The sequence below is a fragment of the Vanellus vanellus genome, assembly GCF_965231255.1.
Source record: "Vanellus vanellus genome assembly, contig: HAP1_SCAFFOLD_45, whole genome shotgun sequence".
NCBI lineage: Eukaryota > Metazoa > Chordata > Aves > Charadriiformes > Charadriidae > Vanellus > Vanellus vanellus.
Genome location: NW_028128545.1, coordinates 1288802 through 1359010, shown reverse-complemented (window position 1 = coordinate 1359010; position 70209 = coordinate 1288802). Strand labels below are relative to the sequence as shown.

The window sequence follows — 70209 nt, the reverse complement described above, 5'->3', positions numbered from 1 at the left end:
CGCCTTCACGGCACCCCCAGGAATAGCTGATGGCATTTATGCTCACCCTTGTCTATCTACCCACACGCACACACTGTGCATACTTAGGACTGATCTGTACAATGCAAAGGTGGACTTCTGACCTCCTCATTCGGCGTCCCTCTATCTGAAGGGACAAAGAACCTCTCCGAGCTGGGGTGAAAGGCCATTGCTAGAAATGGAGGTTTTCTTGGCAAGAGCATGATGGCGGCCTTGGGGCAACTTCCCCGGGTTGTCCAGTGGGCACAGGCACAGCCCAGACGCTGCTCTGCTGGTCCGCCATGTCTCTCTCAGGAGCCCAGCTGTGCCAGGACACTGCTGTGTGCCCCCAGCCTGCACACTCCCACACTTCAGCTCGTCCCTGGCAATTTCCTCTCTGGGGCACTTGCCAGCCCCGCCAGCCCAGACCCTCCCTGAATCTGGCCACCTCCTGCCCTCTCCACAGCGCAGACCAGCAGAGCAGACCCATTGGGACTGGTCCCACAGCAACACATGGAGGCCAGTGAGAATGTCCACCCAGCTGGCATGCTGAGGTGATCTCCTCCCCAGGCAGCTTGCAGACCCAGCTGACAACCTTCCTGCCCAGGGTGGCGTGAGAGAATTGGCCCAGGGCATCCTCAGGAAGGTCCTTTTGCCCCAGGGACAGGGCAGCGGCCTGAGATGCCCCACCACAGCAAAGGGTTTCTCTGTCCATGTCTGCCCTGCTATGCTCTTGGCACAGCCCATCTCCCCTCAGCGCCTCTTCCCGAGAGGACTCATCTGTGCTAGCCTGGCCAGCCATTCCTGCACCCCCTCCCCAGGTGTCCCACAGCCCCCGAGCTGGTGGTGCAGCTCTGCAGAGCCAGGGGCTGTGGTGCCCAGGGCCGTGCTGGTCAGGCTGGGAGGCAGACCCAGCTTAGGTGGCTCCTTCCCCTTCCACCTCAGCACACAGATGCTGCCCCTGCAGCTCCAGAGAAGATCTCGGAGAAAGGACATCAGATCAGCGTGATGGGGCAGGGTCTTTTATTTTGTTTAAACACACTGAGAGAGCAGGTCTTTCTTTATAAAAAGTCTCCGGCTCACATAAGACAGGCAGATGCTGACACAGAAACAAGATACAGGGTGACTCTTCTCTTTTGTTCACAGCATTAACACAACCCAGGAAAGATAAAAAACAAAGAAAGAAAGGAAAAAACCTAGTCAAGAGAGTCTGGACCTGTAACGAGTTACATCATGTGTGATCTGTAGAAGACGACTGAAAATTTAATTGCTGCTTCTGAAAAGAAACCAGTCATAAGTTTCCTTAGGGCATCCTTGAGCTCCTGGTTCCTCATGCTGTAGATGAGGGGGTTCACTGATGGAGGCACCACCGAGTACAGAAATGACACCAACAGGTCCAGGGATGGGGAGGAGATGGAGCGGGGCTTCAGGTGGGCAACCATGCCAGTGCTGAGAAAGAGGGAGACCACAGCCAGGTGAGGGAGGCACGTGGAAAAGGCTTTGTGCCGTCCCTGCTCCGAGGGGATCCTCAGCACAGCCCTCAAGATCTGCACATAGGACAGCACAATGAAAACAAAACACCCAGATACAAAACAGGAACTAACCACAAGAAGCCCAACTTCCCTGAGGTAAGCATCTGTGCAGGAGAGCTTGAGGATGTGGGGGATTTCACAGAAGAACTGGTCCAGGGCATTGCCCTGGCAGAGGGGCAGTGAAAATGTATTGGCCGTGTGCAGGAGAGAATAGAGAAACCCACTGCCCCAGACAGCTGCTGCCATGCGGACACAAGCTCTGCTGCCCAGGAGGGTCCCGTAGTGCAGGGGGTGGCAGATGGCAACGTAGCGGTCATAGGACATGACAGTGAGAAGAAAAACCTCTGCTGAATTGAAGAAGACAAACAGAAAGATTTGAGCAGCACATCCAACATAGGAAATGACCCTGGTCAGGAGGGAATTGGACATGGCTTTGGGCACAGTGGTGGAGATGGAGCCCAGGTCGAGGAAGGAGAGGTTGAGGAGGAAGAGGTACATGGGTGTGTGGAGGCGGTTGTCGCCGGCAATGGCGGTGATGATGAGGCCGTTTCCCAGGAGGGCAGCCAGGTAGATGCCCAGGAAGAGCCAGAAGGTCGAGAGCTGCAGCTCCCGTGTGTCTGCAAATGCCAGGAGGAGGAAGTGGGTGATGGAGCTGCTGTTGGACATCTGATCTGTTTGTACATGAGGTTCTGCTAAAGGAGGTAAACCACACTCACAAGTTAGAACTGCTCTGAGCAAAACTAGTCACATTCCCTGTGTCCCGTTCTCCTCTGTCCTTCCCAAACACACATTAGCTTCCTCTTTCCTTTCAGGAACTTTTGACTTCCCCAAGTTCTGAGCTCTTCTTTGTGCTGGCCAGAGATGACACAAGGAGGAGGCTTGTGTCCGGGCATGGGCTCCCGAGCAGTCACACCTGCTCAATAGCAGTGGGCATCTGGAAAAGGTGTGGCAGCTTCCGAGAGTCACCGTTTGCCTCATCGGTAATCCATGTGTCATGAAGACAAGCTGGTCATCATTTTCAATCAGGAGAATGCCAGATAAACTTTCACCTCAACCCCCTTGTCCCCGTAGAGTACGAGGGTAAGAACAAGAGCAGCATGAAGAGGAGGGGAAGATGGAGAAACGCTCCTGCTGAGGGAGGAAAGGGACCTATAGACAGTGCTCAGGAGTTTCTCCTCCTTGGTGTGTGGCTGCTGAGGAGGCACCTTGGCCAGAAACCCCACAGCCTTGATGTCAAAAGAGCTGCTGGGCGAGAGAGGAGACCAGGGGATTTTCAGTAGAAGGCGCCCTCATTACAGGAGATGGCAGGAAGGTGCCCGAATCACCCTCCCAAGGCACATGGGAGCTGCTCCCTCTCTCCTTGTCCAGGGCTCTGCTGCCTGGAGCTGTCCCTGCTGGGAGATCCTTCTCTGGCAGCACGTCTCCTCCCCGGCAGTGCACACAGAACCCATCATAGATGCTCTGTGCTCAGCTCTGCCCTGCAGACACCTCCTGGCAGCAGAAGACTGCCCAGGAGCATCCCTGTGGGCACAGGCTCTGACAGGAACATCTGACCGACCCTGATAAGGCTGCAAAGGTGATGCTGAGTGCTGTCTCTAAGCTGTAGGGCACTGATTTTTCTTAATCCCAGAATTATTCACCTCTCAAATTGGGAGACTCAGTGCCTTCTTGAGAATGGGGAGATGAATGTCCATGTCTCACTCCTCACACAGAAAAGGAAAAGCAGAAGACTGAAAGAACAAAGTCCTTCCCTTTCAGGTACCCCTGCCTTGATGTTCTTCTTGAAACGTGTCCTCTGCCACTGCCCTTGAGCTGTGAGCAGCCCTGACCCACGCAGTTCTCTCTCTCAGAAGCAGAACCCTGCCATGCAAGGAGTTGCTCCTTCCACCCACAGCTTCTCCCCACAGTGCCGTGGGAGCTCCCCGGGCAGGCGCAGAGCTGACCCTGGCAGGCGGCAGAGTCCCTGCCCCAGCACACAGCCGCCGGGGTGCAGGGACCCTGCTGGTAACGACAGCCCTGCCCACCCCTGCCTGCACGCCTATCTTCAAACCCCAGAGCCCTCCCTGGGAGAAGGCAGCTGACATTCATTGTCCCTCTGATGGTGCAGTGGGGCATCCCTGCTCTGAAGCACGTCCTCCTGGTCAGCACCAGAAAAACCAGGAGAGCTGTTCTGACAGCTCTGATCAGCCATGGCATGTGCCAGGTCCAGGAGACACACTGCCAGGAACTCATCCGCACTGCCCCACAGCCAGAGACTTACCATGGGAAAGGCTGTGAAGGGTTCTTCCCCGGTGTGCTCTCTTCTGTCCTCCCACCCCAGACCTCATTTACCTCTCTCGCCCTTCTCTTGTCTGCCCTCGCTGCCTGCAGGCAGTGCCCTCAGCCCTGCTGCGCTGTGCAGAGGAGCTGCTCCTGGGCAGAGCTGTCTCTCTGCAGCACTGCCTGCTTGCCAGGAGCTCCCTCCGGCCCAGCAGCCCAACCCAGATCAGCAGCAGAGGACCAGCCCACGGTGGCACCCTTTCTATCCCCTCTGGGCTCCCTCAGAGATGTCCCTGGGGCTCCAGGGGAACCTGCTGGGAAACAAGCTGAAGTCATCGCTCATGTTTTCTCCCTCAGCTGGGGAGAGACACTTCTTTCCAGCAGTATCATTTCCCCTGTCAGAGACAGACTTAGGTCCAAGAATCCCCTCTTCTTGTCCCACTTGCAGATAGACACCCAGGCAGTGAAAGGCAGGAATTTCATGTTCCTCCTGTAGTCATGCAAAGCACAGGTGACACTTGAGGTGCCACAGGTGCTCCAAGACAGTTGCAGGAAACTGATGGAGCAATTCAGAGGGACAGGGCAGCGCCTGGGGTTATCATTTCGGAGGCTGGTTGGTCATGCCTTTGGCCTGCTGAAGTGTCAGCAGATGTCCAGCTTTAGGACAATGAAGCCTGATCCTGTTCATGATGTCCAGGGCAGCCTATAGAGGTATTCCTCTGAGCCAATGGAGCCATTGCCATCAGGAGAGCTGAGTCTCTCTCCCTTCTCCACCACCTGTCTTTACCACATCTCCTTTGGCACCCATGGCCGGTTTCTCACAGACACCCCTACAGTGCCTAACCTCCTTCAGGGCAGCTGCTCCACTGGAAGGTTACCTACACCCTGTGGTGCTACGGGAGGTGCCAGGGCTCTCCGGCACAGCCACAGGCAGCCCGCAGGGACAGCACAAGACCTGCAGGAACACAATCGCCATTCAGAGCAGCCGTGTAACGCACCTCAAGGGAACCTCAGGGACGTTCAGTGCTTTTGTTGAGGCAGCTGCAGTGAGGCAAGTCCTGTCCCATCTCCATCCAGTAGATGTAGGCAGTGCTTCTCCCACAGCCTTCAGTCATCCCTTTGATGATGCAATCAAGGAACAGAATAATGATTTTCCCAGTGTTGTTGGATCATGGGATGTACATTGCTGAGGACATTTTCCAAAGCACTCTGTCCTTCCTGGAGATCAGCTTCCCCTGCACCACAGACCTTGCAGGGCTGCAGAGATGTCCAAGCCTTCTCCTGCCAGGGCTGTACAGTCCAGCCCTGCCTCTCCCTGGTCCCGAGGGTTTGCTCTCCTTCGGGTCACCTCATTTCCTCTTTCCATTGCCATCTGCCATCCACCCCTGCTTGCTCTGAACAAAATCTTTGCCAAAGGAGGTTACCCCTCAGGCTCCTTTTCTCCAAACAAGACAAGCTGAAGTTTCTTCGCTGCTCTCCATAGGACATTTCTTTCCAGCCCTTTCACCAGCACGCTTTCAAGGGCCTTCACATCTTTCTCCAATGGTGAGGCCTGTGACTTCACACAATATTCAAGCTGATGCTGCACCAACACTGAATGCAGTGGAACAATCACCTCTCTTGACCGGCTGGTGATACTGTGTTTGATACACCCCAGGATGTGGTTTGCCCTCTTGGCTGCCAGGGCACACTGCTGACTCCTTGTGAGTCTGCTGCCAACCAGCACCCCCCATCCCTTTCCCAGGGCTTCCACTCCTCTCCCAATTTATATTTATGCCCAGCATTACTCCGTCCTAGGTGCAGGATCCATCATTTGGACATGTTAAATTCCATCGCATTAATCACTGGACAATGCTCCAGTCTATCTAGGTCTCTCTGGAAAGCATCTTGTCCCTCAAGAGAATCAACAGCACCGCCCAGTTTGGGATCATCAGGAAACTTGCTCATGCTGCATTCAACTCCTGCATCCAGATCATTGATAAATATCTTGAACAGAACTGGCCCTAGAATTGAACCCTGAGGAACACTGCTGGTGACGGATCCCCAGCCAGATGTAGCCCCATTCTCTCCAGCCCTTGGAGCTCTGTCCTTCAGCCTGTTCTTTACCCAGTGCACTGTGAACTCGCTCGTCCAGAAGGCTGTGGTGAGGGGCAGTATTAAAAGCCTTACTCAAATCCAGAAAATTGACATCCACCACCTCCCCTTCACCCATCAGGTGGGTGACCTTATCACAGAAGGATATCACATTAGTTGGGCAGGACTTTCCCTTTGTGAACCCATTTTGACTGTGCCTCATTACCACACTATTCTTTAAATGCCTTTCAATAGTACCCAGTATAATCTTCTCCATAATTTTTCCAGGAACAGAGGTTAGACAACAGGTCTGGAGTTCTCTGGGTCTTCCCTCACACAGTTTTTGCAGATTAGAGTGACCATTGGCTTGCTTCCGCTCAGTAGGGACCTCCCCAGTCTCCCAAGACCTTTGGCAGATGATTGATCCTGCCAGCACATCCGCCAGCTCCTTCAGTACTCTGGGATGAATCCCATCAGGCCCCATGGACTTGTGAACACTCAGCTGATACATCTGCTCCCTGGCGACTTCCTTGCCCACAAAGGGAAAGTCACTCTTCCCACATTTTTCGTCCTCCCATTCAGGGGACCGGGCAGCCCAAGCTCTCGATGCGTGATTAAAGAGTGAGGCAAGAAAAGCATTGCATGCCTCTGCTTTTTCTTCATCCCTGTTAGTCAGATGACCATCTTCAACAAGTATCAGTCCAATGCTTTCTTTAGACCTCCTCTTTCTATTAACATATTTAAAAAAGGCTTTCTTGTTTTCTGAACCATTGTCCAGTTCCAACTCTAACTGAGCTTTGGCCTTTCCTGTCTTCGCCCTGCATCTATGAACAACAGCTTTGCCATCTTGCTGTGCAGCCTGACCTTGCTTCCAGGGATCATGCCATTTCTTACTCCTCCTGAGCTCCAAGAGGAGCTCCCTGTTCAGCCAAGCTGGTCTTCTGCCCCCCCGCTGCTGGACCAAGAACACAGTGGAATTACCTGCTCCAACACTTCGAAAATGTGTTTCTTCCAGACTGACCAGCACTGCAGGGGAAGAGGGGAGGGTTTGTGCACCACATCACAGAATCACAGAATCACAGAATTTTCAGAGTTGGAAGGGACCTCTAGAGATCATCTAGTCCAACTCCCCTGCTAAAGCAGGATTGCCTAGAGCACATTACTCAGGACTGCATCCAGGCGGGTCTTGAAAATCTCCAGTGAAGGGGACTCCACAACCTCCCTGGGCAGCCTGGGCCAGTGCTCTGTCACCCTCACCGTAAAGAAGTTTTTCCGTGTATTTGAACGGAACTTCCTGTGTACTAACTTGTACCCGTTACCCCTCGTCCTGTCACTTGGAACCATTGAAAAGTGTCTGGCTCCATCCTCCTTCAACCCACCCTTTAGATACTTGCACGCCATAATAAGGTCTCCCCTCAGCCTTCTCTTCTCCAGGCTAAAGAGTCCCAGCTCTCTCAGCCTTTCCTCATAAGGGAGATGCTCCAAGCCCTTAATCATCTTAGTTGCCCTTTGCTGGACCCGCTCCAGCAGTTCCCTGTCCCTCTTGAACTGGGGAGCCCAAAACTGGACACAGTATTCCAGTTGTGGCCTCACCAGTGCAGAGTAGAGGGGGAGAATGACCTCCCTCGACCTACTGGCCACACTCTTCCCTATGCAGCCCAGGATTCCATTGGCCTTTTTGGCAACAAGGGCACATTGCTGGGCCATGGATAATTTACTGTCTACCACAACCCCCAGATCCTTCTCCTCCGAGCTACTTCCCAGCAGGTCCGCCCCTAACCTATACTGGTGCCTAGCATTCTTCCTCCCCAGGTGCAGGACCTTGCACTTGCATGGGAGTACAGAGAGAACAGTGGGTGTGCAGCATTGTGTGTGTTAAAGGTAGGAAGAAGACCTGAAAGAACATGGCTGAGGTGGGCTAATGTTGAGTTGAACGAGTCTGATGTTTTAATGTGTGGCAGCAGAAGAAGGTGTGTGTGCATTTTTGTGCTGGAATATGGAGTGAAGATTCAAATGAGTCTGGAGGAAATGAAATCTCGGGTGGTACAGGAGCATTAGGAGGGCCTTGGAAGAATGTGGGTGAGTTGTTTGAAACTCGCAGGCACTGGCAAATACTCAGGAAACTTTGTGTTTGAAGACACAGCCAGCGTCTTATGTTCCTTACGTCCCCAGAGCTTCCGTACCTCCTCAGCTCCACAGAGGCCGGGAGGTGGCCCCCTGCTGTCCTGCACTCAGCATTGCACAGCCTCACCTCTCCCTGCCCCCAGGAAACACCCTGAGACTCCCAGGAGGGAAGAATGCCCTTTCCCAGGGGACAGGGCTCCGGGTTTGCTCTCTTCATTCATGACCTGCAGCAAAGGTTTGCAGAGCCACCTCCACAGTTGCGTTTCTGCCTCGAACCACTGCTTCTGACTTTCTGCTGCACATGCATGGGAATCTTGCCTGTGCATTTCCTCCACTGTCTCTACAGTGATGGCCCTCAGTGGGGACCACAAACACCTTAAGAATCTTGGAGCATTGCTGCTGACTGTTTCTTCTCCAGAGGCTTGGTCAGTCTTTCAGGAGCTGCACGTGCAACGTGGCACCAGAGGGCGCATGAACATGCAAAGCACCCCAACAAGCCAAGGCTCTGGGCAGAGTTTCCCTGAATTCTTCACTTCTTAGGTGGTTTATGAGAGAGATTTCAGATGGGAAAGTATTCCAATAATAAACAAGAATAATAAACAATTTCTTCTTTTTCTATTGTTTCCTGTACTTTTTTCTTACACATGAAGTGACATCAGCAATCTCTAGTCAATATTGATCCTGACTGTCTCCTCATGTAGTATGAATATGCAAGTCAAGACCCTTTCCCTCAGACCCTGCACGGGCAGTCTTTGTTCTTGTCCCTACAACCCCACCATTCCTCTCACCGAGTACCTCGGATTTACAGCAGCCCTCTTCAAGTCTGAATTTTTTCCCAGTAAAATCTGTAGGTGCATGTTTCAGCTCGCTGGCACCAATTCCCACCTGCTTTACTTGGAGAAAAAGCTGCACCCAGACACAGGGGGATGTTTCAAAATGCCCACAAAGAAGAACAAAGGGAGGCAGAGTTCAATCAACCATCAAAGACATTCTTCAGCTGTTTATTAAGTCCACATGACCTCCACTGAAATCCACTTCCCACAGTGGAGAGATTTTCACCAACAGAAAACATAGTTCTGTGTCAAGCATAGACCCCAAAGTCTCCCAAAACACTCCCTGCCCCAGAATTTGATTGTTTGTCCGTCATCCCTCTTTGCGCACGAGTCACACGCTGAAGTCAGAAGCTGCTTTGCTTCACAGAGGGAAGGAAAGAGACAAAGTGAATTAAACTCTTTCTTTTGAATAGCCAAAAGTGCGTTATCCCCATGCATCTGTGTCACTGGAGCATCTTCAGGCATGACAACCCACACCGAAGTACACATCCAAAGCAGTTCAGATGAAGGGTGGTCTTGCAAAAGTCACCCTTTGTGTGCCCAGGTGGCATGGACACTGCCGGTTTCCCTCTCCGGGGAGTGGCAGAGGCTGGATCCCCTTCCCAGGACAGTCTCCTTGCCAGGAAGCCACAGGCATGGGGGGAGCTCACCTGGTCCTCACTGGCACTTCCATCCGCTTTTTGTTGGATCTATTTGGTGCTTTTCTCTGACTGCTTTTTCTGCACAGATGATCCTAAAAAGACAACCATTTCCTAAGAGATGGTCAAACAGGCCCGGTTGTTGCCAGGAAAGCTCACCACGGCCATTTATAAAAATGCACCTGGGAGATCCCAAATGCTTAAGGGCTCTTCTAAAGAGTGGCTGGCCTTGAGCAGCACTGAGTGGTTATGTGTAGGTGTGGGAGAGAGGGTCGGGGGATGTCAGTGAGAAACATTGGGATGGCTGATGGCTTTAGCGAAACCTTAAAACTATGTCTGCAACCAGTGGTGCAAAAGAGTTGATGTCGGAGGAGGGCGGTGGAAGACGAGGATTGTCCTGGGAAGATGGCAGGAAGGAAGACCCCTCCTGTGCAAACCGGGGATGATAACAGACATTTCCATCCTGTGTGCATGGCTCAGCCTGGCAGGGGGCAATGCCCGCTGCTGGGGGTGGCTGTCATCAGTCATGCCCCATGAGCTGACTGTGCTCTTTTCTTCCTGCACTCCCCTCACTTGGATGGGCCTCGGGAAACATCCACGAGCCTGGAGGATGCACAAGCCTCCTGGGCTGAGGTGCCATCACTGCAGGGGAAGTGGAAAGGGTTTTGAAGCACATGGGTGTGCAGGGAGAGAGCAGTTGTCGTGGTTTAGGCCAAAATCCACTACTGGCGACCTGCGGGACCCCAGATGGGACCGACAGATGCTGCCCGCTACCCCTTTTCAAAGAGAGGCAGAGGAGGAAAAAGAGACTTATGAGTTTAGAAGGAACTAAACTACTTGAATGCACTTTTAATAATAAAATAAAAAAAAATAATGAAATATATACAAAACTGTATCAAACTTCTGAGATGATAATAACGTCACCGGCTGACACTGGGGAAGTCCCAGGCTGGACTCAGTGATGGACAGGAACTGGATTATGGATCTGCCTTCAGGATCAGGATCACAGGCAGACGAACAGTGTCCTCCTCAGATGTCAGCCATTGAAGGAAGAGGGCTGACCCTTTGATCCCTCAGCTTTTATACTGAGCATGAGGCAGATGGGATAGAATCCACGGTTGGTCAGTATAGGGTGACTTGTCCTGTCCGCTTCTCCCTGCAAGTGGGACCCCTCTATGCTTTTCCTCTTCCGACCCTCCAACAGGGCAAATAACAAAGTTGGTTGGCCTTGGGGGTTATAGCAATAAGTATAAGCAAGAGCCTCTCTGCATACCATGCCTGGGCATCAGCTATAAACTGTTGGTCTTATCACTCTGAGAGAGTGAACAATGTCTGCACAATATGCAGTTAATTTCAGTAGTTAGAAGAGGCCCAGCTAAGAAGCGAAGTTATTGAACAAAATTGGTTCTGTTTTACTTCAAACCAGGACAGCACTGTAGGTGTAGCAGTGAGTGCCTTAGAGGCAGGAAGAAGATAGGAAATATCAGGGGGAATCAGGCTGAAGTGAGATAGGTTCAGTTTTGATTGTGAGGCAGCAGCAGAAGGAGGACGTGCCTTCCAGTGCTGGATGGTGCATTACATAGCAGATTCTAGTATGTCTGGGGCTTGGAAATCTTGGGTGATAAATGAGGATTAGCAAGGCTTTGGAAGAATCCCGAGGGGTTGTGGGGAACACACACACATTGACAAGTCCTCAGGAAACCACAGTTTGCTGTTGGAAGCAAGGCAGCAGGCAGAGCAATAGGGCAGCATGGCTGTGGTCAGGAGGGCCAAGGGCCTTGGCAAGACTTTGACCCCCCCACAGCACCGAGACCCTTGTCTGCTCAGCTATGGCTTCTCTCTCTTCCACTGAGCCCCATGAGAAGACACCTGATCCTGACAGCTCCCACACCTTGTTGCCTCCGCACCCATACCCCACAGAGCGTGGACATGTCTTACTGCTGAGCTGCACCTGGCATCACAAAGTTTCATATCACACTGGCCCCAGAAAGAGCCCAGAAAAAAACAAGAGGCAAAGGATACCCCTCCCCAGAAGACGGGGAGCTGGGCTCGGCCAACCTACTTGATAAAACACATCAAGGACTTTCACAGTAATCTCAAAATTTCAATTTGTCCCTGTACCAAATCTCTCCAGCTTCCTGATTCACCAGTCCCCAGAGACAGCAAACGTGTCTTCTCATTCCCTCCATGGTCTCTTCAGTGAGGGACGTCAGCAGGGCCTGCTAACACCGTCAGAAACCTGCAGGTTTGCTTCTTTTACTTCCTCAGAAGCTTGGTCAGTCTTTCAGGAGCTGCAGTTCAGGAACTCGGCACCAGAGGGCTCATTCCCACACAAAACACCCGAAGGAAACAAGTCAGGGCCTAATTTTCCTTTAGTCATCAGTTCTGATGGGATTTATTAGAGAGATTTCAGGGGTGCAATCAAAGTGAAAAAATGTCAAAACAGAGGGACATACAGAATAAAATGCTTGATTTGTAAAAGCCAATTCTACATTAATCCCCAAGTGTTTGGGTTACAAGAATGCCTTCAAGTGGAGGCATTTTTCCTCAGCCGGGTCCATCTCACAACACGCATACAATTTGGACTTGACTTGTGGTCAACATGGATTTACCAAGGGTAAATCGTGCTTGACCAATCAGATAGCTTTCTATGATGTTATAACTGGTTGGCTGGATGAGGGGAAAGTCGTGGATGTCATCTACCTTGACTTTAGCAAGGCTTTTGACACTGTCTCCCATGACATCCTCATTAGGAAGCTGAGGAAGTATGGGCTAGATGAGGTGACAGTGAGGTGGATTGAGAGTTGGCTGCGGGACAGGACTCAGAGGGTTGTGATCAGCGGCACAGAGTCTAGTTGGAGGCCTGTAACCAGTGGTGTCCCCCAGGGGTCAATACTTGGTCCTATTTTGTTTCATATATTCATTAATGACCTGGATGAGGGGACAGAGTGTATCCTCAGCAAGTTTGCTAATGATACCAAACTGGGTGGGGTGGCTGACACCCCAGAGGGCTGTGCTGCCATCCAGTGTGACCTGGACAGGCTGGAGAGCTGGGCAGAGAAGAACCTAATGAGGTTCAACAAAAGCAAGTGCAAGGTCCTGCACCTGGGGAGGAAGAATGCTAGGCACCAGTACAGGTTAGGGGCGGACCTGCTGGGAAGTAGCTTAGAGGAGAAGGATCTGGGGGTTGTGGTAGACAGTAAATTATCCATGGCCCAGCAATGTGCCCTTGTCGCCAGAAAGGCCAATGGAATCCTGGGCTGCATAGGGAAGAGTGTGGCCAGTAGGTCGAGGGAGGTCATTCTCCCCCTCTACTCGGCACTGGTGAGGCCACAACTGGAATACTGTGTCCAGTTTTGGGCTCCCCAGTTCAAGAGGGACAGGGAACTGCTGGAGCGAGTCCAGCGAAGGGCAACTAAGATGATTAAGGGCTTGGAGCACCTCCCTTATGAGGAAGGGCTGAGAGCGCTGGGACTCTTTAGCCTGGAGAAGAGAAGGCTGAGGGGAGACCTTATTATGGCATACAAGTATCTAAAGGGTGGGTTGAAGGAGGATGGAGCCAGGCTCTTTTCATTGGTTCCAAGTGACAGGATGAGGGGCAATGGGCACAAGTTAGAACACAGGAAGTTCCGTTCCAATACACGGAAAAACTTCTTTACGGTGAGGGTGACAGAGCACTGGCCCAGGCTGCCCAGGGAGGTTGTGGAGTCCCCTTCTCTGGAGATTTTCAAGACCCGCCTGGATGCAGTCCTGAGTAATGTGCTCTAGGCAATCCTGCTTTAGCAGGAGAGTTGGACTAGATGATCTCTAGAGGTCCCTTCCAACTCTGATAATTCTGTGATTCTGTGATTCTGTGATTCTGTGATTCTGGCCTTGCCATTGGGTGTCCCTCTAAATGGAGGGACAAAGAACCTGTCTGCGTTGGGTTAGTGGCCATTGCTGGACATGTAGGTTGTTCTTGGCTGGACCATGGTGGTGGCCCCGGGGCAAATTCCCCAGGGTGTCCCATGGGCAAAGGCAGAGCCCAGACCCTGCTCTGCTGGTCCGTCATGTCTCTCGCAGGAGCCCGGCTGTGCCAGGACACTGCTGTGTGCCCCCAGCCTGCACACTGCCACACTTCAGCTCTTCCCTGGGGTTTTCCTCTCCGGGGCACTTGCCAGGCTGGCCAGCCCAGACCCTCCCTGAATCTGGCCACCTCCTGCCCTCTCCCCAGCCCACACCAGCAGAGCAGACCCATTGGGACTGGTTCCAAGGAAGCACATGGAGGCCAGTGAGAATGTCCACCCAGCTGGCATGCTGAGGAGATCTCCTCCCCAGGCAGCTTGCAGCCCCAGCTGACAACATTCCTGCCCAGGGTGGCGTGAGAGAAGTGGCCCAGGGCATCCTCAGGAAGGTCCTTTATCACCAGGGACAGGGCAGCCTGGCCAAGATGCCCCACCACAGCAAAGGGTTTCTCTGTCCATGTCTGCCCTGCTCTTCTCCCAGCACAGACCACCTCCCCTCAGAGCCTCTTCCCGAGAGAGCTCATCCGTGCTGGCCTGGCCAGCCATTCCTGCACCCCCTGCCCAGGTGTCCCGCAGCCCCCGAGCTGGTGGTGCGGCTCTGCAGAGCCGGGGGCTGTGGTGCCCAGGGCCATGCTGGTCAGGCTGGGAGGCAGACCCAGCTCAGGTGGCTCTTGCCCACTCCACTTCAGCACACAGACACTGCCCCTTCAGCTCCAGAGAAGATCTTGGAGAAACGATCTTGGACAAAAAAGTTAGCAAAGGGTCTTTTATTTTGTTTAAACACACTGAGAGAGCAACTCCTTATTTATAAAAAGTCTCTGGCTCACACAAGACAGTCAGATGCTGACACAGAAACAGGATACAGGGTGACTCTTCTCTTTTGTTCACAGTATTAATACAATGCAGAAAAGCTAAAAACCAAAGGAAAGAAAGGAAAAAAAAAAAAAAACCAAAAACCTAGCCAAGAGAGTCTGGGCCTGTAACGAGTTACATCATGTGTGATCTGTAGAAGAAATTGGATATTTAATTGCTGCTTCTGAAAAGAAACCAGTCATAAGTTTTCTTAGGGCATCCTTGAGCTCCTGGTTCCTCATGCTGTAGATGAGGGGGTTCACTGCTGGAGGCACCACCGAGTACAAAAAGGACACCAACAGGTCCAGGGATTTTGAGGAGATGGAGGGGGGCTTCAGGTAGGCAAATATGCCAGTGCTGACAAACAGTGAGACCACGGCCAGGTGAGGGAGGCACGTGGAAAAGGCTTTGTGTCGTCCCTGCTCCGAGGGGATCCTCAGCACAACCCTGAAGATCTGCACATAGGACAGCACAATGAAAACAAAACACGCAAAGACTAAACACACACTAACCACAAGAAGGCCAACTTCCCTGAGGTAAGCATCTGTGCAGGAGAGCTTGAGGATGTGGGGGATTTCACAGAAGAACTGGTCCAGGGCATTGCCCTGGCAGAGGGGCAGTGAAAATGTATTGGCCGTGTGCAGGAGAGAATAGAGAAACCCACTGCCCCAGGCAGCTGCTGCCATGCGGACACAAGCTCTGCCTCCCAGGAGGGTCCCGTAGTGCAGGGGATGGCAGATGGCAATGTAGCGGTCATAGGACATGAAAGTGAGAAGAAAAACCTCTGCTGAAATTAAAAAGATAAACAGAAAGATTTGAGCAGCACATCCTGTATAGGAAATGACCCTGGTGTTCCAGAGGGAATTGGCCATGGCTTTGGGGAGAGTGGTGGAGATGGAGCCCAGGTCGAGGAGGGAGAGGTTGAGGAGGAAGAAGTACATGGGTGTGTGGAGGTGGTGGTCGCAGGCGACGGCAGTGATGATGAGGCCATTTCCCAGGAGGGCAGCCAGGTAGATGCCCAGGAAGAGCCAGAAGGTCAAGAGCTGCAGCTCCCGTGTGTCTGCGAATGCCAGGAGGAGGAAGTGGGTGATGGAGCTGCTGTTGGACATTTGCTGCCTCTGAGCATTGGGCACTGTCCAAGAAAGAAAAGGCAGTTCAAAGAGAGTGAAGACTTTTCTAAGAAAAAAACTGCCCTGTATCTCTCTGAAGCTTCAGAGACTGCCTTTCCCTCGTAAAGATGACATTTGGCACATCCCTCTTGTGAGCTCTGCTTTGTGGTGGCTGAGGGTGCCCCAGGGAGCAGAGAACTCTGCAGTGAGCTCTGGAGGGGTCAGTCATACCCTGAAGAAATAGGCAAATAGGAACATGGTTTTAATCTCAGTTTCAATCCTCTCGTAATGTCAAAGAGCTCTTCAGCATTGTTGCTCCCAGTTCACCTGACTGCAGAGCACAGCTGTGGGGATTTTGGTTTGTTTGTACTGTTCTTGTTTCCCCTATGCTCCCGAGGAGTGTTTTATGGCAGAAATTGTTGGACTTTCTGCCGCACTCATTATGAAGCCTTGTGGGTCCTGAGAGGCTGAGGGGCTGTCCCTCCATGTGGGGTGAGGGCAGTCGGTCTGTCCAGCAGCCCTGCTCTCAGCTCCTGTGCTGGCACCTCTTGGAGCTGGATGATGATAGACTCAGCTGTTCCCCTGAGAAGGAACTGGCCACTGCTGGGACCAGAGGAATGCAGTTTCCCTGTACCCCTCTCCAAAGCCCTCAGCTTGTCTCATCGTACCTGAGGAGGATCTCAGCCCTCCCCTCCCAGACAGGGACACAGAGGACTCCCTGCAGCTGCCTGCGCCAAGACGCCCGGCAGCATTGCCATGACCTGAGCACTGAGGGGTGTCCTCCGTGGGGCTGCTGGATAACATAGAGATGCCACGGGAATGCTGTGCCCGTCTGGAGAGCAGCCTGCAGCCTAGCACGAGCCCCTCCGAGAAGGAGTTGAAAGTCCTAATGGGTGGGGTGTCTGGAATGGAGAATTGGGTCATTTGTTTTGCCCTGAGCCACTGATTATGAGGGGACTGTATGGACTTATCATCACAGCAGGAGCCAGAGAGTTGGTCTCTTAACTGCAGCTTAGCCCCAGCCCTCATCCCAGCAAGTCAAGTGCTGACAAGAAGGGGAGCAGACAAAGGAAGGGAAAACTGGAGAAATGCCCCAGTGCTGCTGCTGAGGGCGGCAGAAAGGGACAGGTGGTCGGGGATTGCGTCACTTCCCCTCTGCAAGGGTGAGGCCGCTGGGCAGGTGCCCCATGGCCGTCAGGGCAGAGGCTGGGCTGGGTGGGAGAGGAGAGCAGGGGTGGCTCCAGGGAAGGTGTTTGCCCTGCAGGGGATGGTGGGAGGTGTCGGGATCCCCCCTTGCCCGGGCATTTCTGGCAGCAGTTCCCTCTCTCCCTGCCAATGTCTCTGCTGCCTGGAGCTGTCCCTGTCGGTACCAGTTTCTCTGCCCCGATGTCTCCTCGCTGTCACTACTCATAGACCCCATCCCACACTCTGTCCAGCTCTGCCCTGCAGACCCCTCCTGGCAGTAGGACACTGCCCAGGGGCATCTCTGGGTCTGCGGGGGATCAGGAGAGGCTCAGACAAGTGCTAACGAGAAAAGGGGTCTCTGTGCCAGCTCTGGAGTGGAGAAATCCATTCCCACCTAGCACTGCCCACCCAGCCAGCCAAGAGGGGGCATTTCCAAGCACAGACACCTTCCTTTTCAGCTGAATGGTGCCTTAATGTCCTTCTTGAGAAGGACCCTCTGCAAATGACCTTGGGGTGATCTGGAGCGGTGAGCAGCCCTGACCCTCAATGCACCATCTTCAAAGCAGTAGGAACCTGCCCTGCCCTGCCTTGCCAGGGGTCACTCCTTCTACCCAAAGATATTTCTCACAGCATGGTGGGGAGCTCCCCAGACAGGCTGAGAGCTGATCCTGGCAGGCGGCAGAGTCCCTGCCCCCCCCGTCCCCAGGTTACAGGGACCATGCTGGCAAGGACAGCCCTCCCCACCCCTGCCTGCACACCCACCTTCACACCCCTCCAGACATTGCTGGGAGAAGGCAATCCTACTGCCCTGTCCCTCTGATGGTGCAGCAAGGGATCCCTGATCTGGAGCATGTCTCCTCTACACTGGAGAGAGATCCCATAGGCTGTGGGCTATACCATCTTTCCAAGATCTTTCCAGGAACCACAGTTGCATTGCCCTGCACCCAGAGACTTACCCTGTTAAGGGCTGTGCAGATTTCTCCTCCAGTGAGTTGTCAGCTGTCCTCCTACTCCAGAGTGCATTTACGCTCTCTCTGCCTCCCTTGTCTCCCCTCGGTGCCTTCAGGACCAAGCAGCAGCCCTGCTGCGCTGTGCAGAGGAGCTGCTCCTGGGCAGAGCTGTCTCTCTGCAGTGCTGCCCGCTTGCCAGGAGCTCCCTCCTTCCCGGGAGCCTGGCCCAGCTCAGCAGCAGAGGACCTGCCCAAGGAGGCACTTTCTTCTCTCCCTCCAGGCTCCCACAGGCATCCCTGGGGCTCCAGGGGACCTGCTGAAGTAATCACGGATGTTCCCTCCCTCAGCTGGAGGAGACTTAGCTCCCGCGGCATTCCTTTTATTGGAAAAAGAGTTGGATGTGAGAATCGCCTCTCCTAGTATTGGACAGGACACCAGGGGGGTGTAAGAGAAGGATGTAAGATTTCCAAGCCGGGGAAGGGGGGGCGATTCCATTGTGTGAATTGGGGCATTTCATCCTGGGTCTGTAGTCCCAGGGCCAGAAAGACATTCAGTTGTTGTTTGTCAATGTACCGTATCTGCTCTGAAGAAAAGCATTTGCATAGGTGAGCTCTCAGACACTTGGTACAAGGATTCCTCGAGGCGTGTCACAGCTTTTCTGGTGCCACAGCTGGTCTTCAAGGACAGCATCCTCCAAGCACAGCAAGGATTGAAACGCAGTCTAAACTCGAAAGGCAATTCAAGGGCACCACTAGGAGTGTTTACTACAGCAGGAACAGGTAAAGAAGCAACAAAGCTACTGTGTGGACACTGCTGAGTTTCACAAGAGCAGGTGTAGGGAGAGCTGAGATTGTCCATGACCTCTTTGCCTCAGTCTTCCCCAGCAAGGTCTTGCAGGCCTCTGTGGTTTGAGGGAAGATCCTGGAGGAGAACACCCAGGGATGGATGGGGATCAGCCCGGTAGGCAGTTCAACACCACACAGCCATGCACTCACTTCCACCAAGTGGGACGATGAAAGAGGAAAGAAAAGGTACAAGCAGGAAACTCATAACTCAGAATAAAATTAGATTAATAAGCAAAGAAGAAGTGGAAGAACAAAAAAGTGAGAGGCCCTTGGTAGCCAAGAGAAATGCAATCACCCAGACGGCAAAGACCTGGGTTCTGTTTGTGCCTTCCAGCTTTGCCAGCAGCCTTGGCCATTTCCAGTGCAGGTTGTCCCACTCCTGCCCCAGTTTTCCTCCAGGCTGTAGACACCCATCTTGCTTCCCCCCCTTTGCTCTCCCCTGGGAATTTCTGTACCTTCACTAATGTCGCTGTGCCCTAACAGGCTGTTTCTTGGTACACAAAGGCACGGGCTGATCACCAACTGTCTCTGGGTGACCTCTTGCATCACAGCTCTACCTTTCATGTGACCTTGCTTCTTCCTCCTGTCCAGTCTCCACTTTCCCAGCTGCACTATACAGCATTTTTTCTCTCTCCTGCATTTTCCCACTTCCAAGGAAAGCTCAAAAATCTCAGAAAGCACCCTCCAGGCAGGCAACCTAACTCATCAATGACTTACAACATCAAGCCTTTCACCTGACCAGATAGTGGTGACCTCACGGTGATCTTCTAAACCACCTGGCTGCTGCTGCTGCCCTTTCAGCTTTGTGGGTAGACATAGGCAAGCCATATGCCTGCTGCTGTCCCTTCAGATACTCAGGCAGAAGGGACATGCCAACCCATAGCCATGTCCTCTTTCTGGGTGGGGCTTCATCGTTCAGGCGAGTAATAAGGGCACTCAACAGTGTTGACCCAACTGCTGATCACTGAGGGATTCTGGTTATGACTGGCTTCTGGGAGCACTTTGTGCCACTCTGGACATTTTGGCCTGATCATCTAGCCAACTTCCCACCCACCACACTATCCACTGCTTCAGCCCAGAGAGCATCAATATAGCTATAAGGAGATGATGTCAAAGGCCATGCACAAGGCAAGGCACACAACATGCCCTTGTTTCTCCTAACTATTCTGGTCCAGCAAAGCCTTTCTTGTCCTTCCACTGCCTGGAGATGGATGCGGGAGGACGGACCCCATCACCCTCCAAGGGACTGAGGAAGGCTGATCAGTTTGTAATTACCCCAATCCTCACCTCTGCCCTTCTTGAAGATGGGTTTGATGTCTGCCCTTTCTGTGGACCCCAGAAACTTTCTGACTGCTTTGGCCCTTTTGAGGGAACAATCCACAATCACAGGACAGGGTGACGTAGCAGAGTGGAGCACTTGCAGTGAGCCTGTCCACGGCAGCAGAGATGAACGTCCCTGGGACGGTGGGGATTTGTTCCTGCAGTCACACACAGAAATGTCAGAGCTCTGTCAGGTGCCCACACCTCCGCTGGCCTCGGGCACTCCTCATACACACACGGCTGATCAGAGACACGAGTCCTTCCTTTGCCCATGCAGAGGCAGTGCACTGCAGCAGTCACAGTGTCTCTCTGACCTCCTGCCACCACCCCCAGAATCTGGGAGGCACCGCAGCCCTGCGGTGTGTCGTCCTCCTCTGCTCTCCTCTGGAGGAATGGACATGGGGATCTCGGTTCCAGGAAGTACATCCCAGTGCTGCATCCAGGTGTTTCCCCAGCGGATGTTACTCTCCTAGTGAAGTGACCTCATCTGTCACACTCGCCTTCACGGCACCCCCAGGAATAGCTGATGGCATTTATGCTCACCCTTGTCTATCTACCCACACGCACACACTGTGCATACTTAGGACTCATCTGTACAATGCAAAGGTGGACTTCTGACCTCCTCATTCGGCGTCCCTCTATCTGAAGGGACAAAGAACCTCTCCGAGCTGGGGTGAAAGGCCATTGCTAGAAATGGAGGTTTTCTTGGCAAGAGCATGATGGCGGCCTTGGGGCAACTTCCCCGGGTTGTCCAGTGGGCACAGGCACAGCCCAGACGCTGCTCTGCTGGTCCGTCATGTCTCTCGCAGGAGCCTGGCTTTGCCAGGACACTGCTGTGTGACCCCAGCCTGCACATTGCCACACTTCAGCACTTCCCTGGCAATTTCCTCTCCGGGGCACTTGCCAGCCCCGCCAGCCCAAACCCTCCCTGAATCTGGCCACCTCCTGCCCTCTCCACAGCGCAGACCAGCAGAGCAGACCCATTGGGACTGGTCCCACAGCAACACATGGAGGCCAGTGAGAATGTCCACCCAGCTGGCATGCTGAGGAGATCTCCTCCCCAGGCAGCTTGCAGACCCAGCTGACAACCTTCCTGCCCAGGGTGGCGTGAGAGAATTGGCCCAGGGCATCCTCAGGAAGGTCCTTTTGCCCCAGGGACAGGGCAGCGGCCTGAGATGCCCCACCACAGCAAAGGGTTTCTCTGTTCATGTCTGCCCTGCTATGCTCTTGGGACAGCCCATCTCCCCTCAGCGCCTCTTCCCGAGAGGACTCATCTGTGCTAGCCTGGCCAGCCATTCCTGCACCCCCTCCCTACGTCTCCCACAGCCCCCGAGCTGGTGGTGCAGCTCTGCAGAGCCAGGGGCTGTGGTGCCCAGGGCCATGCTGGTCAGGCTGGGAGGCAGACCCAGCTTAGGTGGCTCCTTCCCCTTCCACCTCAGCACACAGATGCTGCCCCTGCAGCTCCAGAGAAGATCTCGGAGAAAGGATATCAGATCAGCGTGATGGGGCAGGGTCTTTTATTTTGTTTAAACACACTGAGAGAGCAGGTCTTTCTTTATAAAAAGTCTCCGGCTCACATAAGACAGGCAGATGCTGACACAGAAACATGATACAGGGTGACTCTTCTCTTTTGTTCACAGCATTAACACAACCAAGAAAAGATAAAAAACAAAGAAAGAAAGGAAAAAACCTAGTCAAGAGAGTCTGGACCTGTAACGAGTTACATCATGTGTGATCTGTAGAAGAAGACTGAAAATTTAATTGCTGCTTCTGAAAAGAAACCAGTCATAAGTTTCCTTAGGGCATCCTTGAGCTCCTGGTTCCTCATGCTGTAGATGAGGGGGTTCACTGCTGGAGGCACCACCGAGTACAGAAATGACACCAACAGGTCCAGGGATGGGGAGGAGATGGAGGGGGGCTTCAGGTGGGCAAATACGGCAGTGCTGAGAAAGAGGGAGACCACAGCCAGGTGAGGGACGCACGTGGAAAAGGCTTTGTGCCGTCCCTGCTCCGAGGGGATCCTCAGCACAACCCTCAAGATCTGCACATAGGACAGCACAATGAAAACAAAACACCCAGATACAAAACAGGCACTAACCACAAGAAGCCCAGCTTCCCTGAGGTAAGCATCTGTGCAGGAGAGCTTGAGGATGTGGGGAATTTCACAGAAGAACTGGTCCAGGGCATTGCCCTGGCAGAGGGGCAGTGAAAATGTATTGGCCGTGTGCAGGAGAGAATAGAGAAACCCACTGCCCCAGACACCTGCTGCCATGCGGACACAAGCTCTGCCTCCCAGGAGTGTCCCATAGTGCAGGGGTTGGCAGATGGCAACATAGCGGTCATAGGACATGACAGTGAGAAGAAAAACCTCTGCTGAATTGAAGAAGAGAAACAGAAAGATTTGAGCAGCACATCCTGCATAGGAAATGACCCTGGTGTTCCAGAGGGAATTGGCCATGGCTTTGGGGAGAGTGGTGGAGATGGAGCCCAGGTCCAGGACAGAGAGGTTGAGGAGGAAGAGGTACATGGGGGTGTGGAGGTGGTGGTCGCAGGCGATGGCGGTGATGATGAGGCCATTTCCCAGGAGGGCAGCCAGGTAGATGCCCAGGAAGAGCCAGAAGGTCAAGAGCTGCAGCTCCTGTGTGTCTGCGAATGCCAGGAGGACGAAGTGGGTGATGGAGCTGCTGTTGGACATCTGATCTGTTTGTACATGAGGTTCTGCTAAAGGAGGTAAACCACACTCACAAGTTAGAACTGCTCTGAGCAAAACTAGTCACATTCCCTGTGTCCCATTCTCCTCTGTCCTTCCCAAACACACATGACCTTCCTCTTTCCTTTCAGGAACTTTTGACTTCCCCAAGTTCCGACCTCTGCTGTGTGCTGGACAAACAAGAAGCAAGGAGGAGGCTTCTGCCCATGGGCTACCAAGCAGTCACCCCTGCTCAATAGCAGTGGGCATCTGGAAAAGGTGTGGCAGCTTCCGAAAGTCACCGTTTGCCTCATCGCTAATCCGTGTGTCATGAAGACAAGCTGGTCATCATTTTCAATCAGGAGAATGCCAGATAAACTCCCACCTCAACCCCCTTGTCCCCGTAGAGTACGAGGGTAAGAACAAGAGCAGCATGAAGAGGAGGGGAAGATGGAGAAACGCTCCTGCTGAGGGAGGAAAGGGACCTATAGACAGTGCTCATGAGTTTCTCCTCCTTGGTATGTGGCTGCTGAGGAGGCACCTTGGCCAGAAACCCCACAGCCTTGATGTTGGAAGCTCTGCTGGGCCAGAGAGGAGACTGGGGGGCTTTCAGTAGAAGGCACCCTCATTACAGGAGATGGCAGGAAGGTGCCCAGATCGCCCTCCTAGGGCACATGAGAGCTGCTCCCTCTCTCCCTGCCCAGGGCTCTGCTGCCTGGAGCTGTCCCTGCTGGGAGCTCTTTCTCTGGCAGCACGTCTCCTCCCCGGCAGTGCACACAGAACCCATCATAGATGCTGTGTGCTCAGCTCTGCCCTGCAGACACCTCCTGGCAGCAGAAGACTGCCCAGGAGCATCCCTGTGGGCACAGGCTCTGACAGGAACACCTGACCTACCCTGATAAGGCAGGAAAGGTGATGCTGGGTGCTGTCTGTAAGCTGTAGAGCACTGATTTTTCTTAATCCCAGAATTATTCACCTCTCAAATTTGGAGACTCAGTGCCTTCTCAAGAATGGGGAGATGAATCTCCATGTCTCACTCCTCACACAGAAACAGAAAAGCAGAAGACTGAAAGCACAAAATCCTTCCCTTTCAGGTACCCCTGCCTTGATGTTCTTCTTGAAAAGTGTCCTCTGCCACTGCCCTTGAGCTGTGAGCAGCCCTGACCCACGCAGTCCTCCCTCATAGAAGCAGAACCTTGCCATGCAAGGAGTTGCTCCTTCCATCCAGAGCTTCTCCCCAGAGCGCTGTGGGAGCTCCCCGGGCAGGTGAAGAGCTGACCCTGGCAGGCAGCAGAGTCCCTGCCCCGGCACACAGCCCCCGGGGTGCAGGGACCCTGCTGGCAAGGACAGCTCTGCCCACCCCTGCCTGCACACCTATCTTCAAACCCCAGAGCCATCCCTGGGAGAAGGCAGCTGACCTTCATTGTCCCTCTGACGGTGCAGCAGGGCATCCCTGCTCTGAATCACATCCTGCTGCTTGGCACCAGAAAAGCCGTCCTGAAAGCTCCTATCAGCCATGGCATGTGCTAGGTCCAGGAGACACTGCCAGGAACTCATCTGCATTGCCCCACAGCCAGAGACTTACCATGGGAAAGGCTGTGAAGATGTCTCTCCCAGGGAGCTCTCAGCTATACGAAAGACGCCCCAGACTGCCTTACTCTTTCTCTCTTCTCTCTTCTGCCATCGCTGCCTGCAGGCAGTGCCCTCAGCCCTGCTGCGCTGTGCAGAGGAGCTGCTCCTGGGCAGAGCTGTCTCTCTGCAGCGCTGCCCGCTTGCCAGAAGCTCCCTCCGTTCCAGCAGCCCGGCCCAGATCAGCAGCAGAGGACCAGCACACGGTGTCAATGTCTCTGTCCCCTCTGGGCTCCCTCAGAGATGTCCCTGGGGCTCCAGGGGAACCTGCTGGGAAACAAGCTGAAGTCAGCACTGATATTTTCTCCCACAGCTGGACAGAGAAACTTCTTTCCAGCAGTGTCATTTCCCCTGTCAGAGACAGACTTAGGTCCACGAATCCCCTCTTCTTGTCCCACTAGGAGACAGCACACTCAGGTAGTGAAAGGCAGGAATTTCATGTTCCTCCTGTAGCCATGCAAAGCACAGGTGACATTTCTTGTGCCAGAGGTGCTCCAAGGCACTTGCAGGTAACTGATGGAGCAATTCAGAGGGAAATGGCAGCGTCTGGGGTCATCATTTTGGAGGCTGTTTGGTCATGCCTTTGGCCAGCTGAAATGTCAGCACATTCCTATGTTTAAGTCAATGAAGCCTCCTCCCCGCCTTGCCCAAATCCCTCAAGGTGTCCCTGCGCCTCCAGGGCTGACAGCTCCTCAAAGGCAGCGGGGTCTCTCCTGGGGAGCAGAGTTTAAGCAGAAGGAAGTCATCACTGACCGTCCCTCTCTGACCCCTGGACAGAGTGATTCCTGCAGTGGGAATTGCTCTGCCAGGGTGTGCGGATCTACAGGAGGTGTCCATGTTCCCCTCTGGAAAAACCCCATTGCTGTCCCATTGCCAGGCAGGGCACGGAGGCAGTGACATTTCCACCGGTGCAGGGCAGGGATGGAGCCAAGTCAATGGAGGCACCTCAGCTCTCAGCAGTATTCCTGGGGCCGGAGGGACATTCAGCTTCTCCAGAGCACCCCACAGACCCACAGGAGGTGGATTCCTCTTGCCTCAGCTCAGCTGCCCAAAATCGGTGTGAGCTCCTTATCTGAGCTGCTCTGTGAGTAACAGAGACAGAGGCCAGGAAGGAGCTTGTCCAATGCAAGCACCGGGTGACATTTGAGGTGCCAGAGGTGGTTCAGGACATGTGCCAGGAACTGCAAGCTCTAACAGAGCAAATGTGAAAGACAGGGCAGCATCTGGGGGCATTGTCCTGGACGCTGGTGGGGAATCCTTTTGGCCAAATGAAATGATAGAAGATCAAAGGATCCCAGAATCATAGAATGGAAGAGAATGGATGGAACCTTTGGAGATCATCTAGTCCAACACCCTGCCAAAGCAGGGTCACCTAGAGCAGGTTGGACTTGAACACATCCAGGTGGATTTTGAGTTTTGCTGGAGAAGGAGACTCCAGAGCCTCTTCTAGTGCTCTGGCACCATCAAAGTAAATAAGTTCTTCCTCATGTTGAGATGGACTTTCCCATGTGCCAGTCTATGCCCCTCGCCTTTTGTCCTGTCACTGGGCATCACCAAAAAGGAGTCTTTCCCCATCGTCTTGATACCCACACTTTAGATATTGATAAGCATTGAGGAATTGAGGAGACCCCCTCTCAGCCTTCTCTTCTGCAGGCTAAACAGACCCAGCTCTCTCAGTCTTTACTCACAAGAGAGGTGCTCCAGTCCCCTGATCATCTCTGTAGCCCTCTGCGGGACTCTCTCCAGTAGATCCCTGTCTTTCTTGAATGCACCCCATTATATTATATTACATTATACCCCAGGATAACATTGGCCTTCTTTGCCACAAAGGCACGTTGTTGGATCATGGTCAACTTGTTGTCCACCAGGACTCTGCTCTCAGCAGAGTGTCTTTCAAGCAGGGGAACCCGTAAACTGCACTGGTGCATGGGGTTATTCCTCCCCAGGTACAGTACCCCACACTTGCCTTGTTGAACTTCATGAGGTTCCTCTCTGCCCAACTCTCCAGCCTGTCCAGGTCACAGCCTTCTGGCGTGTCAGCCACCCCTTCCAGCTCTGTGTCATCAGCAAACTTGCTGATCGTACACTCTGTCCCTTCATCCAGGTCATTGATGAATATACTGAACAGGACTGGACCCAGTACTGACCCCTGAGGGACACCACTTGTTACTGACCTCCAACCAGACTCTGCACCACTAACCACAACCCTCTGAGCTCTATCTGCCAGCCACTGTTCAATTCACCTCACTGTCATCTAACCCACACTTCCTAAGCTTGCCTGTGAGGATGATGGGGGAGACAGTGTCGATAGCCTTGCTGAAGTCATGGTAGACAACATCCACTGCCCCCCCCATCCACCCACGCCTTCATAGAAGGCTATCAGATTAGTCCAACATGAATTCCCTTTGGTGAATCCATGCTGACTACTTCTGATAACCTTCCTTTCCTCCAGATGCTTGAAGATGACACCCCGAACAAGCTATTCCATCATCTTTCCAGGGGTGGAGGTGAGGGTGACCATCCTCTAGTTTCCCAGGTCATCCTCCTCCAGTCCTCAGGCACCTCACCTGTTCTCCAGGACCTATCAAAGATGATGCAGAGCAGCCCAGCAGTGACTTCCCCCAGCTCCCTCAGCACTCACAGGTGCATTCCATCGGGCCCCATGGACTTGTGGGTATCCAGTGTATTGAATTGTTCTCTAACTTCTTCTTCAACCAAGGCGAAGTCTTGCTTCATCCAGACTTTCTCTGTTACACGCAAAGTTGGGGACTCCCGAGGACTGGCCCAAGAAGTGAAGAAAGAAGCAAAGAAGGCATTCAGCAACTCCACCTTCTCTCCATCATCTGTCACCACTTCTGTCACTCAACGATGGGCCCACAATTTCCCTAGTTTTCCTTTTGCCTCCTATGTACTTTAGGAAACCCTTCCTGTTGACGTTTACATCCCTCACCAGGCTCAATTCAGAGGTTGCCTTGGCTTTCCTTGTTTCACCCCTGCATACCCTGACAGCATTCTTTTACTCTTCCCAAGCAAACAGCCCCTTCTTCTACCTACTGTAAACTCCCTTCTTCCACCCGCGCTTTTTCAGAAGCTCCCTGATCAGCATTGCGGGTCTCCTGCTTCCTTTCCTGATTTCTACTTCTTAGGGATGCACCAATACTGAGTTTGGAGGAAGTGATGATTGAATATCAGCCGTTTCTCCTGAGCCTGTGATTGTGAGGTGATTCTCACCTGTCTGTAGAAGGCCTCATCATCTTCCCCATCCCGATCAGGTGGCCTGTAATAAACACCCGCAACAGTGTCTCTCCTGTTACCCTGACCCTTAATCCTTACCCACAAGCTCTCAACTCGCTCTTCGTCCACCTCAGGGACAGCTCGATGCATTCCAGTTGCTCTCTCACATAAAGAGCAACCCCACCATCTTGCCTCGCTGGCCTATCTTTCCTACAGAGAACATAGCCCTCCATGACAGTGTTCCCATCAGATGAGCTATCCCACCATGTCTCAGTAATTGCAATGAGATCATGGCCCTGTGACCACACACAGATCTCTAATTCTTCTTTGTTTGTCATGCTGCGTGCATTAGTGTATAAGCATTTCAGAGAGGCCATTAAGTGTGTAGATTTTGCCCTTGAGGGGTGGTGGGCCTTCCGATCCTCAAAAATACTAGCACTCTGCCCCACAAGTGCTGAGCTCCTACCCCCAAGCGCCTCTCTAGCGAGCCCAGTTACGTGCCCATCCCCATTCCAACCTAGTTTAAAGCTCTCTCAATGAGCCCTGATGACTCAAGTCCTAGAACCCTTTTCCCCCTGAGAGACAGGCTTTTACCACCCGCTACCAGCAGGCCTGGTGTTGTGTGAATCAGGCCATGGTGGAAGAACCCGAAGCCCTGCTGGTAGCACCAGACTTGGAGCCAGTCCTTGATCTGCTGGCAGATGGTGAAGGAAGCAAGGCAGAAAGAGTGCAAAAGAGAGAGGCCTGGTCTGTGCCATGTTTCTTGGGCACCCCGGAGAACCTGCCCCAGGAAAATTGTCCCAGACCAGTCCCACACACCGGCCATTGCTGTCTGTGACCATACACCTCACCTCTGGGTCTTCCTTTTTTCCCTTTTTGAAAACAGGGGTTATGTTTCCCCCTTTCCAGTCAGGAGGAAACTCACCAGACTGCCATGACTTCTCAAAGTCACACTCAAAGAGTTGTGGTCAAGAGCTCCATGTCCAAGTGGAGACCAGTTACGAGTGGTGTTCCTCAGGGGCTGGTACTGGGACCAGTGCTGTTCAACATCTTTGTTGATCAAGGTTCTGCTTGGAAATACATACAGAATACGGAGGGATGTAACTTGTAGCGTCCTGCAGGGGTCTATACCACAACCTGCAGTGGTTAATGTGTTTTTAATGACTCAGAGGAGTCAAGAGTGCTTATTCATAAGATTTGTAGAAGACGTCACATCGAGGAGAGCATCATCTTCTTCCCCTGGTATCATTTTGAGGAGGGGGAGCAAGTGAGAAGCTGGTTGGCTGGCTGGCTGCTGGTCAAAGATAACCCTCCACAGAACGGCATCAGCTCTGCTGTGCCCAGTATGGGGCTCCCCAGCACAAGACAGACTCTGGCAGACTGGAGCGAGTCCTGCAGAGGCCGGAAGTATGGTTGTGGCCTGGAGCACATTATGGACAAGGAGACCCTGGGAAAGCTGGATCTACGTTCGTATTGTAGATGATGCTCAATCCCGACAGCATATGCCCTCTTTTCTGCCCCCACCGGCCAAACTTGGCAGAAGAGCACAAGTACCCTGGGCTTCCGCAGGCAGCTCCCGTATCTCATATCCCATATTATAGCAGCTTTCCAGTCTCTGAAGGGGGCCTACAAGAAAGCTGGAGAGGGAATTTTTAGAAGGGCATGTGGGGATAGGATGAGGTGTATTGGCTTCAAACTAGAAGAGGGGAGACTTAATGTAGACATTAGGAAGAATTTTTTCACTCTGAGGGCGGTGAGGCACAGGAAACTTGTGGATGCCCCATCCCTGGAAGTGTTCAAGACCAGGCTGGATGAGGCTTTGAGAAACCTGGTCTACTGGGAGGTGTCCCTGCCCATGGCAGAGGGTTGCAGCTAGATGATCTTAAATGTCCCTTCACACCAAAACCATTCTATGATCTCACCAGTGTCCCTTCCTTCTTCCTGCTGGGTGTCCACTGACTCCCATGGAACTTGTTTGTGGGTATCCCGATTGAGTGCTTTACTTTTGAGCGACTTCACCTTCGAGGGTGTATCACCTTCTGAGTCTCCATTCACTCCCAGCTCAGGACAAGTGGCCAGTGCCCATCCTCTCCTGACCCCTCCAATTTCATTTCCAGAGAGACCTCTACATGCCATCAGTCCTGTCATACAGGACGCAGCCAGAGGTAATTGGGAGTTCATGCAGCACCTTCTGCCATTGGACACCAAGCAGAGAGCCTGTAAAAACAGAACTCTTGGTACAATAGAACCCAAGGGTACCGTGTGCTTAACCCCAAACAGAGGAAGAACGCAAAGAGAGCAGACACTTTAAAAGAGAAATTTGTGCAACATTTTTTTGGCAGTGACTCGTAACTCTGGAGGAAGAGTCCAGCCTTCAGGCACTGCACCCAGGAGATGCCCTTTTATTGAAGACCTGCTATTGGACATTGCTCGTCTAATTCAGTAATGTGCATGTGTCAGACACAACATGATCAAGCCTGAGGAGAAGTAGTATAAGACTAGAATATGATCTATAAGAAAGATTATCAGAAGGGAAAAAAAATGAGCACCAAGCCGAAGATAAACTCGGAAAAAAGTGCAGAGAAGGGGAGAGAGGTTAGGGTTGGTGAAGCAATGTCCATTGAGCCAGTTTCCATACGGCATCCTTGAGCTCCTGGTTCCTCATGCTGTAGATGAGGGGGTTCACTGCTGGAGGCACCACCGAGTACAGAAATGACACGAACAGGTTCAGGGATGGAGAGGAGATGGAGGGGGGCTTCAGGTGGGCAAACATTCCTGTGCTGAGAAAGAGGGAGACCACGGCCAGGTGAGGGAGGCACATGGAAAAGGCTTTGTGCCGTCCCTGCTCCAATGGGATCCTCAGCACCGCCCTGAAGATCTGCACATAGGAAAAGAGAATGAAAGCAAAAAACCCGAATCCTAGTAAGACACTAACTACAAGGAGCCCAGCTTCCCTGAGGTAATCTGAATGTGAGCAGGAGAGCTTTAGGATGAGGGGGATTTCACAGAAGAACTGGTCCAGGGCATTGCCTTGGCAGAGGGGCAGTGAAAATGTATTGGCCGTGTGCAGCACAGCATAGAGAAACCCACTACCCCAGACAGCTGCTGCCATGCGGACACAAGCTCTGCTGCCCAGGAGGGTCCCGTAGTGCAAGGGATGGCAGATGGCAATGTAGCGGTCATAGGACATGACAGTGAGAAGATAAAACTCTGCTGAAATGAAAAAGAAAAAGAAAAAGACCTGTGCAGCACAGCCCTGGTAGGAAATAGCACTGGTGTTCCAGAGGGAATTGGCCATGGCTTTAGGTACAGTGGTGGAGATGGAGCCCAGGTCGAGAAAAGAGAGGTTGAGGAGGAAGAAGTACATGGGGGTGTGGAGGTGGTGGTCACAGGCGATGGCGGTGATGATGAGGCCGTTTCCCAGGAGGGCAGCCAGGTAGATGCCCAGGAAGAGCCAGAAGGTCAAGAGCTGCAGCTCCCGTGTGTCTGCGAATGCCAGGAGGAGGAAGTGGGTGATGGAGCTGCTGTTGGACATTTGCAGCCTCTTGGCATGGGGACCTGTCCAAGGAGGAAAAGGCAGTGAAATCTGGGAGAGACTTCTCTCAGGAAAACCCCATGCCATTCCTCAGAGAAATCCCTCTCCCTCAGCTGAATGAGGAATGACCCAGATCATTCCCCGACCACACCAACTTAATGACACTCTCCATGACTGGCTAAGATACTACTTCAACACCTGTTTTCCACGAGGGCACCTCTGGGGCAAGACTCCCAGGATCAGAGGCGGAAGAGAAGCCGACTCACACCCCCACCCTAACTCCCGAGATCCAGAGTACTACAGATGGGTGGGGAAACAGGAGAAATGCATCTGTGATCTGAAAAAATGAAGGGAGGAGAGGGAGGCAGACGGGCGTGCAGTGAAGCCTTCTCCTCACCCAGCTGTGCTCTCCCCCTCACAGCCAATGTCACTGCCCAGCACTTGTTTTTTGCCTGTTTGTTGTGTAGGACACACACACTTCTCCTGGACTGGAGGTGCAGCTGCCAAGGAGGTAGCTCATGCCCTGGACCCTGTGGCTGTGGGGTGGGTGGGAGAGGAGAGCAGAGGCTTTCTGCAGAGCAGTTATCTGAAGGTCAGGGGATGGCGGGAGGTGCTGGGATCCCCCTGCCCGCGCATTTCTGGCAGCAGCTCCCTCTCTCCCCCTGCCCATGTCTGGGCTGCCAGGAGCTGCCCCTGCCTGGAGCTGCTTCTCTGCCCCTGGGTCTCCTCCTGCCAGTGCTCCAGAGCCCATCCCACCCGCTGTGTGCTCATCTCTGCCCTGCAGACCCCTCCTGGCAGCACAGCGCTGCCCAGGGGCATCTCTGGCTGGGCAGGCTCCCATGGGGAGAAATCCATTCCCACCTCGCACTGCCCACCCAGCCAGCCAAAAGGAGAAACCTCACAGCACAGACTTGTTCCCTTTCAGGGGAAAGGTGCCTCAATGTCCTTCTCGAAAAGGACCTGGGGGTCCTGGTGGACAGCAGGATGACCATGAGCCAGCACTGTGCCCTTGTGGCCAAGAAGGCCAATGGCATCCTGGGCTGTATTAGAAGGGGGATGGTTAGTAGATCGAGAGAGGTCCTCCTTCCCCTCTACTATGACCTGGTGAGAGCGCATCTGGAATATTGTGTCCAGTTCTGGGCCCCTCAGTTCAAGAAGGACAGAGAGCTGCTGGAGAGAGTCCAGCGTAGGGCAACTAAGATGATTAAGGGAGTGGAGCATCTCCCTTATGAGGAAAGACTGAGGGAGCTGGGTCTCTTTAGTTTGGAGAAGAGGAGACTGAGGGGTGATCTTATTAGCGTTTATAAATATATAAAGGGGGAATGTCATGAGGATGGAGCCAGGCTCTTCTCAGTGGCAACCAATGATAGGACAAGGGGTAATGGATTCAAGCTGGAACACAAGAGGTTCCACTTAAATTTGAGAAGAAACTTCTTCTCAGTGAGGGTGACAGAGCACTGGAACAGGCTGCCCAGGGAGGTTGTGGAGTCTCCTTCTCTGGAGACATTCAAAACTCGCCTGGACACCTTCCTGTGCAACCTCATCTAGGTGTTCCTGCTCCGACAGGGGGATTGGACTAGATGATCTTTTGAGGTCCCTTCCAATCCCTAGCATACTGTGATACTGTGATACTGTGATACTGTGACCCTCTGCAAATGTCGTGGGGGTGATGGGGATCCGGGAGCAGCCCTGACCCACACAGGTGCCTCTCCACAGCAGAAGGCATCTGCCTTGCTGGTGGTCACTCTTCCACCCACAGCTTCTCCCCACAGTGCCGTGGGAGCTCCCTGGGCAGGCGGAGAGCTGACCCTGGCAGGCGGCAGAGTCCCTGCCCCGGCACACAGCCCCCAGGGTGCAAGGACCCTGCTGGCAAGGACAGCCCTGCCCACCCCTGCCTGCACACCCCTACGCACACCTCCACAGCCATCCCCGGCAGAAGGCAGCTCTCAGGCTCTGTCCCTCTCACCAGGCAGCAGGGAAGCCCTGCTCTGGAGCACATCCTTCTCCTCTACGGCACAGAAACTGAGAGAGTCCTCCTACACAGAGCCCAGCAGCTGTCAGACGGAGCAGCTTGAGGAGATCCCTCCAGGAACTGGAGATGCATTGCCCGGCACCCAGAGACTTACCACGCAGAGGGCGGTGAAGATTCCTGCCCCATTGAGCTCTCAGCACCCCCCACTCCCAACTGCCTTTAAGCTCTCTCCTCCTCGCAGGTCTCCTCTCGCTGCCTGCAGGCAGTGCCCCCAGCCCTGCTCCTGGGCAGAGCTGTCTCTCTGCAGCGTTGCCCGCTTGCCAGGAGCTCCCTCCAGCCCAGCAGCCCGGCCCAGCTCAGCAGCACAGGACCAGCCCAGGGCAGCAGCTTTTCTGTCCCCTCTGGGCTCCCTGGAGGTGTCCCTGGGGCTCCAGGGGAACCTGCTGGGAAACAGGATGCAGTCATCACTTATTTTCCCTCCCTCAGCTGGGGAGAGACACTTCTGTCCAGGATTTTCAAATCTCAATCAAAGACAAGTTGAGGACTAAGAATACCTTTTTTTCTTTTTTTATTAGACAGAATACTCAGACAATTCCAGGGAGCAATGTCCTTTTCCTGTTTGGAGGAAAGAGATTCAGCTGAGTCAATGGAGGCTTCTCAGCCTGAGTTTGTAGTCCCTGGGGCTACAACAGGAGTTACCTCCATCCCATGCCCACCACAAACCCCCAGCAGGTGGCATTCCTCTGGCCTCACTTCACAAGGGCACAAAAGCGGCTCCTGCATGTGAGCTCCTGGTCTCAGCTCCCTTGTGAAGTAATGGAGAGGGAGGGCAGGAGGAAGATGTTCGGACACAGACACCTGGGGACATCTTTGGTGCCAAAGGTGACCAAGAGGCATGTTGGGAATGGCAAGCTGTAGTCGAGCAGTTCATAGAGACAGGGCAGCATCTGGGGGCATCTTGGTGGAGGCTGGTGGGAAATCCCTTTGGCCAACTTCAATGACACAAGGTGTCCACGTGGAGGACAAGTGCCCCTGTAACTCTTCCTTCTGCCCAGGGCAGCCCATAGAGGGATTCAGCTGACCAAATGGAGTCACGTGGCACAGGCAGAGCTCAGTCTCTCTCTTTCTCTTCTCCATCAGCTCTCTTTTCCACATGTCCCCAGAGTTTGATGGCAGTGGTCTCACGTGCATCCCTTCATTGCCTGACCTAATTCAGGGCAGCTGAACCTCAATTTTGTTTACAGATTCTGTCCTGTAGTGCTCGGGGTGGTGCCAGGTCTCTCCAGCACAACTGCATGCTCCTGACAGGGACAGCAGAGGTCCTGTACAGGAGCCCCGTCCCCACCCAGCCTGGCTGTGTGACAGGCATCGCCCAGGGCATCTCAGACAGAGTGGGTGCCTTTGGGCCAGTGACTGAATCCCACCCCTGCAGTGGCCCAAGCTCTGTCCCTTCTCTCTCCAGTAGAGTGCATGAACAGCAAGGACATCACACCAGAGTCTCCTACTGTGTTCCTTCGCTCTCTAACTCTGCTGCTTCTTCTCGCCTCCAGTGTTTAACCCTTGATGACACGATCATGGATCAGGCCAATGATTTTCACAGTGGTCCTGAAACACATGGAGCCTACACTAAGGACACTCTCGACGTCTTCTATTCCTTCCTGAGATCAGCTTCACCTCCACCACAGGCCCTCATGGAAGCAGAGACACAACAGACAGCAAACCCTGCTCAGACCGCACAGCCCAGCTCTGCTTCTCTTTGGCATTGGACTGAGAAAGGTTTGCTCCCTTTGTGAGAACCTCATTTCTTCTTTGCACTGCCATGTGCCATCCACTCCAGCGTTTCTCTGCTCTGAAGCAAAGCTGCAATGTTTTTGGGAAGTGACAGCCAATGGCAAAACCTCAGAACACCACAGCTTTGCATGGTGTTTTTCTCTGTGCAATATTCAGTGAGGACAGAGAGTCATCAGTAGAGCTTGGGATGCCATCGATTCAGGGTTAGGTTGGGACGGAGGGGTGGTGGTCAATATCTGCCGAGAAATAGTCACTGGGATAGGACAGTGTAGGACAGCCTGTGGTGGGGATGGCCCCTTTGTGGGGGCTGGGACTACCCAATAGAACTGCAGTCCTCGTGCAACCGACTATGGCTGCTGTCTCTTCTCCTCAGGACCCCGAGAGGACAGCAGGTCCCTTCAGCTCCAGCACTTTCCTGCCACTTCACTCACCCACTTACTCCATAGAGCCAAGGAGGAGCCCTCGCATTGTCCTGCACTGGGCATCATACACCCCCACATCTCACTGCCCCCAGGAGGAGCCCTGAGTGTCCCATGAGGGAAAGAAATCCCATTCCCGAGGGAAAGGATCCCCATTGCTAGGGGAAGCGGGTCAGGGCTTGAACATCCAGCTTGATTAAACACATCCAGGGCTTTCACAGCCACTTACACATTGGATTTTCAACCTGTAACCAGTGGCTCTGACTTCCTGCTTCACCAGCCCCCACGGATGGTCCCTTTCCTGGTCATTCCCTCCATGGTCTCTCCAGTGATGGCCCTCAGTGGGGCTCGCTAACACCCTCAGAAACTTGCAGCTTTGCTGCTGCCTTTTCCTTCTCCAGAGGCTTGGTCAGCCTGTCAGGATCTGCAGTTCAGGAACGTGTCACCAGAGGGCTCATTCACATGCACAGCTCTCAAGCCAGGTCTCTGACCATGATTTCCTTCACTCCTCAGTTCTTATCTGCTTAATGAGAGAGATGTCAACAGTGACAATATTTCAATACTAAAAAACTGTAAGGAAGGACTTCCTTTTTTCCCCACTTGTTTTTATTTCTCTTCTTACACATTAAGTGATATTGGCAATCTCCAAATGCTACTGAAAGCGAACATCTCCAAATGGAGGCTGAATGTGTAGGGCAGTCAAGACCCTTTATGTCAGACACCCTGTGGGCGGTCTTTGTCCCAACCCCCCCAACCCCCATTTCTCTCTTCAGCCACCCAGGACTACAGCAGCCTTGTTCACAGCTGAGCTTCCTCCACTGCAGTCCATTGGCACCAGTTTGCACCTGGTCTACCTAGAGAACAAGCTGCACGCAGACAGAGAGGGATGTTTCTTAAATGTCACAAAAACAAAAACAAAAACAAAAACAAAGGAAAAGATGGTTCAATAAAAAATAAAATACACTCTTCTGCTTTAAATGCACTCCACGTTACTTCCTCTGAAGTTCACTGTTCACAGCAGATGGCATTAGACCAACAGAAAACACATTTGTCTGCCAAGCCCAGATCCGAAGACCCCAAAGCCCTCCCTGTAATGGCCTCTGTTTCTCCATATTCAATCTTTGCTCAGAGTGAGGCACACATTGATGTCATGAGCTCCCTCGATCCACAGAGGGAAGCAAAGAGACAAAGTGAACAAAATGCTCTCTTTTGAATAGCCAAATCTGCACTAATCCCAGTGTATCTGGGTTACAGGAGCACCTTTAGGAGACTCTGCAGCATCTAGACACACTCATTCCTCATTCCCCTACAGTGCTGGACAGCTTGGGTGCAATTCTCCAGAATTGCCTTGCTACTCAAGGGAGAGAAATGAGTTGTCTCAACTGAGGTGCTTTGGCGTTCCCCGCCTGTCCTCCAGCTCCTGCTCCAGAAAGTCTCCCAGCAGCCCTGAGTCACCTTTCCCAGTGTCATGTGGGGGCATCACCCACCCACGGGTATCTCTGAGACAGTGGCCACCTCTGAGTGGGCAACTGCATCAACCCCTGAAGGAAGATGTTAGGCAAAGCTGAAACATACAGAAAACAATGTGGTGTAAGAAGTGTTTAAGAAGTCTTCATATTCACAACTTTGATGCTGGTCTGTATATTCTTACCTCTTCATAGGAAATGGACATGCACCATCAAGCTGATGGCACTCTCCCTCTCTGGAAGTACAGAATTATGCATCTGGTCCCTTCTGACTGGTAACATTTGAGTTTGCTCAAGTAGCCCCTGCTTTGATTCCTATCCACCGTTTTCCTCTAGAGTCCTGCCACCTTGAGGCACAGAGGCCTGGGAGACCTTGCTGGGGATAATGCAGTCAGAGAGCACACAACATAGATCTATCTATGCCCACTTTTTAGCAGTGATACCGTCTTATCTGTGCTTCTTTTTCCACTGCCCCTGAAGTAGTACCAGGTCATTATGGTGCCCTTGAATTGACTCTGAAGTTTCAGCTGAGTTTTGATATAGACCATTTCTGTGCTTGGAAGATGCTGTCCTTGAAGACCAGCTGTACTGAACTCGGCTGACTTTCATTGCTGCCAACCATGAGATCCCCACTCAAACTCCCAGGACCAGGCTGAAGTCTCCTCCTCTGATGTCTGGCATTTGCCTTTTCTTTCCTCACTCTCCTTGGGAGCTGCGGTGCAACTGTTTCAGTGTCACGAGAGCCAAGGCTTACAATGACCTTCAAGTCCCTGACCATCTCTTCCACGCTGGCAAGGATCACATCCAGGCTTGTATTACCCTTGTCAGCGCGTCTGGCAGCTGTGCTGAGAAGCTCTCCCAAGACACTCCAGAACCCTCCTGGACTGTTTCACACTGCTGTGTTCCCCTTCCAGGAAATGCCAGGGCCGTTAACGTCCCCGGTGAGGCCCAGGCTCCTACATCCAGACACTTCCATTGGGTTCCTCAAGCAAGACTGTGCCAGCTTCCCCACTTTAACTGAGGGTTCCTCGTCTCCCACCACCATGTCACCTTGACTGGCCCTTCCTCTGACCCTCATTCACAAGGGCTCACCCAACTTGTAGCCTTCATCATGAAGGAGCTCCATACATCAAAGAAACTTCATTGCTTTGGAGGTACCCCATGCCAGATCCTTCCAGCCTGTCTCTCCTGAAAAGCCAGTTCCCATCCCAATCGCCCAGGGGTCTGCCTTGTCTCACCATGCCTTGGCAGTTATGCCATGGATGTCAAAAAGCACATGCTCCAGCTCATCCTGGCTATGCCCTTGCCTGAGGGCAAGAGCGCATGTTTGGGCTGTAGCACTGCAGCATTTCTGCCTTGTCTGGGCTCCCTGGGGGTATCCTTGGGGCTCCATGGCAATCTGCTGGGAAACAGCCTGAAGTCATCCCTGATGTTCCCTCCCTCAGCTTGGGAGGGACACTTCTGTCCAGGAGTTTCAATTCTCAATCAGAGACAATTTGAGGTCCAAGAATACGTTTTTTCTTTTCTTATTAGACAGGACACCCAGGCAATGCCAGGGAGCAATCTCCTTTTCCTGTTTGGAGGGAAGGGATTCAGCTGAGTCAATGGAGGCTCAAAGAAGTCTGCTGTGTCTTGTCACTGTTTCCTTCTTTTACAACACTGCTCCATGCTCAGAGTCCAACAAATGTTCAATGGCAACTCCATCACCCAGGTCCTCCTCCCGGCATTCACAGACACACGGGAGCTGCAGCTCTTGACCTTCTGGCTCTTCCTGGGCATCTACCTGGCTTCCCTCCTGGGAAACAGCCTCATCATCACCAGGGAAAAAAATCTGAAAAATCAACAAGCCAACAAAAACACCCCAACCTCAACACTGTGTAAGCACTGCTACACAACAACCAAACCAGCAGTGTGTTTGCGTGTGTTTGGCTCAGAAACCCAAAATACAGCACCACACAGACTGCTGTGAGGAAAATGAACTTGCACTCCAGACAGGCCAAGTGACACAGGTCAATGGGAGAGCTTCCAGGGGTGACCTTCCAGACTGAGGGTGGGGGTTACTGCCTCTGGGAGTGTGACGCTCATTGCGTGTTAACAGAAACAGCACCTGGGGCTTGTTCAAGACTTACTATTAGGTGTCATGGAAATTCCAAAGGACGAATGAAGGTTGTTTGGGAATGGACCAGTTTGAGAAAACCTCAAGAAAAGGGCCTGAGTGTAGCCCATTATGTTTAAAGAGGTTGCTGGTAAAGCCCCTTGTGTGGCCATGGCTTGCAAGTGATCAGCCCAGCCTCTCCGGTCTTCTTCTCCAATTCCACCAAAGTGCTGCGGGGGTGACGGGGCTCTCTGCTCTTGGTAGGTATGGAGCTGTGAGCGCCAGCCACTGGAGTGGGGATGACAAGTCACAGGGGCTTGTGCACCTGAGGGGGGCAGAAATGGAGAGCCCAGCGTGCATCCTTATTTTGTTGCTGGGTGGGTCAATGTGCGTAACTGCTGGTAAACATGAGGCTGGAGAAGCCAGCCAGTAGGACCAAGACCTGGGAGCCAGTTATGTGAGAGACCATGACTGGATACCGGAGAGACCAGAGGCTCTGGGAGCTGGCTAGTGGAGGGAGCAGGTGGTCCAAAGCATCTGCAAGAGAAACTGTGGGGTCCTGGGACTCTGGTACTGGTAAGGTTATAGGCCTGGACCAGGAAGGGAAGGGACTGTATGAGAGCTGCAGGAACACATGGAGCTCTGCTTGGAGATGGACAATGAGTCAGCTGAGAGTTGATGGCTGAGGATTATCATGCAGACCAACATGGGCAATGCTATGGTGGGTGTCTGCTACAGACCTGCTGATCTGCAGGGGAGGAAAAAGAATTAGACGAGGCCTTCTGCGGGTCCTGGTCCTCATGGGGAACTTGAGCTAAGATCTGAATGGTTTCATAGCCCTTGGTCGCCAAGAGAAATGCAATTGCCCAGACGGCAAAGACCTGGGTTCTGTTTGTGCCTTCCAGATTTGCCAGCAGCCTTGGCAATTTCCAGTGCTGGTTGTCCCACTTTTGACCCAGTTTTCCTCCAGGCTGTAGACACCCATCTTGCTTCCCCACCTTGCTCTCCCCTGGGAATTTCTGTACCTTCACTGATGTCGCTGTGCCCTAACCGGCTGTTTCTTGGAACACAAAGCCATGGGATCGTCACCAACTCTCTCTGGGTGTCCTCTTGCACTACAGCTCTACCCTTGGAGGGACATTTCTTCTTCCTCCTGTCCAGTCTCCACTTTCCCAGCTGCACTATACAGCATTTTTTCTCTCTCCTGCATTTTCCCACTTCCAAGGAAAGCTCAAAACTCTCAGAAAGCACCCTCCAGGCAGGCGACCTAACTCATCAGCGACTTACATCATCAGGCCTTTCTCCTGACCAGATAGAAGTGACCTCACTGTGTTCTTCTAAAGCACTTGGCTGCTGCTGCTGCCCTTTCAGCTTTGTGGGTAGACGTAGTCAAGCCATCTGCCTGCTGCTGTCCCTTCGGATACTCAGGCAGAAGGGACATGCCAACCCATACCCATGTCCTCTTCCTGGGTGGGGCTTCCTCATTCAGGTGGGTAATAAGGACATTCAACAGCATTGGCCCAAATGCTGATCACTGAGCCAAAGTCCCACCCACCACACCATCCACTGCTTCAGTCCAGAGAGCATCGATATGGCTATAAGGAGATGATGTGAAAGGCTGTGAACAAGGCTGGGTACACAACATGCCCTTGTTTCCCCTAACCATTCTGGTCCAGCAAAGCCTTTCTTGTCCTTCCACTGCCTGGAGATGGATGCAGGAGGACATACCCCATTACCCTCCAAGGGACTGGGGAAGGCTGACCAGTTTGTAATTACCCCAGTCCTCACCCCTGCCCTTCTTAAAGATGGGTCTGACAACTGACTTTTCAATAGACCTCGGAACCTGTCTGGCTACTCTGGCACATTTTAGGGCACAATCCAGAATCACAGGACAGGGTGACGTAGTAGTGAGGAGCAGTTGCAGTGAGCCTGTCCAGGGCAGTGGAGATGAACGTCCCTGGGACGGTGAGGATTTGTTCCTGCAGTAACACAGAGAAATGCGAGAGCTCTGTCGGGTGCCCACACCTCAGCTGGCCTCGGGCACTCCTCATACACACACGGCTGATCAGAGACACGAGTCCTTCCCTTGCCCATGCAGAGGCAGTGCACGGCAGCTGTCACAGTGTCTCTCTGACCTCCTGCCGCCACCCCCAGAGGCTGGGAGGCACCGCAGCCCTGCGGTGTGTCGCCCTGCTCTGCTCTCCTCCTGAGGATGGACACCGGGACCTATGTTCAAGGAAGCACATCCCAGTGCTGAATCCAGGTGTTTCCCCAGGGGATGTTACTCTTCAAGTGAAATGACCTCATCTGTCGCACTCGCCTCTATGGCATCCCAAGGAAGAGCTGATGGCATTTGTGCTCACTCGGGTCCATCTCCCCACATGCACACGCTGTGCATACTTAAGTCTCATCTGTACAATGCAAAGATGGACCTCCTCATTTGGTGTCCATCTATCTGAAGGAAGAAAGAACATCTCTGAGCTGAGGTGATGTCCAATGCTGGAAATGGAGGTTGTTCTTGGCTGGACCATGATGGTGGCCTTGGGGCAAATTCCCCGCGGTGTCCAGTGGGCACAGGCACAGCCCAGACCCTGCTCTGCTGATCTGTCACGTCTCTCTCAGGAGCCCGGCTGTGCCAGGACACTGCTGTGTGCCCCCCGCCTGCACACTGTCACATTCAGCTCTTCCCTGGGGCTTTCCTCTCCGGGCCACTTGCCAGCCCCGCCAGCCCAGTCCGCCCCTTGAATCTGGCCACCTCCTGCCCTCTCTCCAGCCCACACCAGCAGAGCAGACCCATTGGGACTGGTCCCACAGTAGCACATGGAGGCCAGTGAGAATGTCCACCCAGACAGCATGCTGGGGAGATCTCCTCCCCAGGCAGCTTGCAGCCCCAGATGACAACCTTCCTGCCCAGGGTGGCATGAGAGAATTGGCCCAGGGCACCCTAGGAAGGTCCTTTTGCCCCAGGGACAGGGCAGCCTGGCCAGGATGCCCCACCACAGCAAAGGGTTTCTCTGTCCATGTCTGCCCTGCTCTTCTCCCAGCACAGCCCATCTCCCCTCAGAGCCTCTTCCCGAGAGAGCTCATCTGTGCTGGCCTGGCCAGCCATTCCTGCACCCCCTCCAAAGGTGTCCCACAGCCCCCGACCTGGTGGTGCGGCTCTGCAGAGCCGGGGGCTGTGGTGCCCAGGACCATGCTGGTCAGGTTGGGAGGCAGACCCAGATCAGGTGGCTCCTGCCCCCTCCACCTCAGCACACAGACGCTGCCCCTGCAGCTCCAGAGAAGATCTCGGAGAAAGGAAAAATAATTATCAGAATGTCTTTTATTTTGTTTAAACACACAGAGAGCAGCTCCTTATTTACACAAAGTCTCTGGCTCACACAAGACAGGCAGATGCTGACATATAAATAGTATAAAGGGTGACTCTTCTCTTTTGTTCACAGCATTAATACAACCCAGAAAAGCTAAAAACCAAAGAAATAAAAGGAAAAATATACCAAAGTAAGTCTGGGTCTGTAATGAGGTACATCATGAGTGATATGAAGAACCAGATGGGCAGTTCATTGCTGCTTCTGAAAAGAAACCCGTCATGAGTTTCCTTATGGCATCCTTGAGCTCCTGGTTCCTCATGCTGTAGATGAGGGGGTTCACTGCTGGAGGCACCACCGAGTACAGAAATGACACCAACAGGTTCATAGATTTTGAGGAGATGGAGGGGGGCTTCAGGTAGGCAACCATGACAGTGCTCATAAAGAGGGAGATCACAAGCAGGTGAGGGAGGCACGTGGAAAAGGCTTTGTGCTGTCCCTGCTCAGAGGGGATCTTCAGCACAGCCCTGAAGATTCCCACATAGGAAAAGAGAATGAAAGCAAAACAAACAAATCCTATTAAGACACTAACTACAAGAAGGCCAACTTCCCTGAGGTAGTCTGAATGTAAGCAGGAGAGCTTAAGGATGTGGGGGACTTCACAAAAGAACTGGTCCAGGGCATTGCCCTGGCAGAGGGGCAGTGAAAATGTATTGGCCGTGTGCAGCACAGCATAGGGAAAAACACTGCCCCAGACAGCTGCTGCCATGCGGACACAAGCTCTGCTGCCCAGGAGGGTCCTGTAGTGCAGGGGATGGCAGATGGCAACATAGCGGTCATAGGCCATGACTGTGAGGAGAAAATACTCAGCTGAAATGAAAAAGAAAAAGAAAAAGACCTGTACAGTACACCCATGGTAGGAGATGGCCCTGGTGTTCCAGAGGGAATTGGCCAAGGCTTTGGGGAGAGTGGTGGAGATGGAGCCCAGGTCAGGAAGAGAGAGGTTGAGGAGGAAGAAGTACATGGGGTTGTGGAGGCGGTGGTCGCAGGCGATGGTGGTGATGATGAGGCCGTTTCCCAAGAGAGCAGCCAGGTAGATGCCCAGGAAGAGCCAGAAGGTCAAGAGCTGCAGCTCCTGTGTGTCTGCGAATGCCAGGAGGAGGAAGTGGGTGATGAAGCTGCTGTTGGATATCTGATCCCTTTGCTCATGAGGTTCTGCCCAAGGAGGAAAGCACACTTACAAGTTAGGACTGCTCCGAGCAAATCTCTTCATATTCCCTGTGTCTCATTCTCCTCTGTGCTTCCCAAACACACATGACCTTCCTCTTTCCTTTCAGCACCTTTTGACTTCCCCAAGTTCCAAGCTCTGCTTTGTGCTGGGCAAACATGACACAAGGAGGAGCATTCTGCACATGGGCTCTTGAGCAGTCACCCCTGCTCGACAGCAGTGGGCATCTGGGAATGTGTGGCAGCTTCTGAAAGTCACCGTTTGCCTCATTGCTAATCCACGTGTCATGAAGACAACCTGGTCATCATTTTCCGTCAGGAGAATGTAAGATAAACTCCCAGAAGTGCTCAAAGTGTAGTGATCTTAGCAGAGCCAGCTCACCCCCCAGCTCCACACTGCATTTTCCACAGCCCCACAGGTCTGGGTGTCTTGAAGGACTTTGGTCTCATGGACACAGTTGCATGGCAGTGTTGCTGCGTGAGCTACACCTGAACCCCCTTGTTCCCGTGGATTATGAGAGTAAGAACAAGAGCAGCATGGACAGGAGGGGAAGATGGAGAAACGCTCCTGCTGAGGGAGGAAAGGGACCTATAGACCATGCTCAGGAATTTCTTCTCATTGGTATGTGGCTGCTGAGGAGGCACCTCTGCCAGAAACCCCACAGCCTTGATGTCAGAAGCTCTGCTGGGCCAGAGAGGAGACCGGGGGGGATTCAGTAGAAGGTGCCCTCATTAAAGGAGATGGCAGGAAGGTGCCCGAATCACCCTCCCAAGGCACATGGGAGCTGCTCCCTCTCTCCCTGCCCAGGGCTCTGCTGCCTGGAGCTGTCCCTGCTGGGAGCTCTTTCTCTGGCAGCACGTCTCCTCCCCGGCAGTGCACACAGAACCCATCATAGATGCTGTGTGCTCAGCTCTGCCCTGCAGACACCTCCTGGCAGCAGAAGACTGCCCAGGAGCATCCCTGTGGGCACAGGCTCTGACAGGAACATCTGACCGACCCTGATAAGGCTGGAAAGGTGATGCTGGGTGCTGTCTGTAAGCTGTAGGGCATTGATTTTTCTTAATCCCTGAATTATTCACCTCACAAATTTGGAGACTCAGTGCCTTCTCAAGAATGGGGAGATGAATGTCCATGTCTCACTCCTCACACAGAAAAGGAAAAGCAGAAGACTGAAAGCACAAAATCCTTCCCTTTCAGGTACCCCTGCCTTGATGTTCTTCTTGAAAAGTGTCCTCTGCCACTGTTCTTGAGCTGTGAGCAGCCCTGACCCACGCAGTTCTCCCTCTCAGAAGCAGAACCCTGCCATGCAAGGAGTTGCTCTTTCCACCCACAGCTACTCCCCACAGCGCCATGGGAGCTCCCCGGGCAGGCGCAGAGATGACCCTGGCAGGAGGCAGAGTCCCTGCCCCAGCACACAGCCCCCGGGGTGCAGGGACCCTGCTGGCAAGGACAGCCCTGCCCACCCCTGCCTGCACGCCTATCTTCAAACCCCAGAGCCATCCTTGGGAGAAGGCAGCTGACCTTCATTGTCCCTCTGATGGTGCAGAGGGGCATCCCTGCTCTAAGGGATGTCCTCCTGCTCCACACCAGAAAAGTCAGGAGAGCTGTCCTGACAGCTCCTATCAGCCATGGCATGTGCCAGGTGTAGGAGACACTACCAGGAACTCATCCGCATTGCCCCACAGCCAGAGACTTACCATGGGAAAGGCTGTGAAGGGTTCTCCCCCGGTGCACTCTCTTCTGTCCTCCCACCCCAGACTGTCTTTACCTCTCTCTCCCTCCTCTTGTCTGCCCTCGCTGCCTGCAGGCAGTGCCCTCAGCCCTGCTGCGCTGTGCAGAGGAGCTGCTCCTGGGCAGAGCTGTCTCTCTGCAGCGCTGCCTGCTTGCCAGGAGCTCCCTCCGGCCCAGCAGCCCGGCCCAGATCAGCAGCAGAGGACCAGCCCGTGGCGGCACTCTCTCTGTCCCCTCTGGGCTCCCTCAGAGATGTCCCTGGGGCTCCAGGGGAACCTGCTGGGTAACAAGCTGAAGTCAGCACTCATGTTTTCTTCCTCAGCTGGGCAGGGAAACTTCTTTCCAGCAGTGTCCTTTCCCTCGTCAGAGACAGACTTAGGTCCAAGAATCCCCTCTTCTTGTCCCACTAGGAGACAGCACACCCAGGCAGTGAAAGGCAGGAATTTCATGTTCCTCCTGTAGCCATGCAAAGCACAGGTGACATTTCTTGTGCCAGAGGTGCTCCAAGGCACTTGCAGGTAACTGATGGAGCAATTCAGAGGGAAATGGCAGCGTCTGGGGTCATCATTTTGGAGGCTGGTCGGTCATGCCTTTGGCCTGCTGAAATGTCAGCACATTCCTATGTTTAAGTCAATGAAGCCTCCTCCCTGCCATGCCCCAATGCCTCAAGGTGTCCCTGTGCCTCCAGGGCTGACAGCTCCTCAAAGGCAGTGGGGTCTCTCCTGGGGAGCAGAGTTTGAAGCAGAAGGAAGTCATCACCGACCGTCCCTCTCTGACCCCTGGACAGAGTGATTCCTGCAGTGGGAATTGCTCTGCCAGGGTGTGCGGACCTACAGGAGGTGTCCATGTTCCCCTCTGGAAACCCCCATTGCTGTCCCCTTGCCAGGCAGGGCACGGAGGCAGTGACAGGCCGGGGATCATTCCCACCGGTGCAGGGCAGGGATGGAGCCAAGTCAATGAGGCACCTCAGCTCTCAGCAGTATTCCTGAGGCCAGAGGGACATTCAGCTTCTGCAGGGCACCCCACAGACCCACAGGAGGTGGATTCCTCTTGCCTCAGCTCAGCTGCCCAAAATCAGTGTGAGCTCCTTATCTGAGCTGCCCTATGAGTAACAGAGATAGAGGCCAGGAGGGAGCTTTTCCGATGCAAACACCAGGTGACATTTGAGGTGCCAGAGGTGGTTCAGGACACGTGCAGGGAACTGCAAGCTCTAACGGAGCAATTGTGAAAGACAGGGCAGCATTTGGGGGCATTGTCCTGGATGCTGGTGGGGAATCCTTTTGGCCAAATGAAATGATAGAAGATCAAAGGATCCCAGAATCATAGAATGGAAGAGAATGGATGGAACCTTTGGAGATCATCTAGTCCAACCCCCCTGCCAAAGCAGGGTCACCTAGAGCAGCTTGGACTTGAATGCATCCAGGTGGATTTTGAGCTTTGCTGGAGAAGGAGACTCCAGAGCCTCTCTGGGCAGCCTCTTCCAGTGCTCTGGCACCATCAAAGTAAACAAGTTTTTCTTCATGTTGAGATGGACTTCTCTGTGTTCCAGTAATGCCCGTTGCCCCTTGTCCTGTCACTGGGCACCACCAAAAAGGAGTCTCTCCCCATCCTCTTGACACTCACACTTTAGATATTGATAAGCATTGAGGAATTGAGGAGACCCCCTCTCAGCCTTCTCTTCTCCAGGATAAACAGACCCAGCTCTCTCAGCCTTTCCTCACAAGAGAGGTGCTCCAGTCCCCTGATCATCTCTGTAGCCCTCTGCGGGACTCTCTCCAGTAGATCCCTGTCTTTCTTGAATGCACCCCATTATATTATATTACATTATACCCCAGGATACTATTGGCCTTCTTTGCTACAAAGGCACGTTGTTGGATCACTGTCAACTTGTTGTCCACCAGGACTCCCAGGTCCCTCTCTGCAGAGCGTCTTTCAAGCAGGGGAACCCGTAACCTGTACCGGTGCATGGGGTTATTCGTCCCCAGGTGCAGAACCCTACACTTGCCCTTGTTGAACTTCATTATGTTCCTCTCCGTCCAACTCTCCAGCCTTTCCAGGTCTTGCTGAAATACAGCACAGCCTTCTGGTGTGTCAGCCACTCCTCCCAGTTTTGTATCATCAGCAAACTTGCTGAGGGCTGCGAGCATACATTGCCAGCTCATGTCCTAGTTTTCATTGGCCAATATCCCCAAGTCCTTTCCCACAGGGCTGCTCTCAGTCCATTTATCCCTCAGTCTACAGTGACAGTGAAGATTGTCCTGACCCAGGTACAGGACCTTGCACGTGTCCCTCTGGAACTGCATGAGCTTTGCATGGGCCCACTCCTCCGGCCTGTCCAGGTCCCTCTGGATGACATTCCTTTCACTCTTGACTGCATGTCAACTGCACCACTCAGCTTGGTGTCATCTGCAAATTTGCTCAGGGTGCCCTCAACCCCACTCACTATGGCACTGTTGAAGCTGTTAAATAGTATCAGTCCCAACACAGACCCCTTAGGAAACACCCTCATTACTGGTTTCCAGTAAAAATTGAGAGTGTCTGTGCCCTGAAGCAAAGCCTTTGCACGTGTGGGGTCCTGGGCCCTTGTTCCCATGTTTCCCTGTAACAAGTCTGTGCTGGGCCCCCGTGCCACAGCTGAGGTGCTGCAGCTCAACTGTGCACAGGCAGGAGGAGCTGGAGAAGAGCCAGGAGGTGCTGGAGCCTCACAGCGCTGTGACATTCTTTGGTGACATGAGATGTGGTGGGACAGCTTGCTCACCTGGGGCTCTGCAGTGGAGGGATAAAGACTCTGCAGGAGAGAGTGGCAGAGAGGATGCGGAAGGGGGACGCCACTCTGTCCCTTCATCCAGGTCATTGATGAATGTATTGAACAGGACCAGACCCAGTGCTGACCCCTAGGGAAAACCACTTGTTACAAGCCTCCAACCGGACTCTGCACCACTAACCACAACCCTCTGAGCTCTATCTGCCTGCCACTGTTCAATCCACTGCACTGTCCATTCATCTAACCCACACTCCCTAAGCTTGCCTGTGAGGATGGTGGGGGAGACAGTGTCAAAAGCCTTGCTGAAGTCAAGGTAGACAGCATCCACTGCCTCCCCCCCCCCCATCCACCCATCCAGTCACGCCACCATAGAATGCTATCAGATTAGTCAAACATGACTTCCCCTTGGTGAATCCATGCTGACTACTTCTGATAACCTTCCTTTCTTCCAGATGCTTGAAGATGATGCACCGAAGAAACTATTCCATCATCTTTCCAGGGATGGAGGTGAGGCTGACTGGCCTCTAGTTTCCCAGTTCATCCTCCTTGCCCTTTTTGAAGACAGGACTGACAGTGGCTCTCCTCCAGCCAGACACCTCACCTGTTCTCCAGGATCTACCAAAGATGATGGAGAGCAGCCCAGCAATGACTTCCCTCAGCTCCCTCAGCACTCACACGTGCATCCCATCAGGCCCCATGGACTTGTGGATATCCAGTGTACTGAATTGTTCTCTAACTTCTTCTTCTTCAACCAAGGCGAAGTCTTGCTTCATCCAGACTTTCTCTGTTACACGCCAAGTCGGGGACTCCCGAGGACTGGCCCAAGCAGTGAAGAGAGAAGCAAAGAAGGCATTCAGCAACTCCACCTTCTCTCCATCATCTGTCACCATGGCACTTGTGTCATTCAACAGTGGGCCCACATTTTCCCTAGTTTTCCTTTTGCCTCCTATGTACTTTAGGAAACCCTTCCTGTTGACGTTGACATCCCTCACCAGGCTCAATTCAGAGGTTGCCTTGGCTTTCCTCATTACACCCCTGCATACCCTGATAGCATTCTTTTACTCTTCCCAAGCAGACAGCCCTTTCTTCCACGTACTGTAAACCCCCTTCTTCCAAAAGAGCTTTTTCAGAAGGTCCCTGCTCAGCCATGCAGGTCTCCTGCTTCATTTCCTGATTTCTAGCTCTTAGGGGGGCACCAATACTGAGTTTGGAGGAAGTGATGTTTAAATATCAGCCGGTTCTCTTGAGCCTGTGATTGTGAGGCAATTCTCACCTGTCTGTAGAAGGCCTCATCGTCTTCCCCATCCTGATCAGGTGGCAGGTAATAAACATCCGCAACAGTGTCTCTCCTGTTACCCTGCCCCTTAATCCTTACCCACAAGCTCTCAGCTGGCTCTTTGTCCACCTCAGGGACAGCTCGATGCATTCCAGTTGCTCTCTCACATAAAGAGCAACCCCACCACCTCGCCTCGCTGGCCTATCTTTCCTACAGAGAACATAGCCCTCCATGAGAGTGTTCCAGTCAGGTGAGCTATCCCACCGTGTCTCAGTAATTGCAATGAGATCATGGCCCTGTGACCACACCCAGATCTCTAATTCTTCTTTGTTTGCCATGCTGCATGCATTAGTGTATAAGCATTTCGGAGAGGCCATTAAGTGAGTAGTTTTTGCCCTTGAGGGGTGGTGGGCCTTCCAATCCTCAAAAATACTAGCACTCTGCCCCACAAGTGCTGAGCTCCTACCCCCAGGCGCCTCTCTAGCGAGCCCAGTTATGTGCCCATCCCCATTCCAACCTAGTTTAAAGCTCTCTCAATGAGCCCTGATGACTCAAGTCCTAGAACAGTTTTTCCCCTGAGAGACAGGCTTTTCCCAGCTGCTGCCAGCAGGCCTGGTGTTGTGTGAATCAGGCCATGGTGGAAGAACATGAAGCCCTGCTGGTAGCACCAGACTTGGAGCCAGTCCTTGATCTGCTGGCAGATGGTGAAGGAAGCAAGGCAGAAAGAGTGCAAAAGAGAGAGGCCTGGTCTGTGCCATGTTTCTTGGGCACCCCAGAGAACCTGCCCCAGGAAAATTGTCCCAGACCAGTCCCACACACTGGCCATTGCTGTCTGTGACCATACACCTCACCTCTGGGTCTTCCTTTATTTTCCCTTTTTGAAAACAGGGGTTATGTTTCCCCCTTTCCAGTCAGCAGGAAACTCACCAGACTGCCACAACTTCTCAAAGTCACACTCAAAGAGTTGTGGTCAAGAGCTCCATGTCCAGGTGGAGACCAGTTACGAGCAGTGTTCCTCAGGGGCTGGTACTGGGACCGGTGCTGTTCAACATCTTTGTTGATCAAGGTTCTGCTTGGAAATACATACAGAATATGGAGGGATGTAACTTGTAGCGTCCTGCAGGGGTCTATACCACAACCTGCACTGGTTAATGCGTTTCTAATGACTCAGAGGAGTCAAGAGTGCTTATTCATAAGATTTGTAGAAGACATTACATCGAGGAGAGCATTATCTTCTTCTCCCAGTATCATTTTGAGAAGGGGGAGCGAGTGAGCAGCTGGTTGGCTGGCTGGCTGCTGGTCAAAGATAACCCTCCACAGAACGGCATCAGCTCTGCTGTGCCCAGTATGGGGCTCCCCAGCACAAGACAGACTCTGGCAGACTGGAGCGAGTCCTGCAGAGGCCGGAAGGATGGTTGTGGCCTGGAGCACATTATGGACAAGGAGACCCTGGGAAAGCTGGGTCTACGTTCATATTATAGATGATGCTCAATCCCGACAGCATATGCCCTCTTTTCTGCCTCCACCGGCCAAACTCGGCAGAAGAGCACGAACACCCTGGGCTTCCGCAGGCAGCTCTCGTATCTCGTATCCCATATTATAGCAGCTTTCCAGTATCTGAAGGGGGCCTACAAGAAAGCTGGAGAGGGAATTTTTGCAAAGGCATGTGGGGATAGAATGAGGCGTATTGGCTTCAAACTAGAAGAGGGGAGACTTAATGTAGACATTAGGAAGAAATTTTTCACTCTGAGGGCGGTGAGGCACAGGAAACTTGTGGATGCCCCATCCCTGGAAGTGTTCAAGACCAGGCTGGATGAGGCTTTGAGAAAGCTGCTCTACTGCCCATGGCAGAGTGTTGCAGCTAGATGATCTTAAATGTCCCTTCACACCAAAACCATTCTATGATCTCACCAGTGTCCCTTTCCTCTTCCTACTGGGTGTCCACTGACTCCCATGGAACTTGTTTGTGGGTACCCCGATTGTATGCTTTACTTTTGAGGGACTTCACCTTTGAGGGTGTTTCACCTTCTGAGTCTCCATTCACTCCCAGCTCAGGACAAGTGGCCAGTGCCCATCCTCTCCTGACCTCTCCAAATTCATTTCCAGAGAGACCTCTACGTGACATCAGTCCTTTCATACAGGATGCAGCCAGAGGTCATTGGGAGCTCACGCACCACCTTCTGCCATCGGACACCAAGCAGAGAGCCTGTAAAAACAGAACTCTTGGTACAATAGAACCCAAGGGTACCGTGTGCTTAACCCCAAACAGAGGAAGAACGCAAAGAGAGCAGACACTTTAAAAGAGAAATTTGTGCAGCATTTTTTTTGGCAGTAACTCTGGAGGAAGAGTCCAGGCTTCAGGCACTGCACCCAGGAGATGCCCTTTTATTGAAGACCTGCTATTGGACATTGCTCGTCTAATTCAGTAATGTGAAAGTGTCAGACACAACATGATCAAGCCTGAGGAGAAGTAGTATAAGCCTAGAATATGATCTATAAGAAAGATTATCAGAAGGGAAAAAATTAGGCACCTGGCCAAAGATAAACTTGGGAAAAAAGTGCAGAGAAGGGGAGAGAGGTTAGGGTTGGTGAAACAATGTCCATTGAGCCAGTTTCCATAGAGCATCCTTGAGCTCCTGGTTCCTCATGCTGTAGATGAGGGGGTTCACTGCTGGAGGCACCACCGAGTACAGAAATGACACGAACAGGTTCAGGGATGGAGAGGAGATGGAGGGGGGCTTCAGGTGGGCAAACATTCCAGTGCTGAGAAAGAGGGAGACCACGGCCAGGTGAGGGAGGCACATAGAAAAGGCTTTGTGCCGTCCCTGCTCCGAGGGGATCCTCAGCACCGCCCTCAAGATCTGCATACAGGAAAAGAGAATGAAAACAAAACACCCGAATCGTAGTAAGGCACAAACTAGAAGGAGCCCAGCTTCCCTGATGTAATCTGAATGTGAGCAGGAAAGGTTGAGGATCTGCGGGATTTCACAGTAGAACTGGTCCAGGGCATTGCCCTGGCAGAGGGGCAGTGAAAATGTATTGGCCGTGTGCAGCACAGCATAGGGAAAAACACTGCCCCAGACAGCTGCTGCCATGCGGACACAAGCTCTGCTGCCCAGGAGGGTCCCGTAGTGCAGGGGATGGCAGATGGCAACGTAGCGGTCATAGGCCATGACAGTGAGAAGATAAAACTCTGCTGAAATGAAAAAGAAAAAGAAAAAGGCCTGAGCAGCACACCCCTGGTAGGAAATAGCCCTGGTGTTCCAGAGGGAATTGGCCATGGCTTTTGGGAGAGTGGTGGAGATGGAGGCCAGGTCAAGAAGAGAGAGGTTGAGGAGGAAGAAGTACATGGGGGTGTGGAGGCGGTGGTCTCAGGCGATGGCGGTGATGATGAGGCCGTTTCCCAGGAGGGCAGCCAGGTAGATGCCCAGGAAGAGCCAGAAGGTCAAGAGCTGCAGCTCCCGTGTGTCTGCGAATGCCAGGAGGAGGAAGTGGGTGATGGAGCTGCTGTTGGACATTTGCTGCCTCTAAGCATTGGGCACTGTCCAAGAAAGAAAAGGCAGTTCAAAGATAGTGAAGACTTTTAGAAGAAAAAAACCTACTCTCTGTCTCTCTGAAGCTTCAGAGACTGCATTCCGCTCTTAAAGACGACCTTTGGCACGTCCCTCTTGTGAGCTCTGCTTTGTGGTGGCTGAGGGTGCCCCAGGGAGCAGAGAACTCTGCTGTGAGCTCTGGAGGGGTCAGTCATACCCTGCAGAAATAGGCAAATAGGAATATGGTGTGATCTCATATTAAATCAAATCATAACATCAAAGAGCTTTTCAGCATTGTTGCTCCCTGTCCACCTGACTGCAGAGCACAGCTGTGGGGATTTTGTTTTGTTTGTACTGTTCTTGTTTCCCCAATGCTCCCAAAGAAGTGTTTTATGGCAGAAATTGTTGGACTTTCTGCCGCACTCCACGTGAAGCCTTGAGGGTCCTGAGAGGATGATGAGCTGTCCCTCCGTGTGGGGTGAGGGCAGTCGGTCTGTCCAGCAGCCCTGCTCTCAGCTGCCCTGTGCTGGCACCTCTTGGAGCTGGATGATGATGGACTCAGCTGTTCCCCTGAGAAGGAACTGGCCACTGCTGGGACCAGAAGAATGCAGTTTCCCTGTGCCCCTCTCCACAGCCCTCAGCCCGTCTCATCGTACCTGAGGAGGATCTCAGCCCTCCCCTCCCAGCCAGGGACACAGAGGACTCCCTGCAGCTGCCTGCGCCAAGACGCCCGGCAGCATTGCCGTGACCTCAGCACTGAGGTGTGTCCTCCATTGGGCTGCTGGATAACACAGAGATGCCACAGGAACGCTGTGACCGTCTGGAGATGAGCCTGCAGCCTAGCACGACCCCCTCCGAGAAGGATTTAAATGTCCTATGGGTGGGGTGTCTGGAAGGGAGAATTGGGTCATTTGTTTTGCCCTGAGCCCACAGATTACGAGGAGACTTTACTCCCATGGACATATTGTCATGGCAGGAGCCAGAGGGTTGGTCTGTTAACTGCAGCTTAGCCCCAGCCCTCATCCCAGCAAGGCAAGTGCTGACAAGAAGGGGAGCAGACAGAGGAGGGGAAAACTGGAGAAATGCCCCAGTGCTGCTGCTGAGGGCGGCAGAAAGGGACAGGCGGTCGGGGATTGGGTCATTTCCCCTCTGCAAGGGTGAGGCCGCTGGGCAGGTGCCCCATGGCCGTCAGGGCAGAGGCTGGGCTGGGTGGGAGAGGAGAGCAGGGGTGGCTCCAGGGAAGGTGTTTGCCCTGCAGGGGATGGTGGGAGGTGCCGGGATCCCCCCTGCCTGGGCATTTCTGGCAGCAGCTCCCTCTCTCCCTGCCCATGTCTGGGCTGCCTGGAGCTGCCCCTGCTGGGAGTCTTTTCTCTGTCCCCATGTCTCCTCACTGTCACTACTCATAGACCCCATCCCACACTCTGTCCAGCTCTGCCCCGCAGACCCCTCCTGGCAGCAGGGCACTGCCCAGGGGCATCTCTGGGTCTGTGTGGGATCAGGAGCAGCTCAGACAAGTGCTAACGAGAAATGGGTGCCAGCTCTGGAGTGGAGAAATCCATTCCCACCTTGCACTGCCCACCCAGCCAGACAAGAGGGGGCATTTCCAAGCACAGACTCCTTCCTTTTCAGCTGAATGGTGCCTTAATGTCCTTCTTGAGAAGGACCCTCTGCAAATGACCCTGGGGTGATCTGGAGCTGTGAGCAGCCCTGACCCCCGCAGTCCCCTCGTCAAATCAAAAGGAACCTGCCCTGCCCTGCCCTGCCTCGCCAGCGATCACTCCTTCTACCCAAAGATATTTCTCACACCACGGTGGGGAGGTCTCCAGGCAGGCAGAGAGCTGACCCTGGCAGGCGGCAGAGGCCCTGCCGCAGCACACAGCCGCCGGGGTGCAGGGACCCTGCTGGCAAGGACAGCCCTGCCCACCCCTGCCTGCACACCCCTATGCACACCTCCACAGCCATCCCCAGCAGAAGGCAGCTCTCAGGCTCTCTTCCTCTCACTGGGCAGCAGGGAAGCCCTGCTCTGGAGCACATCCTCCTCCTCTACAGCACAGAAACTGAGAGAGTCCTCCTACACAGAGCCCATCAGCAGTCAGATGGACCAGCTTGAGAAGGTCTCTCCAGGAACTGGAGATGCATTGCCCGGCACCCAGAGACTTACCACGCAGAGGGCGGTGAAGAGTTCTGCCCCTTTGAGCTCTCAGCACCCCCCACTCCCAACTGCCTTTAAGCTCTCTCTGCCTCGCAGGTATCCTCTCGCTGCCTGCAGGCAGTGCCCCCAGCCCTGCTCCTGGGCAGAGCTGTCTCTCTGCAGTGCTGCCCGCTTGCCAGGAACTCCCTCCGTCCCATCAGCGCAGCCCAGATCAGCAGCAGAGGACCAGCCCACGGTGGCACTGCCTCTGTCTCCTCTGGGCTCCCTGGAGGTGTCCTTGGGGCTCCAGGGGAACCTGCTGGGACACTGGATGAAGTCATCTCTGGTGTTCCCTCCTTCAGCTGGGGAGAAACTATTCTTTCCAGCAGTGTTGTTTCTCTTACCAGAGTCAGATTTAGGTCCTATAATGCCTTTTTCTTCTCCTGTCATTAGATGGGACAGTCAGACAGGGACAGGCAGGGATCTCCTTTACCCCTGCTGAGGGAAGGGATTCAACAGACTCAGCTGAGGCTTTTGTCCTTGAGATCAAATCTTTGGGCTGTAAAGGGGACTGAGCTCCCTTCCATGCTGACAACAAACCCATAGAAGTTGGGGTTCCTCTTGCTTAGTTTCTGGCGTGCATAAAATCAGCACCTGCATGTGAGCTCCTTGTCTCAGCTCCCATGGTAGTTAATCACCGTTACAGTTTGAAGGGACCTTGAAGATCATCTAGTTCCAAACCCCTGCCCTGGGCAGGGACGCCTCCCACCCGCCCAGGTTGCTCCAAGCCCCATCTGTCCTGGCCTTGAACACCTCCAGCGATGGGGCCTTCACAGCTTCTCTGGGCAACCTGCCAAGTGCCTCACTACCCTCACAGGAAAGAATTTCTTCTTAATATCTAATCTAAATCTACCCACTTCCAGTTTAAAAGGGTTACCCCTCATCCTATCATGACACTCCATGATCAAGAGTTCCTCCCCACCTTTCCTTTAGGCCCCGTTTAGGTACTAAAAAGGGCTATAAGGTCTCTCCAGAGCCTTCTCTTCTCCAGGCTGAACAACCCCAACTCTCTCAGCCTCTCCTCATAGCAGAGGTGCTCCAGCCCTCTGATCATCTTTGTGGCCTCGTCTGGACCCTCTCCAACACGTCCTTCTCCTTCTTTTGTTTGGGACTCCAGAGTTGGACGCAGTACTCCAGCTGGGGTCCCACGAGAGCAGGGTGGTTCCCTGAGTTGCACGTTTGACCTCGATCAAAGTTGGGTCCAACACATGCTTCTCCTCTCTCACAAGAGACCTCTACCAATCCAAAGACCTTTCAAAAATTATATTCCACATAAGTATCGATCTTCCCCTGTAACTTCATTGCCACTACTCTGTCTGTTACATGGTGTTTTTAATTTCTCTCATCTTTCAGACCTGTATCACCTGTCTTGGTACAATGACCATTTCTAAAGCCAGCTTTTCAGATGCAGACTGTCTTGACAAAGGCCTTTTCTATTGCACTCCACTTTTCTCCTTCTCTTACTCTTTCTTCATTCAGATTCCTGTCACCTATCCAGCTGCAGCTTTGAGCTTCAGGGAGTTAAAAATTTGCCTGTCTTTCAGTAGTCTGATTATCTTCTTTAGCCAACTCTATAACTGCGTTTATATCTCTCTTTTTGTACGTATCCATCTAAAGCATTTCAGATAAGATCATCCCTTGTAGCAAAGCAACCTCATTAGAGGCAGCTCGTCCTGAGCATCTGATTGCAGAGTGTGTTTTATTGTTTATCAAACTTGATCACGCTTTACTTTGCTTGCAAAGAGGAGAACTCCTGTGCCTGGGTGCAGCCAGGTCCCTGAGGAGCACAGGTGGAAGATGGTGCAATGGAGCCGTGACACCCTGCTGCAGACTTCAGTGGAGAAGTCTGAGGTAAAGGAAAGTGATGCAAATCCCAGTTGGCCAATGACAGGGGTGGTGAGGGAGGGGAGGTGAGGAGCAAGGCTGTCCATACAGTGTCAAACCTCAAGGGACTTCTTTTCCTGGCTGTCCGGACCTCCTGAGGGGACACTCTGCATCAATATCAACTGCTGACCGCTCCTATCACCTCTTCTCTAACTGAAAACTAAATAAAAAGAACCTTTGAAATAAAAAAAAAAAATATATATTTTTTCTATTAGGTTCTCTGTAAAATCTTCCTTCTAAATTACACTATGAAACAAGTCCAATTATCTGTATAAGCATTGAAGACTTGAAAAAAATTACAGGAAGAGAAATAGCTCGTTAGGACTTTCTGTACTTTAACGAGCCCCATGGTGTATTTGGCCCTGAGTCCATCAACCTCAGATACTGAGAGGAGACTGAACAAAGTGCTCAAGAAGTCCAAGTCAGAAGCAAAGTACCTGGAAGCCTTGATTGGCCCCACTGAGGGTCGTTACTGCCAAAGCCTCCCCAGGGACTCGTTAGAGGAGATAACTGGAGGCTGTGGTTGCAGGTAGGCAGAGGCACTGTGCAGGTGGCTGTAATGCTGAGGAACCCCTTGGCTTGTTTGATGCAGCAGAAAGGCCAAACCCTGACCCCCAGGCCCTGGGAAGGCAGGTCCTGCCCCTCACTGGTGGCTCAGGGCTCTTCCTGGGGGTGGTGGGGTGTGAGGGGGAGCGAGGCCGAGTGTAGGAAAATTCTGTGACACCTCCTGGCCTCCCAAAAAGGGGCAAGGACAAAACAAAGTCCAGAGTCCCAAAAGAATCATAGAATCATTTAGAATTGCAGAAGACCTTTAAGATCATAGAGTCCAGCTGCAAACCTAACTACCAATTCCACCACTAAACCATGTCCCTTTGGGCCACATCTACACGTCCCTTAAATACCTCCAGGGATGGTGACTCAACCACTTCCCTGGGCCGCCTGTTCAGTGCGTGAAAGCCCTTTAGCTGAAGAAATTGTTCCTAATACGCAGTGTAAATCTCCCCTGGAGAAACTTGAGGCCATTTCCTCAAGTCCTATCTCTCATTACGTGGGAGAAGAGACCAACCCCCACCTCGCTACAACGTCCTTTCAGGGACCTGTAGAGAGTGATAAGGTCTCCCCTCAGCCTCCTCTTCTCCAGGCTGAACAACCCCAGCTCCCTCAGCTGCTCCTCATAAGACTTGTCCTCCAGACCCCTCACCAGCTTCATTACCTTTCTCTGGACATGGTCCAGCATCTCAATGTCTTTCTTGTAGTGAGGGGCCCAAAACTGAACACAGTACTCGAGGTGGGGCCTCACCAGTGCCGAGTACAGGGGGACGATCACTTCCCTAGTCCTACTGGCCAAACTATTACTGGTACAAGCCTGGATGCTGTGGGCCTCCATGGCCACCTGGGCACACTGCCAGCTCATATTCAGCCACCAACACCCCCAGGTCCTTTGCTGGGCATCCTCCAGCCACTCTGCTCCAATCATGTAGCACTGTGTGAGGTTTTTGTGCCCCAAGTGCAGGACCTGGCATTTGGCCTTGTTGAACCCCGCACCATTGGCCTCAGCCCGTCGTTCCAGCCAGTCCAGATCCCTCTGTAGAGCCTTCCTACACTCAGGCAGATCAACATTCCCACCTTAATTGGTGTCATCTGCAGACTTACTGAGGGGGCACTCCACCCCCTTGTCTAGATCGTTGATAAAGGTATTAATTATTCACCAGCACTCGTTGGTCCTGGCTGTCCAGCCAGTGTTTTACCCAGCGAAGTGTACGCCTGTCTAAGCCATGATCAGCCAGTTTCTCCAGGAGAATGCTGTGGGAAAAAGTGTCAAAAGCTTTAATGAAGCCCAGGTAAACAACATCCACAGCCTCTCCCTCATCCACTGAGTGGGTCACCTTGTCATAGAAGGAGGTCCGGTTTCTCAAGCAGGACCTGCCTTTCATAAACCCATGCTGGCTGGGTCTGATCTCCTGGTTGTCCTGTATGTGCCGCATGATGGAACTCAGGATGATCTCCTCCATAACATTCCCCAGCACCGAGGTCAGACTGACAGGCCTGTAATTCCCCAGGTCCTCCTTCTGGTCCTTCTTGTAGATGGGTGCCATGTTTGTTATCTTCCAGTCATCTGGGACCACCCCAGTCAGCCAGGAATGCTGATACATGATGGAAATGGCTTGGTGAGCACTCCCGCCAGCTCCCTCAGTACCCTTGGGTGGATCTCATGCGGCCCCATAGTCTTGTGTATTTCTAAGTGATGTAGCAGGTCCCTCACCATTTCCCCTTGGATTGTGGGGGCTTCATTCTGCTCCCCACCCCTGTCTTCCAGCTCAGGGGGCTGGGTACCCAGAGAGCAACTGGTCTTACGCTTAAAGACTGAGGCAAAGAAAGCATTAAGTGCGTCAGCATTTTCCTCATCTCTGGTCACTGTGTTTCCCTCCACATCCAATAAAGGACGGAGATTCTTCTTCGCCCTCCTTTTGTTGATGATGTATTTACAGAAACATTTTTCATTGTCGTCTATGTTTTGGGCAGTTTAATTTCTAGTTGGGCTTTAATCCTTCTAATTGTCTCCCTGCATAACCTCCTGACATCCTTGCAGTCCAACTGAGTTGCCTGCCACTTCTTCCAACTGTCATAAACTCCTTTTTTCCCCTCAGTTCCAGCCAAAGCTCTCTGTTCAGCCAGGTCTTCTTCCCTGACGGCTCGTCTTTCGGCACATGGGGACAGCCTGCTCCCGTGCCTTTAAAAGTTCCTTCTTGATGGATGTCCAGCCTTCCTGGGGTCCTTTGCCCTTCAGGACTGCCTCCCAAGGGACTCTGTTAACCAGACCCCTAAACAGGCCAAAGCCCACCCTCCGGAAGTCCTAGCTGGCAGTTCTGCTGACCCCCCTCCTGACTTCTCCAAGAATTGAAAATTCTGTCATTTCATGATCACTATGCCCCAGACGGCCTCCAGTCCTCACATCCCCCACAAGCCCTTCTCTGTTGGCAAACAACAGCTCCAGCGGGGTGCTTCCCTCCTCTGCTCCCTCTCCCGCTGCGTCAGGAAGTTATCCTCAATGCACTCCAGGACCCTCCTGGGCTGTTTCCTCTCCACTGTATTGCATTTCCAGCAGACATCCGGTAAGTTGAAGTCCCCCACGAGGACAAGGGCTGGCTATGGTGACACTTCTCCCAGCTGCTTCTAGAATATTTCATCTGTCTCTTCATCCTGGTTGGGTGGTCTATAGCAGACTCCCACCATGATATCTGCCTTCTTGGTCTTTATTTAACACCTCCCAGTACAGACTGCATCCTGTCCCAATACAAAGTGGATTATTTTAACGCGTCCCAGTATAGATGGGGCCCTATCCCAGTACCAGTGGGATCCCCTGATCCCCGCGGAATGCAGACTGGGCACCATCCAAGTACAAACTGGATCTCCTGGCAACCTCCCAGCACAGACTGGGCCCTTTCAAGTCCAAAATGGCTCCCTTTTAACCAAGCCGAAGAAGATTGGGCCATGTCCCTGTACAAACTGGATCCCCAGTCCACTCCCAGTACAGACTGAGCCTTGTCCCAGGATAAACTGCATCCCTTTAACCCCTCCCATGACAGACTGGGCCCTGTCTCACTAGAAAGTGGATCTCCTCAACCCCTCCCAGTAGAGACTGGGCCCTCACCCAGTACGAAGTGGATCCCCTCAATCTCTGCCAGTAGAGATGGGGCCCTTTCCTAGTACAAACTTGATCCCATCTTAGTAAAAATTAGTTCCTGTCTTAGTACAAACTCGACGGCCTTATCCCCTCCACTCAGAAACTGGGTCAGGTGCCAGTACAAACTGGATCCCATGGCCCCCTCCCTGTAACCACTGGGCCCCACTCCATTATAAACTTTATCTCTTTAAACCCTCCCGCTATACACTGCGCCCTTCCCAGTACACACCAAATCCCTTAATCCCTCCCACTACAGACTGGTCCCCGTGGCAGTACGAACTAGATGCTGTGGCCCCCTCCCAGTACAGACTGGGTCCCCTCCTGGTACAAACTGGATCCCCTGCTCCCCTCCCAGTATGGAACTGACTGTCAACAAATAGAGATTACTCCATTTAACCCCTCCAAGTACAGACTGGGTTCTGTCCCATTCTAAACTGGATCCCTTAAACACCTGACAGTAAAGACTGGTCTCTGTCTAAATAGAAACTGGATCCCTTTAACCCCTCCCAGTACAGACTGGGCCAATGCCGAGTACAAAATGGACTCCCTGGGCCCCACCCAGTACCAACTGGCCACCTCCAATACAATCTGGATCCTCTAACTTATGCCAGAACAGACTGGGCCCTGTCCCAGTCCAAACTGGATCCCCTGATTCCCTCCCAGTGCAGAATGGGCCTTGTCCCAGTATAAACAGAATCCCTTTAATTCCACCCAGTGGAGACAGAGCCTCTTCCTAGCCCAAAGTGGATCCCAGCCCAGCTCCCAGTGCAGACTACTCTGTGTACCAGTACAAAATGGATCGCTTCAACAAAGCCCTGGACAGACTGAGCCTCATCTCAGTACAGACTGGATCCCACAGTTCCCTCCCAGTACAGACTGGGCCCTCTCCATGTAGAAACAGGATCCTCTGACTCAGTCCCATCAGAGTCTGGGCCTCGTCTCAGTACAAACAGACTGGGCCCTGTCCCAGCACAAACTTTATCCCTTTAGACCCTCCCAGGATACACTGGGCCACCCTCCCAGTCCAAACTGGATCCCCTGGCCCCTTCCAACTACAGTCTGGGCTCTGTCACAGTACAAACTGGATTGCTTTAATCCCTGCCAGTACAGACTTGGCCCCTCCCACTACAAACTGGTCCTCTTTAACCCCTCCAAGTACAGGCTGAGCACGCTCCCAGTATAAACTGGATCCTCTGATCCCTTCCCAGTATGACTGGGCACTGTACCATTTCAAACTGTATTTCATTAAACCCTTCCAGTACAGACTTGTTCCCCTCCCAGTAAAAAATGGCGCTTTTTAGAATTATAGAATGGTTTGGGTAGGAAGGGACCATTAAAGGTCATCTAGTCCAACCCCCCTGCCATGGGCAGAGAAACCTTCAACTGTGTCAGCTGTCTCCAAGCCCCGGCCAACCTGGCCTGGAATGTTTCCAGTTATGGGGCATCTACCATCTCTCTGGGCTACCTGGGTCAGTGTCTCACCACCCTCATAGTTAAAAAGGTCTTTATATCTAGTGTAAATTTCCCCCCTTTTAGTTTAAACCCTCACCCTTTGTCCTATCGCAACAGGCCCTGCAAAAAACTCTGTCCCCGGCTCTCCTGTAAGCCCCCTTCATGTACTGGAAGGCCACAATAAGGTCTCCCCAGAACCTTCTCTTCTCTAGGATGAACAACCCCAACTCTCTCAGCCTTTCCTCACAGCAGAGGTGCTCCAGCCCTCGAAGCATCTTTGTGGCCTCCTCTGGACCCACTCCAACAGGTCCATGTCTCTCCTGTGCTGAGGGTTCCAGAGCTGGAGCAGCACTCCAGGTGAGGGCTCACCAGAGCAGAGCAGAGGGGCAGAATCCCCTCCCTCGATCTGCTGGTGACACTTCTTTTGATGCAGCCCAGGATACCGTTGGCTTTCTGGGCTGCGAGGGCGCATTGCCAGCTCATGTCCAGCTTTTCATGCCCCAGTACACCCAAGTCCTTCTCGGCAGGGCTGCTCTCCATCCTTTCATCCCCCAGGCTGTATGGATATCAGGGATTGCCCCGACCCAGGTGCAGGACCCTTCGCTTGGCCTTGTTGAACCTCATGCTGTTCATACGGGCCCACTTCTTAAGCCTGTCCAGGTCCCTCTGGATGACATCCTGTCAATGGGAGCGTCAACCGCACCACTCGGCGTGGTGTCATCAGCATACTTGCTGAGGGTGCACTCGATCCCACTGCCTGTGTCATTGATGAAGATATTGAACAGTACTGGTCCCAGTATGGACCCCTGAGGGACACCACTTGTCACCAGTCTCCACCTGGACATGAGGCCATTGACCACTACCCTCTGGATGGGACCATCCAACCAGTTTCTCATCCACCGAACAGTCCACCCTTCAAATACATGACTCTCCAGTTTCACAGAATCACAGAGAGGTCAGGGTCGGAAGGGACTTCTGGAGATCATCTCGTCCAACCCCCCTCCCAGAGCAGGGTCACCTACAGCAGTTGCACAGGATGGCGTCCAGGAGGGTTTGGAATGTCTCCAGAGTGGGAGACTCCACAACCTCTCTGGGCAGCCTGTGTCAGTGCTCTGCCACCCCCAAAGGAAAGAAGTTCCTCCTCATGTTAAGATGGAACTTCCTACGTTCAAGTTTGTGCCCGTTCCCTATAGTCCTATCACTGGGCACCACTGAAAAAAGACTGTTTCCATCCCCTGGCACCATCCCTGTAAGTATTTATAAGCATAGATAGGGTCCCCCTTCAGTCTTCTTTTCTCCAGACTGAAAAGCCCCAAGTCCCTCAGCCTTTCCTCATAAGAGAGATGTTCCAATCCCCTCATCATCTTTGTAGCCCTTTGCTGGACCCTCTCCAGCAGATCCCTGTCCTTCTTGTACTGGGGAGCCCAGAACTGGACACAATATTGCAGATGAGGCCTCACCAAGGCAGAGTAGAGGGGAAGGTTGACCTCCCTCGACCTGCTGGCCACACTCTTCTTGATGCACCCCAGGATGCCATTGGCCTTCTTGGCCACCAGGGCACATTGCTGGCTCATTAGCATCCTGTTGTGCACCAGGACATGCTGCTGCATGTTCCCCCAAGATCTTCCTTTCTTCCAGCTGGACAAGCCCAGCCTTTTCAGCTTCTTCTCACAGCACAAGGGCTCCAACCCTGACCACCTTGGTGGCCCTCCACTGAACAGGCTCCAGTTAACCAGTGTCTCTCAGGCATTGTGGGGGATCAGAACCTAGGGGAGGATTCTGGATCTGTTCTCAGATGTGCTAAGCCCAGGGCGATAATCACTCCCACCAGCTGTGCTCCTGCTCATACTGCCCAGGATGCTTTTGGCCTTTGCTGATGGCTCCATGTTTTGCCTAATGAAACCGAAGGACCACCAGAGCCTTCCTGCAGTGCTGATACCACCATAGGCAGTCCCTGTCCTCTGTCACTTCAGGCCCTTAGTCAACCTCAGGGAGAGAACTTTAGATCTGTCCTTGTTGGATAACATGATGTTACTCTTGGCCTGTCCTTCAAGCCTGTCCAGGTCCCTGGGTATGGAAACCTAATATGGTGTCTGCTCTCCTCAATGAGGTGTCCTCTACAAATGTTATGAAAAAAGCATTTTCTCATCTCCTTTGGGTAATTAAGAGCCCTTGAAACATGGTGGAACCCTACTAGATACATCCCTCTGGGCAGAACACTACGCATTCACCACATTCCTCCAAGCCCGACTATCCTTCTCAGTTATTACCCATCTACTTATCCACCCAATCAGACCATAATGTCCTAACTGGACACAAGAATATTGTGGGGAATGAGGCTGATCTAGCATAGTGTTCGGCGCAGAGTCTAGTTGGAGGCCTGTAAGTAGCAGTGCTCCCCAGGGGTCAGTACTGGCCAGTCTTGCTCAACATGTTAATCAACGTCCTGGATGAGGGGACAGAATATCCCCTCAGCAAGTTTGCTGACATCTGTTGGAAGGGTAACACAGCAGGGCATAGGCGATGGGGGAGGTTCTTGGATTGTATTGGCAACAACTTCTTTCTCCAAGTGGTAGAGGAGCCAACGAGGACAGGAGCTCTGCTGGAGATTTTTCTTTCCTTCTCCAGACTAAAAAGCCCCAAGTCCCTCAGCCTTTCCTCATAAAAGAGATGCTCCAATCCTCTAATCATCTTTGTAGCCCTTTGCTGGACACTCTCCAGCAGATCCCTGTCCTTCTTGAAACGGGGAGCCCAGAACTGGACACAATACTCCAGATGCGGCCTCAGCTGGGCAGAGCAGAGGGGGAGGATGACCTCCCTCGACCTGCTGGCCACACTTCTTGATGCACCCCAGGATGCCATTGGCCTTCTTGACCACAATGGCACCTTGTTGGCTCATGGTCATCCTCTTGTCAACCAGGACTACCAGGTCCCTTTCCACACAGCTGCTCTCCAGGAGGTCAGCCCCCAACCTGTACTAATGCATGGCATTATTCCTCCCCAGGTGCAGTACCCTACACTTGCCCTTGTTGAACTTCATAACGTCCCTCTTTGCCCATCTCTCCAGCCTGTCCAGGTAATGCTGTATGGCAGCACAGTCTTCTGGCGTATCAGCCATCCCTCCCAGCTCTGTGTCATCAGCAAACTTGCTGATGGTACACTCTATGCCTTCATCCAGGTCATTGGTGAATATATTGAACAGGACTGGACCCAGTGCTGACCCCTGGGGAACACCACTTCTTACAAGCCTCTAACTAGACTCTGTGTCACTAATGACACATCTCAGTGAGGAGGGCAGAGTATCAGGAGACAGAGAGAAATGACCATGCTTCAGTTTCCCAAATCCCATGAGAGTGCCCAAACCATGCTTCCCTTGGCATCTGGTGTCCCATTTCTTGAGATGCAAACCTGGTGGGTCTTTTCTCAATCAGTAATCCTTCAGGGGTTTCCCATTCTGTGATTTCACAAAGAGTGGCAGCATCTATGAAAAAAAAAAAGGTAAAAACAAACAAACAAACAAACAAAAGCAGTAGTCTGCTTCTGTAGTAACAACTCTTGGAAATGCCATTTCAGTCAGTGTTTGCCATATAAGGCATGATATCCCATTGAAATACACATTCCTTGGAGTTCAGGGTGGTCTTGCAGAAGTCACCCTTTGTGTCCCCAGGTGGCGTGCACCCTGCTCATTTGCCTCTCAAGAGAGCGGCAGAGGCTGGATGCCCTTCTCAGGACAGACTCCTTGCCAGAATGACATCAGGTTCTTACAGCATGTCACTCGGCCTCTGATTTGATATATTTGGTGCTTCTCTGTGACTACTCTTTCTGCACAGATGATCATAAAAGGAGCATCATTTCTTAAGAGAATATCACAAAGGCCCTGTTAGGGAGAAGCCAGCTCATCATGAGCTCTTGGAGGGACCCAGGAAATTTATCATAAGCACCAGGGAGACCCAGGAAGCTCAAGGCCACTTCTGAAGAGTGTGGGGCCCTGAGCAGCAGTGATTGTCTCCATGTAGGTGTGGGTGAGAGGCTTGGGGGATGTCAGGGGGAAACAAGGTGGTGGGTAATGGCTTTAGCAAATCCTTCACAGCATGTCTGAGCCCAGAAATTAAAGGCAGTTGATGCCTGTGGGTGGAGGAGACAGAAGGAGGGGATTAAGAAGAAGCTGCATAGGTTAAGGGGAACTCTCAGAAAATCATGGCTTTGTGTTTGAGGAAATAGTCAGTAAAGTCAGAGAGTCATCAGTAGAACTTGGGCCAGCATGGGGTGGGAGTGGGGTGGAGAAGCAGAGGTGGTGGTTGAAATCTGCAGAGAAACAGGCAAAGGCATAGGGAAGTGTAGAACAGCCTGTGGGGAGGGGGTGAGTGGGTGGAAGGCTGGCCCCTTTTTTGGGGCTGTGACCCCCCAGCAGAACTGAAATCCTTGTCCTTTCCACTATGGCTGCAGTCTCTTCCACTGGAGCCCTGAGAAGACTCCAGTTCCTCACAGAAACACTGGTTTGTTGCCTCCTCCCTCACTCTCCAGAGAGCCTGAGAGGTGTCCTACCACTGTCCTGCCCTTGGCATCGCACACCCCCTCATCTCACTGCTCCCAGGCTCAGTCCTGAGCACCCCTTGAAGGAAACAATCCCCATTGCCAGGGTGTGGGGGTCAGCGCTTGGACATCCTGCTTGATGAGACACATCTAGGGCTTTCACAGTCACCTGAACATTCCATTTCCAACCTGTAAGCAGTGCCTCTGACTTTCTGCTTCAGGGACAGCCAGGGATGGCCCTCAGTGGGGATTACTGACACCCTCAGAACCTTGGAGGCTGACTTTGAGTGCTCTAGAGACCACTTCAATCCACTCTCAGTACCTGCAGTTCAGGAACTGGGCACCAGAGGGCTCATTAACATGCAAAATACCATAACAAGCCAAGACTCTAGGCATAATTTTCTTATTCTATAATTCTTCTGTGGTTAATTAGAGAGATTTCAGAAGTGAAAAGGTTGCAATAGTAAATAACAAGAAGAAAGGATTTCTTTTTCTTTCATTTTCTTTATTTGTCTACTTCATTTGTGTGTCTATCTTCATTGATATCAGCATTTTCCAAATGACACTGAAACTGGACCTCTCCAAACGGAGTCTGACTGTGTAGGGCAGTCAAGACACTGCATGTCAGACACTCTATAGGCAGGCTTTGTCCCCACCTCCAACCCCACGTTTCTCTCATCAGCCACCTGGGACTTACAGCACCTTTCCTCAAATCCGAGTTTTCTCCGCTAGTCTGGAGTTGCAGCTTTCAGCCCTTTGGCACCAGTTTCCACTTGTTTCACTTGGGGAATGAACTGCACCCAGACACAGAATTTTCTTTGTAGCCAAAAACAGAGACCAAAGGAAGGCATGGTTCAATAAAAATAAAATACTCTGTTGTAGATGAAGTCCACCTTACCTCCTCTGAAGTCCACTCTCCACAGAGGACAGCCTTAGTCCAAAGGAAAACACATTTTTGTGCCAAGCACGCATCCCAGGAACCCCCAAAGCACTCCCTGCCTCACAGTCTGTTTGTTCATATGCGCTCACAGCGAGTCACACGCTGAAGTCACGAGCTCCCTCCATTCACAGAGGGAAGCAAAGAGACAAAGTGCTCTCTTTTTCATAGTCAAATGTGCACTAACCCCAAGGTGTCTGGGTTACGGAAGCATCTTCAAGCAGACTCTGCAACATCCAGACCCACTCATTGCTCCTCCTCCTCCAGCGCTGGACAGCTTGTGTGCAGCCGTCCAGGCTTCCTTTTCTCCCTCAGGGAAAGAAATCAGTTTTCTCCACTGAGATGCTTTGCCCTACCATGCCTGTCCACCAGTTGCGGCTCCAGAACTGCTCCCATCAGCTCGGGGTCACATTTCCCAGTCCCACATCGGGGCTACAGCTATGCCTCGGCATCTGGGAGGCAGTGGGCACCTCTGTGTGGGCATCAGCCCCTGAACGACGATGTTAGGCAGAAGTTGAAACATATGTAGAAAAGACCTCCGTGTAATAAGTGCATCAGAAGTCTTCATTTTCAAAACTTAGATGCTGTTCTGTAAATTGTCATAATTTTTTTGCATATGTCCTGGACAAAGACCAGACAGCTAAGGACACTTTGTCTGCCTCTGGCTGTTTTCCTCTGGAGTCTTGCCTTGAGGCACAATGGCTGAGGAGAACTTGTTCATGAAACATGAGGCAAAGAGGATGTGAAGCGTACATCTGTCTCCACCTACTCTTACTGAGATAAGCTGTGACCACACATTGTCTTTATTTCTTCAACTGTTCTTGAAATAGTGTTGAGTTCTTGAATTCTCTTCCAAGTTCCAAGCAAATTTTGATAGAGAATCCTGCTGTACTTGGAGGGTGCTGCCCTTGAAGACCAGGTATACTTAGCTTTGCTGCCCACCAGTGCCGCTGATCATGGGATGCCGGCTACCTCTCCCCAGAATAGGCCAAAGTCTGCTCCACCGATGACCTGCAGTTCTCTACTCTCCTTTCTCCCTCTCCTCAGGAGCTCACACCCCACCATTTCAGGGTCACAGCAGCCAGTCTTCATGTCTCTGAGCAGCTTTGCTTACTTGCAAGTATCAGATCTGGGTTTGGATGGCCCTTGGTGGCCCACCAGGCAGCTGTGTTATGAAGCTTTCCCAAAACTGCCTGGACTGTTTGCATCCTGCGGCATTGCCCTTCCAGACAATGCCGGGTCATTAAAGTCCCCACGGAGGACCAGGCTTCTACATCCAGAGGCTTCCTTGGGGTGCTTAGAAAAGACTACGCCAACTCCCCCACCCTAACAGTGGCTTCCTTATCTCCCACCACAACAGCACCGTTACTGCCAACCTTGCCACACTCTGGTGGTGGCAATCCGTGGCTGGCACAAAGGCACTGAACCTGTCTGCAGGGCTGTCTGGAGTGTCTGTCCCACACTGGCTAGGAACGGGGATGGCTTTCCTGTGCAGTACCTGCCAGCTACATGTAGCTGTGTGTGAGAGCCTTGGCATCTCACAAAAACTACAGGCCTCTGTTGCGACATCAAAGAGAGGAACCGCCTGGAATCTCATGAGGCAACGTGGGGATGAAAACCATCGCTATAGTCGATGGAGATCTAGTCAACCCAGCCGATGGAAAAGAGAGAGAAACTGAGCTCTCCCTGTGCTACAGGACACCATTTGGGTTGATGGCAGCATAGGCTGCAAAGAAAACAGTAAATAGGGACAGGTACAGTTCTCTTCAACTGTCCTTGGACAACCTCTGGCACTCAGATGTCACCAGGTGTTTCATCAGAACAGCCAGCTCCTGCCCTACATCTTCATTAATTACCATGGCAGCTGAGACAAGGAGCTCACATGCAGGTACCTCTTTAATGCCCGCCTGAAGTGAGGCAAGAGGAGTGCCACCTCCTGTGGGTCTGTGCCAGGCATGGGAGGGAGCTGAGTCCCCTTCCAGTGCTAGCAATAGAAATGCAGGATTAGGTGCCTCCATTGACTCAGCTGAATCCTGTCCCCCACCAGGAGTAAAGGAGGTCCCTGCCTGCCATTGTCTGCATGTCTTGCCTAACAATTAGACAAGAAAGTAGTCTGAGTATCCTGGACAGGTCTTCCAGAGCTGGCACATGTCATGGCTGACAGGAGCTGTCATGGTGTCTGTCTTGGCTTCTCGGGTGGAGAAGGAGGATGTGCTCCCAAGCAAGGCTTCCCTGCTGCACCATCAGAGGCAAAGGTCATGATGGCTGCCTTCTCCTGGGGATGGCTTCAGGGGTGGGAAGCTGTGTGTGTAGCCAGGGGTACCCTGGGCTGTCCCTCAGAACAGGGTCCCTGCACTCCAGGGAGCCCCCTGTGTGCCGGGGAAGGGACTTTGCCCCCTGCCAGGATCCCCACTCAGCCTGCCCACAGAGCTGCCCATGCTGCTGTGGGGAGAAGGTGTGAGTGGAAGGAGGGATCCCTGGCAGGGTAGAATCATAGACTCATGGAATGGTTAGAGTAGGAAGGGACCTTGAAGATCACCTAGTTCCCACCCCCCTGTCCTGGGCAAGGGCACCTCCATGTACACCATGTTGCTCAAAGCCCTGTCCAACCTGGCCTTGAACATTTCTGGGGATGGGGCATCAAAAACCTGTCTGGGCAACCTTTTCCAGTAAAGAATTTCTTAATAATATCTAATCTAAATCTATGCACTTTCAATTTAAAATTATTACCCTTCGTCTTATGACTGCACTCCCTGATAAAGAGTCCCTCCAACTTTCCTGTAGGCCCCCTTTAGGTACTGACAGACTGCTGTAAGGTCCCCACAGAACAGGAGTGGTTGGAAGTGATGTCTGGAGTTCATCTAGTCCAACCCCTTTCCAGAGCAGGTTCAGCTACAGCAGGTTGCACAGGACGGTGTCCAGGAGGGTTTTGAATGTCTCCAGAGTCAGAGACTCCCCCACCTCTCTGGGCAGTCTGTGCCAGTGCTCTGACACCCTCAAAACAAAGAAGTTGCTCCTCATGTTTCGGTGGAACTCCCTAGCCTGCAAGACTATGATCTAATCGGCATTGCGGAGACATGGTGGGATGGCTCCTATGACTGTAGTGTTGGAATGGATGGGTACAGGCCCTTAAGGA

The 70209-nt window shown here is 52.7% G+C and overlaps 4 protein-coding genes and 1 pseudogene across 5 annotated transcripts; all 5 read right to left on the bottom strand.

The window, feature by feature from the left end:
- Positions 1-1223: 1223 nt before the first annotated feature.
- Positions 1224-2195, bottom strand: LOC309684240 (olfactory receptor 14A16-like; the record flags this gene model as incomplete). The annotated part of the gene is made up of 1 exon (XM_082500176.1): positions 1224-2195. One exon carries the CDS (start codon positions 2193-2195, stop codon positions 1224-1226), a length of 972 nt encoding a protein of 323 aa, XP_082356302.1.
- Positions 2196-14452: 12257 nt separating this feature from the next.
- On the bottom strand, positions 14453-15421 carry LOC309684239 (olfactory receptor 14A16-like; the record flags this gene model as incomplete). Its single annotated transcript, XM_082500175.1, has 1 exon — positions 14453-15421. One exon carries the CDS (start codon positions 15419-15421, stop codon positions 14453-14455), a length of 969 nt encoding a protein of 322 aa, XP_082356301.1.
- Positions 15422-21441: 6020 nt separating this feature from the next.
- Positions 21442-22416, bottom strand: LOC309684238 (olfactory receptor 14C36-like; the record flags this gene model as incomplete). Its single annotated transcript, XM_082500174.1, has 1 exon — positions 21442-22416. The coding sequence occupies one exon, from the start codon at positions 22414-22416 to the stop codon at positions 21442-21444; it is 975 nt and encodes a 324-aa protein (XP_082356300.1).
- Positions 22417-29869: 7453 nt separating this feature from the next.
- Positions 29870-30808, bottom strand: LOC309684237 (olfactory receptor 14A16-like; the record flags this gene model as incomplete). The annotated part of the gene is made up of 1 exon (XM_082500173.1): positions 29870-30808. One exon carries the CDS (start codon positions 30806-30808, stop codon positions 29870-29872), a length of 939 nt encoding a protein of 312 aa, XP_082356299.1.
- Positions 30809-51437: 20629 nt separating this feature from the next.
- Positions 51438-52376, bottom strand: LOC309684235 (olfactory receptor 14A16-like; annotated as a pseudogene). The gene has a single exon. The product of its transcript is annotated as an olfactory receptor 14A16-like (transcript).
- Positions 52377-70209: the final 17833 nt, after the last annotated feature.